This window comes from Phoenix dactylifera, chromosome 8 (assembly GCF_051530095.1).
Source record: "Phoenix dactylifera cultivar Ajwa chromosome 8, Ajwa_hap1_PhDact_Kaust_v1.1, whole genome shotgun sequence".
In the NCBI taxonomy this organism is placed as follows: domain Eukaryota; kingdom Viridiplantae; phylum Streptophyta; class Magnoliopsida; order Arecales; family Arecaceae; genus Phoenix; species Phoenix dactylifera.
In genome coordinates this window covers 6,436,789-6,506,757 of record NC_143197.1, presented here as the reverse complement: position 1 = coordinate 6,506,757, position 69,969 = coordinate 6,436,789, and the positions used below count along the sequence as shown (strand labels likewise).

The window sequence follows — 69,969 nt, the reverse complement described above, 5'->3', positions numbered from 1 at the left end:
TTCCATAGTTAGATCCTCTTAATCTATGCTAGTTTTGTGACATTGAGAATCTGTGCATGAAAGTTTTTTCTGGTATCTTATTATGTTTGGTGATGCTGTGTTGCATTTTCTCCATGATATTTTATTTTCCATGTAAGTCTGTATACTTCTATTTTGCAATCATTCTTATGTCCTGTGCTGTATGAAAGGGATTTTCTTGGGCAACCTTTCCAAGGATGTAACTGAGGGTTCCACATGGAGAATGAACCGGAGTGGTTTCTGTGGAATGCGGTCAAAGAAGGTAAAGATGTATCTCCAACATTTCTTAAAATTGACATATGATGATTCAAGAATTGCTATAAAGACTGCTTTTCTGATATTTAATATGTTAATTCTACCTTAAAATTTACATCTTTGCAATATTAGCTAGTGTCCATCTAACTGTTGTATTCTCATTAGAAATGATAACTGTTAGAAAAACTTTTATGTTTATTCTTAGGTGTAGGCATTAGATAGTATATCGCTCCTTCCCCTTGGAAACATATGCACACACACATAGAGAGAGGGAGGGAGGGGAGGGAGGCTCTATAGCGGGCTGCCTTTTCTAGTGTTTAATCCCTCCACTAATTCTGAGAAGACTGTGTGCTTCCCTTCTCCCCACACCCATGTCATCATTCTGCTCCATTGTTAGCACTAGTGACCCTCCTTCCCTCTGATCTATCCACCTACAATACCTTCGCATGCCCTAAACCATAATTTGAGCAGGTTGAGCCTGGCCCAGGTTTTATCCTTTTTCCCGTGCCTAACCATTCCTTTTCAAAATTGGGTCCAACTTTGGGGTGGCTGAGCTAAAGCTCAGCAGTCCATCATCCATACCTTGAGTACTTTTTTCGACTCTTAGTAGAGAATGGTAGGAAAGTCTAAATCCAGAAAAGCCATGTAAGAAATGCAATCAGAAAGGATGCTGCTGGACATGGAAAAAATGGTGAAAGAAGTGAAGTTATATGTTCTTTGCAAAACAGATTTTTGAGAGCGCCCCCTGAAAAGATCGTCTAACATGATACAAAGTGTTGACAAGAATGAAACAAGGAAAGTAAGACATTTTAAAAAGTACCTCAATTCTGTACTTTCTTATAGATTATCATCTATTTACTCTTTGCATGCCATCTGTCCTCTCTGATTGCAGTTTGACGGCTTCATTGACTTGGATGCATATGATACAATAGCCATGAGACTGAGAGGGGACGGAAGGTGCTATATATCTACCGTAAGTTACTACAAACTTGAATTGGAAAAAGATCTGAATGCTGATATCTTATTTTTATTTTTTCCGACCCGAGCTTTAATCAATTTTAGATCTGGAAATTGTACTAAATCTTTGAGGGACAATTGTTTCTGATGCAGATATACACGGAGAACTGGGTAAACTCACCTGGGCAACAGGAAGACAACTCATGGCAAGCCTTTGTTTTTGTACCCAAGGACGAATGGCATATTGCAAAGGCAAGTTCAGTGCCCATTTAGATCTCAGCTTTTGTTTTGATGTTGTTAATGATGATATTTCATATTAACTAATTTATCTTTTGGTGCATCTATTCTATTTCTGGAAGTTGTGAGCTGTGTAGTTGCTTGCTTAAACATGTAATTTCAGATCCCTCTACTTCGATATTTACCAACATGGAGGGGAAACATTATCAGTGCGAAGTTGGAAATGAACCCATCCCGCATAGTGGGAATGTCTCTCTCTGTTAATGCTGAAGGTGGTGTACCTGGTGCTAAATCTGGACCTGGTGACTTCAGAGTGGAAATTGATTGGATTAAAGCATTGAGAACATTATAAGCTATAGCAAGCATCATTTGTTTTAAAAAATATTTCACACTTTGGGACGACCCACCAGCAACCATGAGGTATTTGGTCCTCATTGCAAACGTTCAACGCAAACTATTGCAGGGCCTTGGAGATTTTATTTGTGCATTAACACTCATATTTGGGCTGCAGATGAGGATACCAATATTATGCCAAGCCTTGACCTTCTTGACTAAGAACTTGTTCGTCATTTGAGTGTCTTTTGTAATTATTTGTGATGTTTCGAAAGCTCTCCAGACAATAGGAAGCAATTTCTTTTAATAATTAATTTTTTTATTGGTAGACCTGACATCTTAGTCTTGATCATGGAGCTTATGGCAAGTTATCCTACATAGAACTTCAGTTACATGAGGTTCGCATGAAAATGAGTTTAGATGTTAATGCTCATCAACACAAATAAACTATGATTTCATGGGATCACAATTGTGAGTAGATTGCAGCAAATTGTGCTTTAATCTTGATAATGCTGGTTTTGTAATCTGCGTGTTAAGCTTCCAATGGCAATTAACTGGGTGCCCACTTTATTGAATGTCATTATTTCATCAGCCTATTACCAGGGCTATTTCAACTACTCTAGACCTTGGGCTATTATACGGCAGTTTATCAAGAAGAGTTACGCATATTTTAAATAGCATATTCATGAAAATTCTGTATGTGAATCTAATGGCTCGCACTTATTTAATAGTGAAGGCTATCTAGACGATGCAGTGTATGAATTTCCGAGGATCAGCATTTGTACCAAAGTCTGAGTGGTAAATACTTGAAATTTGGCATTTATATCGAAGTTTCAAGTGGTAAATGGTTAGGATTAAAAGAAGGGAGTTTCGCCAGATTTAGGATTACAGCAGGTGCAGTTCAATAACCGCAACAAGGCTTCCTGATACCTAAAAACTATTGTTGACAAAATTGGTGACAAATCATATCCTTTTTGATATATGAAAATGAAGAGGTTCTTCACTTAGCTATCAACACATTGCATCATTACCATCACTGTTATTTTATGTTCTTGAGGTGTTTGAGAACTAATGTGCATCTCATGCGAGGAACGTCGAAGCCAAGGATAGCTGCATTTTGTACAAAGAAAGACAACAATGCTTGTTATTATAGGCTTATTTCTCACATAGATAGCCAATCCTGAATAGCTAAGGATTAAGACTTAGTTGAGTATTTCTCACATAGACCATGATATTTTGCATAGAAGCGGCTTAGAGATTATCAACCACCAAGGTGGTAGCACAGTTGGAACGGAACTTTGTTTCCAATGGAGTGACCCAGATTCGAAATGCGCGGATGTCGATTAAATGTGGGGACCAGATACCTCCCGTCTGGCTTGCCCGTTGGGAGCGCTATTGATCCTCTGGTACTAAGGTGGTGCTGGGGTAACTTACTCACACGTGGGGCAACTCACATGTCGGAGAGGGTATGAGAAATGTTCTACCCGCATGGAATATTTCCTAATGGAAAAGAGGTCCAGTGGGGGCTGCTACGCAGGTGAGGATCCCCTCTTTTGTACCAAAAAAAAAAAAAAAAGAAGTCACTCTCACCGTCGGCCATAGCAGTCGTCGTATGAGAGGTACCCTTCTTTTTCTCCTATTCAAGAACTTGGCCCTGTTGTTCGGCTCTCTTTGGCTGGGAGAGCTTAGAGAGATGTCCGACTCCTCTAGTACCACTTCGAGTTGGATTGCCCGGATCCACAAAGCCCCACCACGAGTCAACTCCAAGGGGAATCCATGCACGTACACCACAAGCTGCCCCTCCATCTCTTGGCCGTGAATGCCCAAACTGTGGCATCTTCTGATTTGCAGCACTGATTAATTGCATGATTAGTTCAGTTGTGTCACTGTCATGCGTCCACCTCTCTTTTCCACTTCCAACGAATGCGGTCTTGAATGGTTGCTCAAAAGCATTCAGTCTTTCACGTTTTAAGAGACAATTATGCAAGAGTTGTAAAGTTTTTTTTTTATATTGCTGAATGATCCATTTCCCTGTTAATTTAATTTTTCAGATTATAATAATACTTGCTGATTAACAACTTGACAAATAAAACTGGTCAAGGGATCAACCCCTTCATTGGCTTAGTTGAGGATCAGGGTTAACCTGGTATGGTAAGAGGATTGGCTGAGTTGTTTCCTGTTATATTATTGTTCTATTGTACAAAAAGAGTAATACTAGGTGGCTTAATTCCTTGTAAGGAGCAATGGCAATCCTCTTCCCGGATGAGGAGGAATTGGTACAACTCGTTGCCAAGTAGGCAAGTTGATTGTGGAGTTATACCAAGTCTGCAGATCTGGGTTCAATGAATTCTTGTCTGCAATTTATAAGCATCCGGAGGCAAATTTCATTTGCACATGGTGGGTATCTGATTTTCATAAGTTGCTCGTTTTTAGTACTTCTGAGTGGGACCTAAGGCCATTCTCGTAATCTTTGTCCTATTGTTGCACTCTCTCTCTCTCTCTCTCTCTTTATGCATACATATCCATAAAAGAAGAGGAAAGAAAGGGAGAAAGAAAAAAAAATAAAATAAAAAAAAGGAAATAAAGAAAGATAGAAGGAAAAAAAAAAGAGAAGAAAAAGAAAAGAAGAAGAGAAGAGACATTGACAATATCTATCAAAATGCATGATCATAATAATTGCCAAAATGGGGCGAGAAGGTGGAAAATCCTACTCCATTAAGAAACCGTGACACTTTTATCCTATGAGAATCACGTGTGTGTGCGTGTAGGTATTGTAGATGTTGACTTTGCTTGAAATAAATGGTATAGCAACTTGATGCATGCTACAAGCACACGATGAGAGATCACACCTAAAATCATACTTATTTCTATAAGTATTTGATGGGCCATATATTTAAAAGTCTTTAAAGCCATCTTCTCTAAAGATTCTAAAGGTATGCATATATTCATGTACGCATGTTCATTTACATGAAACAACTTTGGCTTATAAATATTATCAATAATTGGGCACTTGTAACGCATGCTGAAGGTAAGAGAGAAGAAAAAAGCAGTAGAGTTTAATTGATTTGAGAGTTGAAGCCAATCTATATAGGAATTGAATTAAAAAAAGAAATAGAGTGCAATCTGATTTGAGGTTTTATTAAAAAAACCATATTTTATTGGATAAGGAGAAAATAAAAACACATAGGATAGTTAACACGAGTTATTAGGATGATTGATATATTTTTAAGATAAATAAGAAAAATATTTTTGATATAAAAAGTGACAAATGAAACCGCAACTATCATATATGATACTAGTATTTGACATGCAAAAAATAATAAAAGCTTTGACTTTTTTTATAGAAGTATATTTTTTCATAAAACTTAGATCAAAAATTTTTAATTTATTGTTTAAATAAATAAATAAATTTTCAAAAAAAATAAATAATTTTATTGCATTCTAGTACAAGAAAATACACTGTGGCTGCAATTTTCGGTCAAAGAAAGTAAAAGTGATTTTTGGTAAAAGAATTGAATTACGGATCAAAGATTAAAGTCAACATGTCGGTGGTAGCCGGGTTTATTTTTTAACTTTTTATTACAATATATCTATGTTAGCAGTGACGTAGATAATTAGATTCTGACAAATAATATAAAATTTGGTAGGAGACGATGTCAGGACAACCACGCAAGCATGAAGCGGTGCACGTTTGACACCGGACTTCGGTCATACGAAGTTGGAAACTTCTGGAATGCAGTAATATTTTTTTGGTATATTTTCACCACGCAACGTCTATTCCAGTAATTTGAAGTCATAGTCCTATTAAAAGTTAAAACAACGAGCGCAGGAGAGAGAGAGAGAGAGAGAGAGAGAGAGAGAGAGATTGCTTAGAAAAGCAAAACTAAAAATTAAATTAGAAAAACAAACAGAGCATTTACGATTCAGAAATAATAAGAGAATATAAACAGAAAATAAAAAAATAATTAGAAGCCCACCGCCGCCCTTTGGGGTAAATTAAAGAAAGGGGGAGAAATCCCAATACCTTCCTCCCTCTCTCTCTCCCACGATTCAAAAAGTAATTTTTTTTTTTAACCAATCGTAAGTAAATATATTTGAGAAAATGAGAAAAGAGTTAATCTGAGATTGCGTGTCCAATTCTTCTCCCATGGGCTTGCTGGTGGTTTTGAGGAGATGAGATTTATCTCTGCCCTTCTAGATTCTTCTACTGTGACTTCTTCGGGGTATATTTAAATCCAAGCCCACCTGTTTAGGGTTGTGAATGAATTTTCAAAATCTTGGGTATTTTTGGTAGGAGGGGGAGAAAGATTTGATTTTGATCGAAGTTTTATGTAGTTTTAGCTGAGATTCTGGGGAATTTGATCTTGGTCGAGAAGAATCCTTTATCTTAGCTGGTAAATTTCTGTTCTCCTCTTCCATTGAGCAACACGATTTTATTCTGCTGGTCTTTTATTCTTGAGGGGTCATGGGGGTCTTCTTTTTCTCGTGTTAGTCTCTTGGATTTGAACGAAAGGAATTTCTCCTTTATGAGAGATTTTTGGCTTTGGTGTTGTGAAAAAGGGGGTTTTAATTGATTTTCTATGGATTCTGTAAAAAATCTATTCTTTCTTGCATCAAAGATCAGTTTAGTTTGATCTATTCTTCAGCATGAAGGAGGATCAGAAACTTGAGTTATCTCAAAATTTCACCAGTCCGAGACCTGATTTTTCTTCGTATCTTTGTGGTGGAAGACAAGAATGGAGATTTTCTTTTGCTTGAAGACTGGTCGCTTCGAGCAGATGATAATTTGCTAGAATTTTGCTTAATATTTTGTTCTTTTTAAGTGCCTCTTTGCCTCCTCCTTCCTTATTGGATTCATTGCATTTCTTGTGATAGCTAGACAAGAAGGCTGAAGAGAAGGGCAGGAAGAAGATGGATGAAGCTCTGGTTGATAGGTATTGGTGCCACATGTGCTCACGGATGGTCAATCCGGTCATGGAGGTGGAGATCAAATGCCCCCATTGTAACTGTGGATTTGTAGAAGAAATGGATGGTGGGGAAGACTCGGATGCCGCAGATCTGGGCTCCGACCGAGCTCTCTCTTTGTGGGCTCCAATCTTGCTTGGAATGATGAGTGGCAGATCCCTTCCCCGAAGGCTCCGAAGGGAAGAAGAAGATGATGACTCGGATCAAGATCGCGACTTGGAAGCCCTCCTCCGAAGGAGGAGGAGGAGGAGCTCGGCCATCCTTCAGCTGCTCCAAACCCTCCGGGAGACAACCGGATCAGAGTCTGATAATTCCGAGAGCGAGAGGGAGAGGGAGAGTGATAGAGAAAGGGAGGGGGATGGTGTGATCCTGATCAATCATTTCAACCAGGCTATAATTCTCCAAGGATCCTTTGATACGAGCGAGACTCGGCGCCAAAATTCGAACGATAACAGCTTTGGTGCTTCTCTTGGAGACTACTTTCTTGGGCCTGGCCTGGACCTTTTATTGCAGCATTTGGCAGAGAATGATCCTAACCGATATGGAACACCACCAGCTCGGAAAGAAGCGATCGATGCGATGCCCACCGTAAAAATTGAGGAAGCCATGAGCTGCTCCATCTGTTTGGAGGATTTTGGAATAGGCGAAGAGGCCAGGGAGATGCACTGTAAGCATAAATTCCATAGCGGGTGCATACTACCATGGCTGGAACTCCATAGCTCGTGCCCCGTTTGTAGGTTTCAGATGCCGGCAGATGAGTTAAAGGATTCAAATGGATGCGGTAATAGCAGTAGGGTGGAGGTTGGTAGCGGAGATAGTGGTAATGGAGGGATTTGGAGGAGATTCTGGCCTTTCAATGGGCTCTTCTCATTATCGGGGTCCCAAAACAGTGCAACTTCTTCTTCGGCACCACCACCATCATCCACCTCTGGTAGTAACTCTCAACCTAGTGAGAACTGAAGGTAGTTGTTCTGTGCTTCTCTTCTTCTGCTTCTTTGTGTTTGATGCTAGCGTGATGTACATAATGTTTCATTTGCTGAATCTGGATCCTGGAAGAATAAATCCTGAGCTTCTTTTCTTTTGCTTATTTAACATTCTTTCCTTGGGTGTGTTGAAGAGTTTATGTTCAGAAAATTTAGGCTGCAAACTCTGGAATTTCTCATGTCTGCTTATCTTTTGGAAAAATGCGTCTGAACTTCTACTGTTCAAGAGTTGGATGGAGAATATAAGTTGGAGAAGATAAAACAACTTATGTTGAAGGTGATAGATAGTCAAATAAGTATTGATCACTGAGACCTAGTAAAGTTCCTATTTCCTCATCATCTAAAAGTTTGTTTTTCATAAATTGTCTTCAGAATTCATGCTCAAGCAATGATTTCATATTTCATTGGGACCCTGGATTTTTTAGTTGCCTCTAAAAGTTTGGTAACCTTCTCGATTGTTGGTGCAATCCTTATAAACATAGATCAGTGACACTCTAGTCTTTCTCACCTTTTTTAGATGTTGCCTTCTGATGATAAGTTTGATATTATTGTAAGTCCCAAAATCTTTTATGCAGCTCAAGCCAATCTTGATTCTGGGCACATTTTTGTCATAAGATTGATCTATAACTTAAACCTTCCAACTTCATTGGGCTGTTGGACACTTTTGAGACTGTTAGTTGCCCCTTCGAGGACAATCGACGACGAGTCAAATGGAACAGATAATTGAAGATCAATTTTGATGCCTCTCTCCTCCTGTTCAAGAATTGGTATAATTCTCACAAGTTGGTTGCATGATTCTACTAGCGAAGTTTTTGTGGATTGCACTCCATTTTGGCAGGCTTTAGGACTTTAAACTACTTCACTGATTAGAAAATTTCTTGAACCAGGGTGCTTTATGTTTTGATTCTGGAAATGCAATTTTGGTTGTTGAGCGTGCACGATCGATTATACCAAAATATGGTTGTGTTCTTCTGTTATATGTGAATAAGTCATGGTTTTGTTCATCTTCGATTTATGCAAATAAGTTGGTGATGACTTGGAAGTATTTGTTAGAGTTTTTGGGTAATGAACAGCCATTGCTAAATTAATATAGGGCGTGCTTCTTCTTATATGAATGAATCCATGGTTGAGATGGTAGTGTTGTTAGGGACTAGAGATAATGGACAACCATTCACAGTCCAAAATAAAAAAATGGTAAGCTATTGGGATAAAGGGCTAGCCCAAGCTTATAAATCTATGTGGCATCTTTTTTTATTAGTCTTTGTGGGACTATAACAATCTTTTCCGCCCAACTTTATGATGCAACTTATCATGGATTAGCTTCTACTTGAGGGGAGGGAGGGGGCATCTGACTGATAAAACTATGATGCACATTAGGCTTGGTCCTGATGCCATATGCCATATCCTGCTTTCTCGTTGCTCGCTTAAACCTGAAACGATTTCGAACGGGTCTAAACCTGTAATATTAAGCTCGGCGGACCAGGTCAGATCTAAAATATGAGCCTGCTTATCAAATGGGTCGAGCTTAGATTTACATCAGCTCGGCCTGAATGTTGTATGATATAAAATAAATCACCTTTTTCTCGTGGATTCTTTTCTCATGGATGCCCCCCCCTCTCTCCAAATAAAAACCCCTCCCACCTCTCCCCCTCCTGCCATCGACGCTTCTCTCTAAAACCTTAGCCTCTTGAAGAGCTTCCACAGCCTTCGGAAGAGCTTCTACCATTGCTCTACCACTAATCATGTTGCTGCTGACTGTGTTACCGCTCTTATTGACATTGCTTGCTGAGATGATGCACTTGACGTTGTGGAGCATGTCACGCTGAGTCTCCTCCATACGGTTGTCAAGGAGGAGAAGCAGGGGAAGGCGGTGGGTTTTATAAGATCGGGGTAGCATTTGTGAGGATGCTGGTGAGAAAGGGGAAGATGGGGATGGTCAGGGAGGTGATGGCTGAGATAGAGAGGATCTGCAGCGAGTTAAGCAGGATGCGGATGATGGTGGTGTCATTGGAAAGGAGGATGGAGGAGGCTGAGCTAGGGGAATCACTGGCGAGAGTGAGCGGTATCAGCCAAGGTATGCGAGAATTCGACGGTTATCGACGTTATTAAGACCCGTCGTTCGATGTTGGAAATCGGATTGGATCAAGTCGAGGAGTGGGACTTAGGCCATCAGAAAGCTCGATACATGGCTTGAAGCCCAAAGCCCAGGTGAGTACTCGGGTGGGGCTGGAAAGTAGGCTCGAAGGTTGGGTTAGGTAGGTTCTGAGCATTAACTAATTTTAGTTATACCTTGAGCGGAGCCTAGCTCGAATATAGCCCGGCCAATCCGTTGAACAATATAAAAGCTTAAGCTATTGGGTGGAGGATCTATGCAGGCTTATAAACTTGTATGATGCCTTTTTTTATTGGCCGATGTGGGATTATGATACATGCCAACTAAAATACCATATAGGTGTGGTTCTTCATATTTGAGGACTAGTTTATCATTTGTGGCTAAGAAATAAGTCTACCAGGTTTATGCATCATATGAACCTAAGTTGTTGGAGTTACCATGAACTAGTCCCTCGAATGGCGAAAGGTATATTATGATGATGAGGACGGAGCACACCCTAGGGATACAGCAAGCGCTGAATTGTTGATTGGTTTCCATCTAGTTCGAGTCCATCTTAGCTTTCTATCATCAACTTTTCATGTAGAAGCATTGAGCACTTGGGAGTAGGTCTGTAAAAATTAATCATGAGTGCATAGATTCTGTTTCAAAGGACCATTTCTGATTAACAAACAACACTTTATAATCCATAGCTTCCCAATATGAAATACCCTTTTAATGTACCATATGATCTGATTATCAACCTTCATTTAGGGAAATAAGCTATTCAGTATCCAAAAGAGAGGCCGACTATGTAAGTATGTAAACATTTTACTGGTGCCTCGATCGTGTGGTTAAATAGATGACATAGTTCCTTTGGTGGCTGTGGCATCATTTTCCAAGACAACGTCAGGAGTTATTTTGTCTTTGAAATTGCGAAACATGATTTGGTTCAGACGTTTGATGCGTGCTATGGTGGTTGGCAGCTGGCTGAGAGCACAACGTTTAACAAGCCAAAAACTCGCTGGCTCCCCATCTTGATAAATGCATCTACTCAGTATACGACATCCATTTGATTGTCCTAAAGTTTTAAAGCAACTCCAGAAAAGTGCTCGCCCAAGGGAAGTTTGAAGCACTAGTAGTCCAATTTATCCGATCATCACATATAGTTCAAGCACCTGGCCAAGCCATCGGCTCGCAGTTCGATCAAAATATGATGCTTTTGATCTGAGTGTTCCCATGGCCAATACCAGTCATGCTAGGAAGAGTACTAGGTAAAGAAATAATTCTGCCTAGAAAATAGCCTGTCAAGAACCAGCAGAATACAACTAATATAAAATCCTGCGAGCACAAGAATTAATTTAAGCACCTTTTAATCAATACCTTGATTTGAGCTACTCAACAATTCAACAGTCGTATATCAAAACAAGAGTAGGGGATATTCTCAAAAATTTAAATGATGATTTAAACGAAGAAGATTAACACACTCAATAATTGTCATGAAATATATAAACTTTAAATATCAAAGCAACCAAAATCTGCGAGAACATTCTCGCAATAAAACCTTACATAAATCAAAATTATCAAAAAGTTCATATCACCTTCGGGGAGAAAATCTGTATCTCCTAGCTAAAGCAACCAATTTGCAGTTTTTCCACGTCCCTCGCAGCACAACATCTGTATTTCCATAGCATAACAGCACAATCAAAATAGGGGCACGTAGACCCTCCAGCAAAACTGCCCCTAGAAAAGCTTGTTCTCACCTAATTTACAGTCAAGATCTTAATCACAGATGCAATTCCAATCCGATGCAATGCCACAACAGAATCTCCTGCCTTGCAGAGACCCTTGACCTTAGCATGCTGAATGGCAAATTCCAGTGCTTCGTCAGTGGACTCTGTGTCAGAGGCCTTTGCAGTTGCAGCACTCAAGACCGGAATCAATCCTCTAAAGATCAAGCTGTGCCTTGCAGGAGCCTCGTTGCTGCAGGACCAATCAAAAGAATCAGTCTTCAACTCAGGAACCACAACTGATAATATCGGCATCGCAGGCCTGTACTTGGCAACCAGCTTTGCGGTGCTTCCTCCCCTGGTCAGGACCAGGATTAGCGTTGCTTTAGCAGAGTTCGCTGTTCGGACAGCGGAGGATGCAAGGCTCTCTAATGGGCTCATTGGTACTGGTGCTCTCGCCATAATGCCTTTGAAAACAGCTTCATGATCCAAGTATGATTCTGCTTCCAAGCAAATCTTGGCCATAGTCTGAACTGCTAGCTCTGGGTAAGCCCCAGCAGCTGTCTCTCCACTGAGCATCACACAGTCGGTGCCGTCCAGAACTGCATTAGCCACATCGGTAGCTTCAGCTCGGGTTGGGCGAGGAGATTTGATCATGGATTCCAACATCTGGGTTGCTGTCACAACAGGCTTCCCTTTCATGTTGCACTTGAAAATCATCACCTTTTGAGCATAGAAGATCTTCTCAATTGGAATTTCCATCCCCAAATCTCCTCGTGCCACCATGAAAGCATCTGTATTTGCAAGTATGTCATCAAAGTTTGCCACCCCTTCTTGATTCTCAACCTGCAAGTATTCATAATGAATATAAAAACTCCAAATTGTGTATACAATTGTATAGTTTGCATATCTGCATTAGAATTCAGACAGTTCAACAAACCTTCGACATCAGCACAATTGTCTTTGCATGATCTCCGAGCAGCTTTCGGACCTCCACAAGGTCAGAACCTTTGCGCACAAAGGACAAAGCAATCATGTCAATCTTGTTAGGGACTCCCCACTTTAGGATGTCTTCCTTATCCTTCTCCGTTAGTGTAGGAAGATCCACAATGACTCCTGGAAGATTGACATTTTTCCTTTCACCAAGAGCAGCTGAATTCTCGCAGCGGCAGCAAACCAAGCCTGCTTCCTTATCACAAGAAAGCACTGTAAGCGTGATTGTCCCATCAGAGCAGAGTATGACACTACCTGGCTTCAAATCCTCCGCTAACTTCTTGTAGCTCATGGATATCATGTTCTCGTCGCCCTTTATGCTGTAATCTGTGGAGATAGTGATCTCCTGACCCTTTTGAAGGCGAATGGGCTTTCCATCTTTCAGAAATCCAGTTCGGATCTCTGGACCCTGCAGCATTATAGATTGGAATCTTATAAGCAGTGATATGCATTTTCTCAAGCAACAAGATGTTGCAATTAAAAATCTGGTAGTTACAACATCAATGAGCTCTTTACATCTTCACTGCATGAAATTGACCCCCAATCTAATACTTGAACCCTGTTCAAATATAGGAATTATGTGCTCATTTTTCAGACTCACACAAAACTCAGTCAGTCAGTAATTTGATAACAATATTTTTCAATTGTATTTTTCTCTCTCAGTTCCATCTTCCATCCTAAGCAAAGTTCCTCAAAATTATCATTGCTATTGCCATCAATTTCTTCCTCATTTTACACCCAGTCTACTACAGAGGCCAAAACCACAGCAACGTCTAGGTTATGCCGTACAGTAAATAGCCTACATAAAACAGAGACTCAGCAACAACATATTATATCTTCTCCTTATTTAGATCTACAAGTCACGATGTAACCATGCTGTCTACTTGCAAAAAATAAGTAGGATAATCTAAACCAACATCTGATCAGAAATTGAAACACGACCTTCAAGAAAGCAATCTGGCCCATATCAGTAACAGTAAACCTGAGCAAATTCTTTTCCCCCTCAAGTTACATATATACGAACAAATGAAAATAAAAAATAAAGAAATGAACTGAATTTAAGACAATTCTATTAAGAACCTAAAGGAAATTAAAGATAGAGCAATCAGATCATCAACTGCAAGTTAAATGAGATGTAACTTGGTAAGGAGACGGTGAGTAACAGAGTATCAATAGGTCCAATATCCTAATGAAATATAAACCTCCAGAAATCATCTCCTAAAATCAAATACAGCATGCAAATGGTTGATGATGATGATGATGTGACATCCTATGCCAACCAGACGTTTATTATGCGTAAAAATAGAAGTTCAGAAATCGAAGTCTTGTGCAGTTCATCAATATAACCACATACAGCAAAGCACTGTTAATTCCGCTGTCCACCGAAAAATAAAAACGATAAAATAAGGGCAGAAAAACAACAAAGATATCAAAATAAATGCAAGAAATACACCACATCAACTCGAGAAAGAATACTGGTTGTTATATCTTGGCATGAAAATAAATAAACATGGCTGAAAACCCGAAACCAGAGTAAATGAGGGTTGACGATGAGAGAAAACTCGATATGCAACAAACAATAGCATTCCTAGCGTGATAAAACTTAAATTTTGGAATCATAATAAGCTTCATATTAATTAGACTTTCAAATTAACCATAGATAAATCAATAAATATTAAAATGGGAACCGACTAAGAAGTTAATTATTAAAAAAAAGGACAAAATATTAAATGGAAAGATCGTTAGAACAGTTATAAAAAAACAAACTCAAAATTATAACTCGATCAGATCTATAAATCGGAAAACAACAAGACGCCAAGGAGAATTTAAAGAATAAATACCCAAAAATCCAAAACATGAACAGAAAAATTCGAAGATCCCGCCCCCATGTCGACATCCCGTCACAAGGGGGAAGAGTCAAAGGCCTTACCTTGGTGTCGAGCATGACGGCGCAGAGGATCCCCGTGTTGTCCATCGCTGTCCGGAGGTTATCTAGGGTTTCCTGGTGGTAGGCGTGGGATCCATGCGAGAAGTTGAACCGGGCGACGTTCATCCCCGCCCTCAAAAGCTTCTCGATCATCGGCACCGACCTCGACGCCGGCCCCAGCGTGCACACGATCTTGGTCTTCGGCCTCGTCCTCACCTCCGCCATTCCTTCCGCCTTAGATCAACACAGAACCGGCGACAGAGATCAAAAAGGAGAGAATCTGGAGCTAGAGAAAAGAATCCTTAGAAATGGAGATCGATCGGAGAAGAGGAGAGGAAGAGGACAAAGGCGTCTCTTTTCCTATCTCCCAAGTTTTCTAGCAGTCGACGATGAAAATGAAGTCGCGAACAAAGCTTAAAAAGCCCCGGGTCGCCTTCCATTTTATAATGGGGACCGGGATTATGGTGATCCGGCGGAGCAGCTAGGGGGTTGGGTGTCTCGCCCTAGGAGGGTAGGGGGGAATCTATGGGTGATTTGCCGGGGGATTTGGGGCGGTGAAAACGATGGGAGCCGTCGGTTTTGGGGGAAACGGTGGATGATGGGGGGCTCGACGCTTTCAGAAGATGGCAGGAGAGTGGTGGGCCAATGGAACATTCTGTGGTCATTGGACCAGGGCGGTGTTCTTGGAAGCGGTGGTTTTGGACGGTGGAGGCTAATTTTGGAAAGTCCTCGTGCTTTGCATGTCGTGCAAGCATTGCGGTTCTGGTTGCCATCCCTTCCCACTGCACGTGCAGGAAAAAGAATTCCACATTTTGAAATCTCATATTATTTTTTTTGAAATAAAATTTTTGTGTTCACATTATTATATTTTTTTTCCAGAAATTTCATGGCGATGCGACTATGGCCCGTTTGGTTCGCGGGAAAAGAAGGAGAAAAAGTGTGGTCAACGAGAAAGTAATTAAATATTTCTTGTTTGATTGAAGTTTTTAAAGGAGAGAAACAAAAAAGTTGTATTTTCATAAGAATATGATTTCCATATTTCATGAAAGAGTCTTTCCCATGAGAAACATGAAAAAATTACTTTTCCAAAAAAATCTTTTAGCATTAAGGAAAGCATTAAATACCTAATTTTTATTAAAGACATAATAGAAATTATACATAACTTTTCCAAAAAAGTAAATGGCCAACCAAACATAAGCACTTTAAAAATTTGTCACTTTTCCATGGTCAACCAAATATACCAAAAGTACTTTTCTAGGCATCATCTTCTTAGGAATTTGTTTTCTAGAAATCATATTCATAGAAGGAAAAATGCTTCGCACGAACCAAACGAACCCTATTAGAATTGAATCTTACGCTCATTGAACATCTAATAAAATATATTTTAATTTATTAATTTAATTAAACATATTTGTATTTTCTACTATTTAATTTTTTTTTGAGAAATATAAGTTTGATGGGCATGCAGGTTGCACTAGCTATGGAATGCTGTAGATGGCATGCAACGCTGCAAGGTGTGGAAGTTCATAAAACCAACACGTAAAAGTAGGCTTTGGGTGTTGTAAAAGGCGTGCAATAATGCTGCATGCATGCCCAGAGATGATCTGGATGCATGATGCATGCAAACACAGGAGGCGGTTTGGCTATCCACCAATGATGAGTGTTGGGGGAAAATCCAAGTCGTCTCGGAACAAAGACGCCGACCAGAAGGCGCCGACCAGAAGGCGCCGACCTTATTACGCTCGAACTAAGGGCGCCCGACTCGGCAACTGCCTCGGCTCGGCACCCGACCAGGCGCTGAATTCCGAAATGCCTTGCCTAAGTATTCGACCCCAGCTTAAGCCCTTAAAGGAGCCTTACTCCAGATACTCAATCTCACCATATCCTGCTACCGTCGTCAAGCCATAAATACACATGGCCTTTGCAGGCCTCCGGCACACCCGATCATTAATGCGCGTGGCCTCTGCAGGCCTTCGACGCACTCAACCATTAAATGAATATGGTTCATGATGATCTCCGGTTCACTCAACGATTAAAGCGTATGGCTTCTGTCGTCTACGGACGTCGAGCCTCTTGCGGCAAACCCACTTAATCGCTGATGATGGCATGACTCGACGACGACTTGAGGGCTCCGGCCTGATCTCCAACAGCAACGGTGTTGACTCACACGATCGAACATTAATTCTACTGCATGCCAGACTGTACGACAGGCCGATTGCCCCGTCACATCATAGGTAACCCAGCTCCCTCTATAAAAGGGGAACTCCCCCATTTGAGGAGAGGGAGGACTCCGACTTCTTACCGCTATCTCCATCCCCATACAGACCCCTGACTGACTTAACCATCGGAGGGCCGGCGCCGGAGAGCCCGGCCACCGGCTTCTTGCAGGTCTCCAGGAGGACGCCGCCCGCCGACGCGCCGCCACCCAGGTAGCGGAGCTCCTCTTCTTCAGCCGACGGCCGCCCCCGGGTCCAATTTCCAGCAACAGTGAGTCAGGCATGCAGGATGCTGCACATCACATGTACTATAGCCATCCATGCCTCAGTGATGGGGCATGCACTTATGGCGAGCTAAACCCATTCTGCCAGGATGATGATGCACATCCTGGGAGGTTCAGGCTTTTGCTATAGAAGGCATGCAGAGTATTACAAGGTATGGAAGTTCATGAAATTAATAAATCGAACGAGGCATGACACTCGCATCTTATTTACGCTAATATTGCCTTGATACATGCAACTAACTTGAAATAAGGAGTCATATATATATATATATATATATATATATATATATATATATATATATATATGTGGGGCATAAACAAAATTTCGCCGCAGTCTAAAACGGGAGAATCTCTGTGACCCATAGAATTGTCTTCCTTTCCAAGGCAGCTGGTCCACAGTTTTGAAAAGAAAACCTCGGGATTAATTGTTTGAAATTTGAATGTCTTCATTTCTTGGGAATCCAAGTAAAAAGGATTCTAGTTTATTTGACCCGATGCTCTTTTTGAGGGAGTGTTCATACAATAAATTGGCGCCCAAGTTCTCGAGCACATTCCCTGCCTTTCTTCCCATCACCGATGGATCTCCTTTGACTCGCTTTTCTACAATTTCGGTATCTGTGTATTATTTTCTATTTTCCTGTATTAATATTTTTCTTCTTGCTATATGCACCTTAGGTTAAGTTTGCCAAATAACAATGGAATATTCTGCATTCTTCTAACCGTGTTAATTTTATATCTTTTAAATATTTTTGCCTCTTCTCATATTTAACCGACTTCCTAATGCAATGATTGATTCCCTAGCGACAAAATTGAGCGAGAAGAAGATGAAGTGAATGAGGAAAGATGGAGTCTCAAAACTCATTGACAGTTTAGTACATTTTTATTGTTTGTTCGATTTGTCCAAACGGACAACATCTTTTATATAGTTAAAAAAGATAGAGATTAGTATGCAAATATGAATAATTTCGGAGATTGATTTGCAATAAATCTTTAAAATAATGGTTGTTATAACAGTCTTGGATTTTCTTATATATAATAATTGAAAGAAAGATAGCAACTGTTGGCTCACAAATGAAGGTTATTTGGCACTTGCATTGTTTTTTGCTAAAATATCATTTTCCCAAATCTTTTTTTTTTCAAAAACTTCACTTAAAAATGTTTGCATTATAAAAAAATATTTATTATTGAAATGTTTATTATTGGTGATTTTTCATTAATTCCATTATAACAGAAATAACTATTGATTTGAATAATAATATTCTTTTTTGGTTATTATTTGCTATTTTTCATCTCAATTACAACAATCATTATAATAATAAATATTTGAATATTAAACAATTCCAAACTGTACATAATGCGCCTAATAAAGGCTATCATAATTGTTACAACAATCAGTAATAGTTTCAATAAAGATATATTATAACAGAATAATCAAGAGCCTCTTATGTCACTTCCAAGCTGCCGTGTCACCTCCATTCTTCCACCATTGCTGACATTTATCAGCCTCTTGAGATTCTCAAACTACAATTTTAATATTCTATTTGAGATCTTTTTTTCTATTTATGTTATTTGTTTTTTATATTTATCCATCCAATGTAGAAGTTGATAATCTACGTTACGTTACTGCACCTGGCTCTGTAGTCTTTGCAAGCACAACTTCCACCGTTCTAACATAAAAAAGATGGCTCCATCTTAAGTTTCGTCATCTGCAAGTTATGCAACAACAATCATAAAACCCCTTTTTATACGTCCAGATTGAATTAAACTCAACCAAAAATCATTTCATTCACTTCAAGTTTTTCTAGAAGTTGAAAAGAAAAACATCGATAGCTAAAGAGCACCACCATAAACTACAGCAGAAGCACGGAAACAGAAACGAACTAAATCATAACAGCAAAGAAGAAATAACCACAACAATCACATCCTCGCGGCCCATTCACCTCAAAAGCCATAAACACCAAAAACAAGACTACCCTGCAATCTCCATAACATATAAAATACATCCTCTTAGTTTAACAATCCTTTTCATTACATGTTGACCTCAGCCAGTTCTTAGTTTGTATTTTCTACTGGGGTTTCTTGAGATCTTTGGAAACATCGCAGGTTCCAATGATGACCAAATGGAGCTACAGTTCTGTTTCTGATACATCAAACGTAAGGATGTCAGGCTATAACAAACTAGTTTACTAACATTAAGTTTATCTTGTCCAGACGCACCAAATACTATGTAGTAATTGCTAGTGAGAGCTCAGATTGATCAGTAGTACATGTGCATCAAGCTCATCTAAATAAATTAAAAAACGAGTTGCTTCGTTGCTCTTCTCTATTCTCAATCACCACTTATGATGGAGGGAAACAAAAGAATTACAACAGCGGCATGAAGTGAGCTCGAAAACCTTTAAATATCGGAGATCGCTTCATGACATCCAATCATCATCTGGCCTACATGGGGCTATCCCAAACTTCTCTATAGTTCCAACAGAAAAGGCTTCTCATGAACTTCCTAAGCTGAAATGAGTGTGACTATAAACTCTTTTTGCATGTTTCACTCTGCAAATTGTGCAGAACTTCATAGCTCATCATGACCAGAGGGTTGACTTGTGTTCATATCTTCAAGTTTCTGCTGCAGTTCCTGTCACAGATACCAGGATTTCCCTATAAGATTCAAGTCACAAGAGGAGGCAAATCATAATAATCAAGATCGAGCAAGTACCTTTAGCTTCTCTTCTAGACATACGGCTGGAGTTGAAAGTATAGCTACATACCTGATACGGGCAACATTAAACATGAGAAAAGATTCTTATGAGAAGAAAGGCTAGCGAGATGGAAGATATGCATACTCGCATCGGCTTGGTTCATCAATGTCCGCAAGCTCATCTTTCAATCCACACCTAAGTCTCACCTGTATAAAACTTGAGCAATCAGAACTATTGCCTTAACAAAGCTCAGACAAGGTTGATTAGGGAATTCAAACAATACCTTTAGACTTCTATCGGGGCCATTCCAACACCTATCTCCATTGGAAAATAACATGACTCTGTATGACTCCTCAAATTTATCCCAGTGCCTGCTTAAATAAAATGAGATAACATCCAACCACATCGACTAGACTATACTTTCATCTTGCTAGAATGTGGCATGAGTGCTACCGTGCCATACCGTAATATGATCCAGGAGCTTCTAGTAACATTATATTTCTTAGAAGTTAAAACATATAAAGATCCTAGGAAAGACCCATAGAGGGCCCAAGATATTCAAATACAGGTTAAGTTAGGCCAAGTTATGCAGCTCTCAATACCCTACCCTTAGTGTCATCTCTACATATTCTCTTTTGATGTGATTAAAACATTCTATTCTTATAATTGTCAAAGAAGACTTCATTTCAAAGACAAAAAAGGTCCCAAACTAAGACACCAATAAGTACTTGGTATAACAGTCAATAGTCACGGCTTCTATATCATTATTTTTAATGCTTCTATGGACACAAATGAACGTTGAAATGTCAAAGAACATGAAGGCCCTTCAGCTAGTATACTGTTGGTATCTAATGTGAAAATTTCTTATTAAGTGTTGAGAGCACATTTGTCAAGGAGGATGAGTTATCAATGAGATATATTTTTTTGATATAAACAAAGAATCTCAAGAACTTACCCCAATCGGGTGGAACTGTGCCCTTCGACCTGGGAGGCTTTCTTAAATGGACAGACCTTATAAGTGTACCTACCGACAAGAATTTCCAAAAGCCACAATTATATGATTAAAAAAAAAAAGAACAGCAATGCAAGTTCATCATAAGAACAACTAAAAGGAATGTTGTATATAGTATACATACTTATTCTGCTTGCTCTCAAAGCAACGATCATAGAATGAATAAAATTCTTTATCCTTGCCTAGCAAGAAAATACCCAACTTCAGAAAACTGTTGCTGTCTGTCTAACTCAAGCCATGAACATGACCATATTCATGCATAAATGATCAAAGAAATATAACAGAACCAATGTATTTTACAAACTACTTATTCTGCACTTACAAATTAATATAAACACATAAGATTCATAAGGTCTATCACCTTATAGACAACCATATTATGACAACATAGAAGTTTTTCTATTTGCACTATCATCAAGCATTAACAAAGTTGTGCATTTGATCTCGTGGCCTAAAAGTCAGTTTACTGCACTATCACAAGCAGCTTGAAAAGCAAGCCTACCTGCTAATTGACAACTAAAAAGGTACCTCTGCTCATCCGAGCCTCTTTAGACATATAAAACCTTTTAGGCAAAAATATGCTTGCAACCCTGTGATGTTTCTGAAGTGCATCAGTGCACATGGTATGGAAAAAATCTCTGCAGCCTCACATCTCACAATAGTTTTGTCTCACAATTAACAGGGGGTGGTGATCATATTAATTTTCCAATCAGCATACCTATTACATGTAAAGAGAGCTGCAAGATTGTTTATATAGTTTCGACTTTGGAGGATGTTTCTTCTATCCTTAATATGTCTTTTCTATCCTTCATTTTTATTCCTGTTTTCTTTGATTCTTGTAATATTCTTAAACCCAGAAGAAAACTTTAAATAATTAAAAGATATCCAGCTCGGTATGGAAGCACCTAATCAAAGGGAAACTGCGCATACATCAGCTGCATGGCTAAAACCCATGGCTTAATTTGGTCACATCATGATCGATCAAAATCAGCCAGCAATTTATTTTCAGTCATCAATTATTATATGCTTTGATGAAGATTTTGGCGCATAGAAGGGTGCCTTTAAGAAGAAAAAAAAATGAAAATGTTTCACTTCTCTCCAACTATCAACTTTGCCTAGCTCTCTCTCAGTTTCTTTGTCACTGCATGGTATCAGGCTATGATATGTTCTTGTACATTTTGTACATTTGCATTTATGTATCTCTTGTTAGCCATTTTGGTGTTAATAGTGGACATTTTACCATTTATATCATAGATTGGACAAAAGAATTGCATTATACATGCCTTGTGTATCTTGCAAGGACATGCTGTAGTTGTGGGCTGCAATTTTACATCTTCAATATTAAACTACAAGCAGCCTCAAAGGGAACTAATAATTTAAGTTACTAACCACTATTGAGTCAAACCAAGCATATCATATGAAGTGATCTTGGTGTGGAATTTCATAATGGTGGAGGATGGTGAACTAGATGAGTCTCAAAAATTTCGTGTCCTCATGGATCTCTAATTCTCTTTGCCGTAACCTTGGATAAAGCCACAAGTCCACATACACAACCTCTCAACAACAAAAGGCAAATGTCCTCCTAAACACTGCCCTGAGGCTGATCATGTTGAAGAGAGCATTGAAAAGGTAGGAAACTATGAGCTTATGTTGCAACCACACATAATATGCATATGAGAGCACAGGCAAGATATTTAAAAGTATAATATGATAAAAAAAAATCAGAACAAAAACCTCTAGGAAATCTAACACTGCATGATAATTATCAAAACCTAACCTCGCCCCCCCCCCCCCCCCCAACCTTTGATGGTAAAGCAGGATGATATTCACTATGACAAAAAAAAATCTTATCATATTCACACTGACTTCACAAACATGCCAACATGATGTACCAATGAGAACAGACGCTCATGACTAAATCAACTTCTTACTGTAACTTACCAAAATCATGTTTCAGCTTTTCATTCAGACTGGATATTCTTGACTGAATTTTGGACAACTTCGAGCTTAAGTCATCATATTCCTTTCGGACAGTAGCAGCTTCTGGATAAATTAAAACACAAGATTGCATGATTCTCATCGCCACTCGTATGATTTTGCAAAGAAAAAATAATACCTGATATGTTCACTGGACGTCTGAAAAGGCTGAAAGCTTGAAGAACATTATTGACAGTCTGTTGAATCTTGTCCAGCCATGATGAGCTACCAGAGACAGTTAAATCTAAAAAGAAATGGACAACGATTAGCACACACATAAACACCTCTAACATGTTTTCTAAGCACTAAACAGTTAAGTGTCAGAGTGATGGAAAATTATGGTTGCTCTCTTGGGAAAACTAGAAAGAAAAACCTGAATAGTCAGCTTTGTCATCTTCATCAGAACTGTAGGCACCAGTAGGCTCTTCATGATCCTCTCCAAATTCTGTATGTGGGTCATCTTCCAAATCATCATCCTCAAACTTATGATCTTCATCACTATCTGAATTATAGCCATCATGATTTTCTTCTGATTCATCTTCATCATGTTCATGTCCTTCTTCTTTTGCTGTATTAACTTCATTGTTTTCTTCTGTAGCATCTTCCTGAGTCCAGCGAGACGCTACAAGACGACCCAGCTCTTCTCTCGACAATCCTTCAGTGCTGTCAGAAACTGGCCCCTGCAAGTTTAGAACATAGATGGTTAATGCCAAAATACCAATCCATGAAAATTGACATGTAGACTCTAGCAGGAATTCATAAACAGAGTTCTTTCTTCTGATGTGAGCAGCTAACAAACCATAAATCAATACAAATATCTGAAGCAGCAACAGCACACACTTCAAACCGGTTTTCATTTTGTTTCATAAGAGAGCAAACCAAGGATCCATATTAAATGCATAAGGTTAACAAAGAAAATAATGTGATTATTCTAGCAAGAGAGGAATCAACTTCCTTTCAACTTCAATTGGTTCTTCATTGATCTTGTTGTTAGATAACAGATATCCTAATATTGGCTACAAATATATTTCAAACAACAGTTTTTTCACATATAAGTTCGTAAAATTTTTAAAAAAAATGTAGGAAATTATAGATGCAATATCATGTAATTAAATTCTTGATACCCTGAGTTACCTAGTACATCTGACATCTTGCAATCATTGCTCATGACATCATACTTCCATCAAATGTTGGCCCTTCCATGATTAATAGAACAAGATTTATTCAAGCAGAAAACTGAACTACAATGGAAACAAATGCAACTAATCACAGAAAACTGAACTTTTCCAGATTTAATATCCCATCTCTAAATCCGCCATCTTATTATCATTGCTTGAGACATCATGTTTCAATCAAATATTGGCCCTTCCATGACTAATAGAACAAGCTTTGTTCAGGCACAAAACTAAAGCACTATTGAAACAAATGCAACTAACAAGAGAAAATTGAACTTCTCCAGATTTCATATCCCATTTCACAAATTACCTTAGGAACTCTCAATTATTTCTACTGTTTCTTGCTGAACACGTGATGACAAAAAAATATGCCTTGCATATGGACTGTACTTATAGATTAAATTGTGAGGATGTGTACCTAAATATTTTTCCATTATCAATTAAGGATGGCATGAAGCAATAAGTAACATCATTCAGATATTTCAAATGTCATGTGATGAAACAAATACAATAAATGTTATGATTTAAGCCCTTGACTACATGTAGAATTTTCAATAGCACAAGCAGGCTTAGGCTTGAGAGAGAAATATGTGCCTGAAGGCCCTGAACCTCTGAACTCCAGTTGAAATAAGTTTTTAAAAGTGCAATTAGTTCAAAGTACAAAAAATCCTTACACAGAAACATGTTGACAAAAAAAATATATACGTCTAGCCTACTATATGATTCACTACTGTGCAAGTCTAATGAGAAGATGAAGGGACATCTTTTGGTTTTCCCTTTATGAGCATGTTGACAAGTTTGCCGCACATGTATTACAAATAAATTTGATGATAATCAAATTCAGAAATAATTCTGTGAAGTTTCTGGTTCTTACCCATCAAGGTTTTTTGTCAAAATGTGAACAACCAACACAACTAGTAAAGTTATCTCAAAGATATTTTAGATAGTTGAACAAGTTCGACATCAACACTCGACTGGAAAATCTGCTGCAGTTTGACTTGGTGAATATATCTAAGACACTTCAATTCTTCAGAATGAAGGTTGGAAGAACAAAAATTGATAAAATGGAAGCATCAAGAATCATGATTTTGTATTACCTGTTCTGCAACATGCTAATAGAAAATTACAAAAGAACATGGAAAATAATCATTTTCCATGTACAACTACATATTCTGTGAAACAACTAGGAGTTATATAAAACTGTTACCTGCTTTTCCACATGACTGAAAGATGACCCGTCACTTCTACCATCAGCCTCATGTCCAGATTTGGCTATAGTGTCATCATGATCATCAGCTACCTGCTTCAACAAGCATGAAAACAAATGCCAGTGAGAAAAAGAAAAGCGGGACATCTTATCGTTAAAAATTAATACAAAAACTTTCAGATACCTTTCCCACTGCTTGATTATCAGATATCTCAGTTTCAGTAGTATAATCATTTTTGTCTTCTACTGCAGAATCATGGTGATCTTCCATTGCATCCTGTTAATAAAGTCCAGAATTAGGCTTTAGCAAAGAGGGTGTTACACAGCCATGAACCCTAGAAGAATATGCACAACGTAAAACCATTAAGCAACTGGTGGCAACTGAAAGGTCTTTAGAGTTTAAAACAGAGGCAAGATGATTAATTAGGCAAAGATATAGCAGCAAACTTGAGTCCATCCACTGTGTAGCTGAGTATTGGCCTTACAGCAGACGCCAGCAGATTGGGTGAGGATCTAGTAGCTAAAACCTGTAGAACGAAGATTCAAGGCCAAAGCCTGGTCTGTCAAGACCAAACAGGCCTTTACTACTTTTTGGGGCACATATTCACTCAACTTCTTAAACTAGTTGCAGTATTAATTAGAACATATCTCACCACTAGCAAATCATTTTGGTTTCTGGGCAAAGTCAAGCAGGGGTTTTCATAGAAGGGATCTTAACTAGGTAGCAATTTGAGTCAATAAATAAATAAACAAATAAAGGTCTGGTCAAAATCAGGCCCTAAAATATAGAGCCAAACTTAGATAAACAAAGTGCTAACAACCTAGCAGCAGCACTGAGCTAAATGACAGGCACTTAGAAAAAGCATGGGACAATTTATTAATATTAACTTAAGTGTAAAGTTTAAGAACAGAATAGTGGCTTTTCAAGAAGAACAAGATTGTGCAACATCGACAGTGTAGACACTATCAATGTTATCCTCTGAATTTCACTGTCAGGTCTGATGTCTGAATTTCCTGTGTAATGCCTTAATATCTTCATCTCTTGCATTTTACCAATTCCCTTTTTCGTGACAAATTTTAAATATTCATCTTGGCCAACCAAACTGCATCTAGTAGGATGGTCTTAAACCTATTAACACAGAAACAGGCAGCTAAATCCTGAAACAGCAGCTGATAAGAAAATTAAAAAATGGAAAAGGAAATACCTAGATGGGACATGATATACCAACTATGACTGCAGAGAACATTGTTCACTTAATTATGACCACTAGCAAGTATTATACTGGTGGGATCATGGAATGCCGTACCGGCCCGTACCGGCCGGTACGGGCCGGTACGTACCGGTCCGGCCGTGGACCGGTACCGGAACGGATAAAAAACCGGTATTTTCTGGTTTTTTATCCGAACCGGCCGGTACGGGGCGTACCGGCCGGTTCGGAGCCCGTACCGGCCGGTTCCGGCCTCGTACCGGTGCGAACCGGCCGGTTCGCACCGGTACGATTTTTTTTTTTTTTTAGAACCACAGCGCCGCGCGCTGTGGTTTTTGAAACCACCGCGTACCGGCCGGTACGGGACCGGTACCAACCGGTACGTACCGAACCGGACCGGTACCGTACCGGTCCGGCCGGCCACCGGTACGCCGACCGGTACCGGTACGGCGGACCTTGGGTGGGATAGTGGGGTATCCAACTGTCCTGAGTGTTAGGAGAGGATGAGTCAGTCGGAAAATGAACCGGAATACGACAAGACATCCACCATCCCAAGTGTGGAGATGCAGGGCATCCCTTCCCACAGGAAACTGGGATAGGCCGGCCCCACGGTATACAAAACCTTGACCAATAATATATACTTTGAAAATTAAATTAAAAATCTTTAAAATTCTAAGTTGCAATCAAAAGGTATATTGGAGTCCCTCTGTGTAAGAGTAAGATCACTCATAGATTGTTGAAATGATCATCTTTACCTGTTAAACAGACACCACTGGCAGTAGTGCCAAGTTGTATGCAAAGCATGCAATGCAGCACTGTGGATTCACATCTTATGCATTGAAAATCAGGAAGCAAAAGTACAATAAACAATTCTCACATGCTGCTTTAAGAAATTAAAATGGTAGTATATTAGCATAATAATAATTGGTTTCCTTGCTGACTCACTGTTGCATTTTGGTGAGAGTTCCTTTAGTATCTTATAGCAGGTTTTAGTACATTTAGCTGAAGAGTTTGTAAAGGATATGTTCAAGCCGTACTTTAAGACTGGTGGTAAAGCATAAAACTCTGTGAACATAAATTGTAAAAAAATTGACTAGATAATGCACCAAAAACCACATTGAATGAAGCAGTGCAATAAATACATCGACCTGATTATGTAATTCTGGAGCCTGATCGGTGCTATCATGTGAAGATTCCTTGGATGCTTTCTTTAACTCATTAGCTTTTGTTTCAGATTCTTTGAGCCTCTTTTCTTCCTCTTCCTTTTTTTTATGTTCTTCTTCCTCTGCCTTTTCAATTCGTTCTTTTTGCTCTGCATGGAAGGTCAAGAAAAAGCTTCTGTAAGAAAAGGGGCCAGTTCATAGATTTTACACTGTCAAACTTTCTTGTTCAAATTATTCAAACAAATAATAACAACAGAAAACCTTTAAGCTTCTGAACAAGCTCTTCGAGTATCTTCTCTTCACTTCTAAGTTTTGACAATTCGGCTTCATCTTTAGCAAATGCTTGTTTTGCTTTTTCTACTTCCTGCTTCCGAATAGTAACTCCATTCTGAAATGTTGCTATCTTCTTCTGCAGTTTCTCCCTGGCCACTTTACCGGCCTCCCAACATGTGTTTGGACAGTTCACATTGCCATTATATTCATCACTCCCATCACAACAATCTGCATGTAATGATATAAGGTGAAAAAAAGGGGGATCAAGAACTATAAAACTGCAGTACCGAAGATTACAGTGGAATGTACTTGTGAAGACACCACAAAATAATCAAAACTCAAGAACATAACTTATGATAAAAGCAATTAGTTGCACCAGATTAATCCAGCTCAATAAAATGTTAAACAATCTGCCATCATATGAAATCTGTTTCTTGCACAAACCCTATGTTAGAAATCTCTCTCACACACATTTAAATCATTGTATATTAATCTATGAAAGGGAAGTTACAGATTGAGGGAAACACTTGTCAAAATAACTTGATAGAGCATATAATGATATGCATGAAATTGCCAGTTATGGCATTTCATGGGATCTAAACTTAATTGCAATAACAAATGGGCTACAAAGACAACTTTCATCAATTTAGTAGCTGGCTCATACTAAGGATGCAATAAGCTACAAGATGCAAGACCTATGGAGCTCCTAGGCTATAAAGTTAACAACCCCACAATATGAGCACCAACCTTGGCTTACATAGAACAGATCTAATCATCCAACAAATCCATGCAACTTCTAGAGGGGGGAAAAACTCTTGCTAACCCAGACCTAACATGTCTCAATAATCATATGTAAGGTCGGCGGAATCGGTACCGGGATCTGTAGCAGTTGCCCTGCGGTATAGTATGGTATGGTATTATGCCGTGCCAACTTGTGGTGTATCGACAAAAGAGAGCCAGAGAGGGAAGGGGAGAGGGAGAAGGAAAGAGAGAAAAAGAGAGAGAAAGAGAGGGGGGAGGGAGAGGGAAAGGGTGGAAGGGGGGGGAGAGAGGGAGGGAAGGGGGGAGAGAGAGGGAGGGGAGGGGGAAGAGAGAGAGAGGAAGAGGCCTTTCGAGCCTCCTCACCTCCGGCCGCGGCGTAACAAAAGGGAGGAAGAGAGAGAGAGAGGGAGAAAGGAAGAGGAAGGAAGGAAAAGAGAGAGGCCGGGAGAGGGAGACGGTGAGGGCTTTCAAGCCCCCTCTCCTCTAGCCGCAACATAACAGGGGCGGAGCCCCTATTTCAAGATGAAACTGAGGCTCCGACCCCTTTTTTTGAAATAGGGGCTCCAACTTCGTTTTTAAAAAAATTAAGAAAAAGAGCCAAAGCCCCCGTTTTATTTTGAAACAATGGCTCCATCCCTGTTACGTTGTGGCCGGATGAGAGGAGTCTCCTTCTCTCTCTCTCCCTCCCTCTCCTTCTCTCCCTCTCCCTTCCTCCCTCTCCCTCTCTCTCTCTCTCTTCCTATCCCCCTCTCTCACCAGTTTCTCGAACTGAGGGGCAGAATTATATTAGTCCGCCTCCAATGCGGCTCAGTGCGCCTTGAGCCAAGCAGTTCAGAATGGTACTGCCTTCCAAGATCATATAGTTGTGATCAAGCCAAGACTACCATTGGGAGCCTTAACCATGATCTTTAAGAAATGTTTCTCCACCTTGCAGAATTGGAATTTTAATCCTTTTTTTTGTAAATATTGCAATTAGGGGCTAGCTTTGCTGGGACCTTCCTCACCAATTCTTCCACATTATCTTAGGCCTTCTCTTCCTTTTTGGCCCTTCAACCCAACACACTCTCCTTACTAGGACCTCAATAATTCTAAGTTCTACACTTCTTTGATGCCCTTATATTCCATGTTATTCTTTCTAAACTGAAGATCAATTTGACAATCTTAGTATACTCATTTTCTCTGCTTGAACCCTTCCAAATTGCAATCTATGACATTTAGGAGTTCATTATTGTCCAATAATTTTTTCCTAGTCTCAAAGATGTCGAGTGATCACGAAACACTTCAAAAGTATCACTCTATGTCAAACAAGTTCTCTAATTTGACTTCATTATCGGTATATCTCCACTCTTTCATATGCTAAATCAAATATTACTACAATGATAAAGCATCCTTTTCTTTCAGCAAAATGATTAATGATTAAAATCATCTATTGATCAAATCTAGGCCACGGCCTAAACATTATTTACGTTTTCACTAAAAATAGCATTTGCATATAATTTACATCTAATGACATTATAGACAACTATTCTCCAAATTTCACCCCAAAAAATCACCTGTTCAACCTAAGTCTTCTTCTATCAATCAATACTACATAATCTACAAATATAATAAATCAAGGAACTTTCTTTTGAAAATTAGCAGCAAGTTCATCAACAATAGGTGCAAACAACATATATGTCCTTAGGCCCAACCCTTAGGCCCAATCTAGTTCCTAGATAGCTAATCAGAGGATGGCTAATATTTTAAACATTAGTACATCGTTTAACTAGTTAATCATGAAGCTGAGAAAAACTATTATTTGGTTGTTGCTCAATTAACCACACATTTTTGCTGAGATGGGAAAAATGCTATTGGGTAGGACAAAGCATGAGTTAAGTGGTTGAGTAACAATTTTGGATTAGAGCTGATCACGAGCCTCGGGCCTAAACTTTATTCATTTTTAATCGAGCTTCGAGCCGGGCCTATTTAAAAATGGAGCTTTTCTGTGCCCAAGCCCAGCCCATGATCAGGTCTATTTTGGATTATATGGACAAAAAAAGGTAGTAATCAAGAAAAGTAAAAGGTGAGGGGAAAAGGGTGAAATGGGGAAAAATAATGAGGAGAGGGGAGCTTAATCAGGTTATTAATGTTATTTTTCCCTCCTCACTGAAACATCTTTAACCAGGTTAGCCAGGTAAATTGGCCCAAAAAGTGGTGGTGTTTAGTTGGTAGATAGATAACCACCCCCTAACCAGTAGTTACAGGCCTCAGTGTAGTTCCACCAAGATTGAATCACTGTTATGGTGCAATTTCTTCTAATGACTTCCCTTTGCCCCTTCATGCATGTCATTAACATGAGGGCCAGATTAAACATTATGTTTGATTGCTTTAGGAAGGAATTCAAAACAGCATGGAATTCATGCAAAGACAGAATACTTAAAGGCTCAGAAGCCCATGCCTTGATGATTTTCAAAATCAGGGATGTCCATATTGTGCAATGCAGCTATAGGAATGAGAACAACTGAGGGAAAAAAGAGACTAAGATCACCCTTGAAATAGTGGACTTGAAAAATCCAACCACAAAATAGTATTAAATATTATTTTTCCTCTTACTGTGAATTGGTGCTTTAGCGGTTACAGTAAAATTAAAGTAATGTAGCAACAAACGTCACACTTTTCTCATATTACGTGTTATCAGTAAAGATCAAGAAACCACTTCTGGAAAATGGGCCCTATTTTAAAATAATAGATAAATGAGCATATAAAGCACGGGCGGTAAACAGAACGGTTCTTACCACATATACCATCATTCACTCGAGAAGAGAAGATTGTCAGAGGAATGTGACCCGCATTCCGGCAATAGAATTTCCCTTGCGGACACGCTGATGTCCCTGCAGGACAACACAACATAACCCACCCGATCAAAGATCCATTAGAGAGAAAAAAACCCTAATCAAAAATCAAGAAACACTAACAATAGCCCCTACAAATCCCAGTAAACAGACATCTCATGAAGCTCAAGAAAATGACAAAAAAAAGGAATAAAATTAAAAATCGCTGACCGGGTTCGTCGGTTCCATCCGGGCAGTCGCAGAACTCGTCGTTTAGCTGTTCTTTCGGGAATTTTTTCGATCCATCCTTGCATTTGATCACATCCGATTTATAATAACTCAAATCTGACGCATCGAAGCATTAAAATAATCCGAAAACTCGAGGAAAAATAAGTAAATTCAAAAAGGAAAAAAAAAAGGGAAGAGGCGATCGAGAGGGTTACCTTGAGGAGCTATCCCCAACGATTCCCTCGACGGAATCGAGGCCGACGCGGAGATCCAAATCAATAGAAGACACGAGATCGTCAGGGAAATCCGGAGACGACCTCCCATCGATGGCTTTTATGGAGAGCACTAGGGTCGTCCAAAGAGAGGAAGACGAGAGAGAGAGAGAGTATGAGTTCTTTTGTTATTAGACCGCCCGGCGACTGCAGCTTTCGTTGAGCTCCCGACTCCCGCGAGAGAGAGAAAGAGGAGGACCGGCGGGCCAAGCACCGACGGGAAAACTCGAGGTTTGCTGTTCTATTTGGCCGAATAGATCCTGGCCATCTGTTTTTGCTGATTCCTGAGGGGGTGGGGAAGATTTCTTTCCCTATTATGCAGTTGAACGTCCGTCTTTAGATGGAGTTCTTGATCTAGGGTGAAGATTTCTTTCCCTTATCACCCAGATCTGGCCGTGCCTAGTGCGGTTATTAATTAATCCTGATTTTAGAACCTTATAAATTACCGGAACTTAGCCATTCATTTGACCATTATGGTTTGATTTTTAGTCATGCACATATTTATACAGAATTTATACACACTTCTATTTATATTATATACATTTATATTTATTTTTGTTGTTTATAATTATATATGTATTGGAGATTAAGTATGTGCAACCGTCGGAGGTCAAGAATTAAAGAAACAGATAAATGTAGCCAGATCATTAGAGTGGCTATCAATTCCGGGTCAGTTTGAATATGAAAATTTTATAAAATTCATGGTTGGGCCGGTAAAGTAATCTGTCGAGATTTTTTTCTCATTAACAAAATTCACAGACTAATCGGCTCCAAAGTTATTTATAAGTATTTATTAAACTTAGCCCAACCTATAATCCAATAACTTGATTTGTTATACCGGCCAGTTTATGAATCTTATAAAATTTTTAGTCCAATCATTCAAATTAGTTTTTACTATAAAATTTATATTTGAATATACTAATTTAATTTTGCCAAACATGGCATAATTTAATATTAATGATCATCACCACATGTTCCATCATGATCATTAATATTAAGTTAGGAAGGCACTATTTTAATGTCAGAGTTCGCCATGCGTGGTAGGTTGGCTAGCGGTAGGAACTCGCGGCAGATCCAATCCACGTATTTTGTGGGGCAGTTTGGCACGATATGTCGACATGCAATGTGTACGGCGGCACCTGATTGCAACCTGAACTGCTCCAGAATCCAACACGATTTGTGTCAAAAAAAATCCAACACAGGATGTTGGATGGGATACATTCAAGTAAAATTAAGGTGCGATACATGGTGCGTGCAATATTGCTTGGTGAAATGAGTTCATGTTGGATAGGGACAAGGCGGCTTAATCCAACATAACGCTATCTTGGTCCTACTTCCACGTCCCAGCAGCTGGTTTGGGTGAGACTCATGGTTCTCAAACAACCCGCAAGCTGCATATCCATAAAGCACCATTTTAACCACGACCAACCCATATTACGTTTGCATAGAACTCCTGAACCATGCCTTGATTGCCGTGGAAAAGGTATGCGAATGCCATTATAGCTAAGCTAAGAAGGCTGCAAAATAAATTCAGCTCAGCTATGGAATAGAAGACTAGTCTTTCAGCCTCCGCAGGCATTACTAATACTAGTATTATTACTACTATTTTAATATTATTATTATTTTAATAATATTATTATTGTTAGAAATATTACTATTATTAGTACTATTACTATTATTAGTATTATTACTAGTATTAGTACCACTACTATTATTAGTATTATTGCTATTTTTAGAATTATTAATATTATTAGAATTATTAATATTATTAGTATGATTACTATTATTGGTATTGTTACTATAATTCATATTATTGCTGTTACTATTATTAGTATTATTACTATTATTAATAGTACAATATTACTACAATGTAATATAATATTATTATAATTATAACATAATATATAATTTAATGTCATAATAATCTAATATAATACAACAATATAATGAAATATAATGGATTATAATCTAATCTAGTAATAGATTATATTATATTATTATTAAATATTATATATATAATAATGATATAATATTATTATAATATAATCATATAATAGAATGTAATATAATCTAATATATTATGTCTTATATTATTAATCGTATATTATAATATTATTATAGAAGCAGAGAAAAGGTCATGACTCATGACCTCTTCACAGAGGGGAAGAGTTTCTTGTCTTGTGCATGCTTATCGTCGTATAAAGCAATGAACCGTAGTTACTGAGACAGTTGAAGCCTGAAATTTTGGTTCATACATGTGACCTCTTTGAACTCGCATAAATAATGTAAAAATAATGTAGTATTTGGCAAGTCACAGCAGTAAGGACAAGGTGAAAAAGAAAGCATGGAGTTCTGAAACATATGTGAAATGTATAAAGTTGTTCTCAGTATGGGCATTTAAACTAGTTCAGTGAAATTGAATTATCATTTATCAACAACTTCCTACGGCAAAAATCGACTGCCGATGGGACACGAAACCGTAGAAATGGATGAGGAATGCTTGTGCAGGTGGAAAGGTAAACTGCATAGAACCAGCTGCTCATCTTTATTAGTCATTTGGGAGCATAGCAAGCAAAAAAAAAGATGCATAAGAATGAAGAAAGCTAGAAGTTGATAGGAGAACTTGGCAATACCGGTGGCAACAAAAGAAGCAGGGAATGAACCCAAACAAATGGTGTTTGTCTTTCTGTAATAGCAAGGTATAATGAACTAAAGGGCAAAAGAAATCAAAAAAAGAGTTACAAGATGAGGGATCCAAGAAAGGTACTCCATCACAGATGAACAACAAACAGCATTTGCACCAGGGAGATCAACAAAAGGTACCAACAACATAAATTGGAGAAGCAGAGTATTACTTTAATGTCTGTGATAAAGCTGAAGGTTTTTGCTATTAAAGTTGAGTGGTGAAGTGTGATAAAAAGAATTATGGACGAGCAGCAATGCAAGTTGACAAAAACAGCACAAATGATCATGAAACATCATTCTAACTAATTAAGTCTCAGATATTGTAAGTTTCTTTAAAAAAAAAAAAAACTAAAAGAAACAGCTCAATTTGTCATCTATCATTAAATCTATTCTGCCAATGCCTGATAGGTTGACTAAAATGAATGTTTTTTTTTTTTTTTGTAAAGGGGAGGCAGAAAGGAGCCACCCCGCTTTTATTGAAGATTAATCATATTTACAACAGAGATGAGTTATATTGTCAAGAGAGGAGAGGAACAGATACAAGAAAAAGAAGCTAAATGGTTCCAAACTAAGTGTCTGATTATCAGTAGAAGAAAGAACCTCATCCAGTCCAATAAGCAGAATCATTTATTGCCAGAATGTTCCATGCAATTTCACAAAAATTTTAACAAAAAAACATCAGAATCTAGAATGGCCACAAGCTTCAAATTTCAAAAAAACTTGAGAATGTCTTTGACATAAGAAACAACCGATTTTCCACCACCAATTTGCATACCATGTCGGTACCTCCTCTGTAGCATAATATAATACAATCTGCTGGAAGGCATAAGATGACAAATAGAAGCTGTAGCTGAAGGGGACAAAGTTGCAATTCTTCACTCATTGAAGAGGCTGATTGCGTTTCAGAACTGCATGATAGTTGAAGAGTAAGCATGACATAATATGCTCCAATCATATTTGATGTCCAAGAGAATATCTTATAGAAGATATAGCTGGCTGAAATCTCCATCATATGCAACCAATGGCAGAACCATACTGAAAAGGAAGAGCAGGATCCTCTACTCGAGCAGTCTGAAATGAGAGCATTCCCTGGCACAAAAAAAAAAGAGAAAAAATTCAGCTGATATAGTTCAAACTGTATTAGTCATCCACAAGCTTAGAGACAACATTCTGCACTTTGGACCAAATTCTTCCTAACTCCATCTGCATAATAGGATCGCATAACACCGCCCAGTCATTGAAAATTCTAAGTCCCTCTGCAGTAATCGAGGCAATTGAAGATCTTTTATTTAGAAAAATTCAAGAGTTCTACTCCTTCTAGCAAGTCCAACATATAGTAGCAATCAACATGAGAATGACAGGCTGAACATATTTTGTAAAATGGTTCAACCTCCAATCAATGCATAGATTTTCAAAGTTTAGTTGAGAATGAAGTACCCCAAGAGACAAACAAATGGTCTTCCATATAGTAGAAAAGAACTTACAGGTACAAAAGAGATGATCAACAGTCTCATTTGTATCATGGCACAAAACACAACCGTCAAGATTCTTACCTAATTTTTTTCCAAGGTTGTCTCTAGTATTAAGCTTCTTTTTCCAACACAACCATATAAAACAATTGATTTTAAGTGGTATTGAAAGCTTCCACAATGAGTTAGCAAATCTACATTTGATACCCCTGGTGTTCAAGAAGTGGTAAAGTGATTTTGTGGAGAAGGATCCATTGCTACTCAATTTCCAACATATTTGATCTTCTACCTGATAAAGAGTGACTGAAACCAAGAGAGACGAAAGATTAACGAACTGGGTTTTGGCTTCCAAGAAGATAGAGGATGGTCTCCTAAGCTTCCAAGACATAGAATGTGGGTTATAGTGATCGGCAATAGTGCCATTTTTTCTCCTATTAAGATTATATAAAGCGGGAAATAGGAATTGGAGGGGTGCATCCCAAACCCAAGGATCTTTCCAAAATAGTGTATTATGTCCATTGCCAATTTTGAACTGAATTCTATTCCAAAAGGCAGAGAGAGCATTAATAACGTCACGCCATAGATTAGAACATCTTCTAATAGGTTTCCTACTCATAGATAATTTGACTTTTCTAGGGTATGCAAATTGTACTTACTTTTTCCTGATTCCTGGGTCATTTGAAAAATACCTCCATCCCCATTTTGATAATAGGGACATATTAAATTCAGCCAAATCCTTGACTCCCAAACCTCCATCCTTCTTTTGAAGACAAACTGTACTCTAATTAACCTTACATGATACTCCATGACACCTTGAAGAGCTTGACCATAAAAGATCTTCGATATTTATCAATCCTCTTGATCACCCATGCCGAAAGCTTATAAATTGACATATAATAGATAGGGAGAGAGAAGAGTACAGAGTTGATTAATGTTAACCTTCCATCAAAAGATAAGAATTTGTTTTTCCATGTTACTGATCTAGCTTCAACTCTTCGAATCAAGACCATCCAATTAGCTTTAATAGGTTTACCCCCACATAGAGGAAACCCAAGGTACTTGATTGGAAGAGATGTGCAACTACAATTTAGCCAACCTGCGCGTATTGTTACATCGATGTTATCCTATCCAATAGCTGTGATGGAGCTTTTATGATAGTTAATAGCAAGCCCAGATACCATTTCAAAATACTAGGTAATGATCTTCAAAACAGCCATATACTCCTTTCTAGCACGAGTGAACACCAGAGTGTCGCCTGCATAAATGTGAATGAGAAGCCAAATCCATCTCTTCCCTATGTGCCCTCACTAAAGAAATGGTCCTTCTAGATCCTTGTGTCTCGATCTCTTTCCTCTAAACTGTGTATAATAGAGAAAGAAAGCAAACTCAAAATTGACTGATCCTTTAGCTGTCCATCTCAATAATCAATGAGACCACAACATCAAATCAATTATGCGCGCATCATGAATTAAATGAAAGTAATGCTAATTTTAGACCGTTTGAATAAAGAGACTTCAGCATATCCTTCCAACTTGGTTTGGTTATGGAAATTATATTATAAAAGAACAATGCTACAAGATCCCTCATTATGCGCGCATGAATAATTCTCATACCATGCGGCAAGAATAATTGGAACAACTTACAAAAACGATTACCAACACAAAATTTGGTTGATTGTAAAGCTGCCAAATCAGCAATTATGGACTTATCGAACATTTCATGTATGCATAATAGGCATCCATAGACACTTTGCATACGATCGAAGAACAATGCCCACCTTAAAAGTTACCACTGGTTAGATGGTGCAATTCATTCTTTAATAAGTTGTAAATTACATTAGATCTTCATCACAACATCTAACTTCCATGGCTGAGAGCTTCTTGCTCATTAAAAATTCGTTCAAAATGATAAATAAGTAGCACTTGACCAAGATAAGATAGTTTTTTAAACTACCAACCTATCAAGTTGGAGGCTGAGCTATGATAGCTCATTCCTTGTGTTTGAGGGGCGAGAAGAGTAAGCCAGAACTTTTGAATCAGATGCTAGAGGGAATAATCAATCTATCACGCAGAAAAAAATCAATGTCTTGAAATCCACGGATGCTGCTTCCTATCTTTAGCGAGAGGGTCGACCTCGATTCCAATATCCCAAATTCCATCGCGCGTGGGCTGTGGACTCCACACCCCTTCCAACCTCTCTTTAGCCCTCACGATGGAATGGAATCGGACCCTGTTCTCCACCTCACTTTTCCTTCCTTTTTTTTTCCAATGGACGCATACCTCACTTTCTTTTTTCCAATGGATTGGATCTTCTTTTAATTCTATATCTGAAACACCAGACCACCTTCTCCAAAAAGAAGCTAGGCTACGGCTACCAACTAAAATACACACATTCCACTGAACTAGATTTTTGCTGCAACCAAAATAAAAGCTGTAATTTAACATCTAAAATTACAGGTAAGAGGTTACCACCAATTAAAATAAAGCCAACTAGTCTTCCAAGTTTCATATTTGTCCCCTCTATGATCCAATTATTCAGGTAAGACGTTACCACCAATTCAACCAAGTTCATAAATACTGATAGGTCATGTCATAAATCTTTAAGACTCACAGTTGATTGTGTCTTTACCATGAGGGAATGGTATATATTGTGCTTTCAAGAAACCTTTCAATGGTATTCTGTGATAGTCTGTTTTAAATTTAACATCTATCTTTGGGTTTCTGAAATAGCCTATAAAATATTGCCAAGTGTTTCAGGATATGGTCATATCTTTAGAAATCTTGTATTGGATATGGAAAATTGATACAGAACTGCTTTAAGTAATGACAGATCTCTAATTCCGAAGCAAAGGCATATATTCCAGTCAAGATCAATGGATATAATCCTGCTAATTCTTTTCACGGATGAGAAGGATTCTTTCAACTTTGTCAATTTCTATTTTAATATTTTATTCTTTTGGATGACGATGGGGTGACATCATATGCCATAACGAGCACAGTTTAAAGAAATGCAATGATAAGAACTCGGATGTAGCCTTATTAATATATAAACCTGTTGCAAGCAAGATATTCTCCATCGGCCCCAAATGTAGTAATCTTGAGATGAGGGGCAGGTTTTGTGCAGAATCTTATACTCATGCCAAGAGAATCATATCAATTCAAGAAATAAAAAAATTCTTGATATCCATGATGACTAGTTGGTCTTATTACTGGTGGAGCAGAGTATTGGTCTCTTGTACTTTTCTATCCTATTATTTGTTAATGATGTCTCAATCTATAAAAGCATTGTCCATGTCTTCACCAGGAAATACTTACAGATGAAAAACAAGAGTAATCAAGGACCACCTTCTCTAATCCATTGTAGACAAAGAGGTTGCTGAAGTATGTGGGGGCATTCTAATCCTATCTAGTGATTTGAGGGAATTTATGCATTGAACGATCTGGGAAATCAAGTATCTTCCCATCCGAGATATACAAAATGAGTAAGTTTCAAGCAAGAAATCTGAAACAAACAAAAATAGCAAAGCATAAGACTTCCTCACCTTAACATTGTGTGGAGCAAAAGATTTCATTGCTTGTGTGATAAAACGAACTAATCACCTGCAGATTGTAATAACCTATCTATAAAAGAAGAAGACAGCTACTAATGCAACCACATTGATGAATGAAACATATAAGGAGGACTAGGTCCCCAGCATGACAAAATTGAAAATCATTCGACGCTACCACGGTAGTAATCAATAATCATATGATAGATACTGGCAAATTGATAGTCTAGCAAGGAGTTAGAGGTTGTGAAAGATTAGTCACTGCCATACACCTTTGTGTAGGCCCCAACTTTACTCCTCATTCCTGCTTGAGCCATGGCAAGGAACTTGTGCGCATAAACCATAGCAGTACACATGCATTTCCAACCTTTTTATTCATGTAATTATGCTGATATCGACAAGCCAACCGGTCTTTAGACCAACAGCTCTGAAGTATGAAAGTACACGTAATATCTTTTTTATTTTCATTTTGCCCTCTTTGCTTAAAACCCAGTACAAATTTTGGCATCAGAGTGTCTGCGGCGTTCCAATGGATAGCCTCTAAGTTCTCCATCTCCTTTTCTTTCTTGATATTTGAATAAGTACCAAACTTGACAGAGGAGACAAAAGAGAATTGGATGCTCATTCCATATTCCATTCCTTGCTTTCAAGCAATCTCAAGGAAGCATCATTAACAGCATAGTTGTTTTTTTTTTAAAAAAAAGATGGATCCAATTCTGCTTCTGGATGCACCCAGTCAAACAGAATTTTCAAACTTCTATCATCGACTAATACCTATATTCCTCCATCGACTCTATCTGCTGAACTCCGAGTCTGTACCGACTGCAATTACTTGAATCCAAAAGCATCACAAACCAACAACCAAACGTGTCCCATCAAGTCGCAAAGCAAACAAGGTTTCCACGTGAGATGTACCCTAGAGCTTAGTTTAACATGAAGTTCAGGAATCTGGGAGCTTTGCAAGGTGTGAAGACATTACATGACAGACCTCTATGTCAGAAAATTCTCCTCAGGAGCATAAGGTTCCTTCTTTTCCTTACAGGGACCAACGTAATGGAAAGAATTGATTTTTATCGATTTATTCCTTTACACACATTACAAGTGAAAGCTGTTCTGCAAAGAGTTGCTAGTGCAGAATAAAAGTGGAAGTGTTGGCCTGAGAATTGACAACCAAGTTGAAGAACAGGGTCCACAGATAGTAAAAGCCAGAAGGACAAGATCCCTTTTCGAGTTGCTGTGAAGATTGGACGGGGCTGTGTTTTGTTCAAATGATTCCAGATTTTTCCAGATTCTCCCCAAAACTTCCTTATAAGGAGAGCCTTGGAGGCAGATCTCACCATCATGAGGAGATATAGAAGTTGAAGTTCCTTTTCTGAACAACAGAAGCATTAAGGATGTAAGGTATGCATGCATCAGCTTTCCAGAAATAGTCAGCTGACAAACTCCAAGCAAATCAGGTTGTCAGAGATATGCAGGTCCAAATGGATAATAGAACCTGAAAGGCAAAAGGAAAGAGAGGTAAGAAGCCAAAACTAAAGCAAGTTTGTTGTTATTTGAGCAGAGATGGTCTGCCTTCTTTCTTGATGATCTCAACCTGATGTCATTTTATAAGCAGAAGATGTATCATCATCATCTTGAAGGTCACAGCAACCTCCTTGCTTCTAGAACAACCTTTCCTCCAAAGAAGCATTTGTTTTTGCAAGGCGGAAGTGTTCCTGGAGAGTCAGGACTGGTTCTCTCAACTGATGCCAAACCTAGATTGAAATGGACACCCGAGCTCCATGAACGTTTCGTAGAGGCAGTCCATCAACTTGGTGGAGCAGATAGTGAGTATATGTAGAAAGAGAATTTCAGAAGAAATAATGCAAACATAGTCTACTGTAAACACAAACAGACCCTGTCCTGCCAGCTAATTTATTATCATTGTCTCCTGCAGAGGCTACCCCTAAAACAATCATGAGGCTGATGGGCATTCCAGGACTAACTTTATATCACCTAAAAAGCCATCTGCAGGTGCTAATAGACTTTTTGATTCTTGTTAGTTGTTTGCACTGGACTTATTATTTTTTGATTGACATTTGCCTTGGATTTGTTGATTCTTGTTTGATGTTCATATTACGAGGACTAAGTTTATTTTTTGGGTTTACAGAAATACAGGCTTAGTAAAAACCTCCAATCTCAAGCTAATACTGGAACCACCAAAAATGGTAGGTCAGCATCCTAGAGCTTTCCTTGGATTTTCCAAAGTAGAAGAAACAATTTGACAAGAGATTTCTTGTATGGTAGTCGTAGGTTGTACGCTTGCAGCAAATAGGACAGGTGAAGGTAATGGATCACTCATGAGCAATACTACTGCAGCATCCCAGACAAACAAGTAAGAGACAGAAAATACTCTAGAATGTTGCTAATCAATGAAAACCTTCAACTAATAGTTTGTCAATTTCAGAACCATGCTGATAAGTGAAGCACTTCAGATGCAAATTGAAGTGCAGAGGCGGCTGCACGAACAACTTGAGGTAAGAGCAAGATATCATAGTTCCATTACTAATTAATAACAAAATAAGAAAGTCTGTAATGTCTCCTTTGGAATAACATATTCTAGATTTTTTTTCAAAAAAAAAATCAACATAAAATCTCCTAAGACATCAAACTAAAATTAAAAGACGAGCTTCATTGTTGACAGGCACCCAAGATTCTCTTCTGGAAACAGACTCAAACTGGATCTTCATTTTCATTAGAAAAGGCATGCTTGTTTTTGAAAAATCAATCGAAGGATTTGAAGTTTTCTGTGAACTGCTTGTCCTGATGTAACAGATAGTACAATGTCTGGCCTTGTCATGGAATATATGTAAGAGAAACGTTAGAGAGAGAAAGGGCTAGAGATAAGAGAGAGATACAGAGATAATTTGCAATTGGCTTCACTTTCCTATCACCATATTCCATGTAAACTATGTTGTGCTTTTTTTTTTGAGAGGAAACTATTTTTTGCTCTTTAAAATGCACTTGCCAAATCATTAAACACCTGTTATAATGAAACTATTTTTGGGTTATCAATTCAAAAACCATTTGTTGGGTTCAGGAACAATAGTGGAAGACTGCCATACACCACTATTAGAACTTTTTTGCCATCCAAATAGAGAGATATGATAATTGGTGTTTAGCTGTTGCTTTATTCCTGACTCCATATCTTGACTGAAACTTATTTTGGATTTATATAGGTGCAAAGACACTTGCAGCTCCGGATAGAGGCACAGGGACAGTATTTACAGTCAGTGCTAGAAAAGGCCCAAGAGACTCTTGGAAAGCAAAATTTGGGTTCTACAGGGCTGGAAGCAGCCAAAGTGCAATTATCAGAATTGGTCTCTAAAGTCTCACATGAATGTCTTAATACTGCATTTCCAGGTTTGGAAGAAATTTCTGGCCTGCATCCCCTGCAAGCTCATGCTGCTCAATTTACTGATTGTTCGGTAGATAGTTGCTTGACCTCATGTGAAGGATCACAAAAGGAACAAGAAACAAATTATGTTGGTGTGGGATTGAGTACCTATCCTGGCAATTCACCCCTATGCCTGCAACAATTCAGAGCAGATACTGAGCTTGAACGGGCTCAACCTGCATGGCATGCAGATTTTAATGCGCAGAAGACATTTTCTCCATTCATTGTACGAGATTCAGAAGGGACTGTTTTCCCTGCCCAGAGGGACTCTAGAACCCTATCAATTAACATGAAGGCTCAAAGAGAGAAAGTAGACAGCAGCACTGATTCTGAGGCACGACGAAAAGAAAGAGACAGCAAAGATACTTTTCTTGAAGCAAGCAGAAAGAGACCTGCAGTCCTACAAGAGAGGGGAAAGGAGCCAAATGAGTTTGGCCTGTCAAGTATGACACCCCAACTGGATCTAAATGCCCATGAAGAGAATGATGGTCTTCCAAATTCCAAACAGTTTGATTTAAATGGCTTCAGTTGGAGCTGAAATATGGCATGAAAGCAACTCATGGCAGAGAGAGATGAACCGAAGGGATAATGCGAAGTTCATTTTTACAGACTCTTACATATACCATACGTATTGCAGCTGCAAGTTCTATCTTATCATCCATCACAGTTAGCCAAAAATAAGTGATGGATATGGGGATGAAAGTTGATTCACAAAACGTATTTCCCAGGCAGTAGCCTGAGGGTGCATTACGAATGAGTATGAGAGAGATTGTCCGAGATAACATTATGTTCTCTGAGGTTTGTCAATGGTATCATTGGAATGTCTTACTAAGCACCATGGCTAAATGTTTTACCTCTTGTAGGTTATTAAAAAATAAACAGTGAATTCATATTTACAGCACTACTCTAAAATTACTGCAATAATAAAAAATAAAGATCTTCTCACTATATAGCATACAAGAAACTCGGTTTCTGTAATGCAGTCATCAAAGTGTCATTGACTAGGCTAGTAGAACCACTGAAAATTTTCAATATTTGTAGTTGGTCTAATAAAAAATTATATACAGATGCATCTCAAAAAGTGCCCTAACACTAATCTTAGAATTCATATTCACATCATCAATTTCAGAACGGTTGCTACACCAAAGACAAGGTACCTACTGATTAAATAGCAGAGAAAAATATTGAATCTGAAGATAGCATACAGCTTTAATAGTACCAGTAAAAATCAGATAAGCATGGCAGAGTTGGCAGTTAGGAGGTAGACTATACATGCCCATACTGCATTTTCACTAGATTTTGTCAGCAATAAGGGGTTAAATGCTCTCAAAGGGTACACACGAGTTTCTTTCTTTAAAGGATGAAGCATGGCATCTCTAGAAATATTCTTACAGCCTTGCTTTTAGAATTATACTCATTACAAACTAAAGCAATAATCACAGGGTACGATATATATTAAGACCGTTAAAGTACAGGCAATTGAAACAAATGTTCCTGTTCCTATCCTAGCACAACTTCCTAAAACATTTAAACCAACGCTAGACATAATTCTAGACCTAATGACACCAACACAAATACAAAATAACACAAGCAAGTTAAAGTAACCATAATGCTTACTGCTGGATGATACCTTATACAACACTGGTCAGCTGTAATCCAGATGCCACTATCTTCCATGAAATGGATCCAACACAGTTAAAATAATCCCATTTGAGTTTTCAACCTGTAGGTTTGGTTGCGCCAGGTCAATCTTTTCTACTGCATTATGTATCTCTGATGTTGTTATAATTATTTTCATTTTTTATCCATCATAATCTTTCACCATAACAACAAAATAGCACTAACAGTATTCACATCTGAACAAAGAAATACAGCATACAAGAATGCGACACCATCAAACAAAAATTCCCAAAATCATGAAGAAGATTATTGAGCAATTCAGTGTGCGCAGATTAACAAAATAACTCAAGAAATTGGCCAAAATTATTTCCCTTTCTAAAAATAACAAAATCTTACAATAGATTAGAAACTTTGAGATTGAAGATTGATCATCACTATTTGGCATCTATTTGTCATGAATTTCATGCTATTGAATGTAAAATGGAAAGTCCAACCTACATTTGAACCAAAATGGCATGCATATAGATGTTGTCTTGATGAAAATGAAAAAAAATAAAGACATTTTTGATGCAATCATGATATTTTGTAACTCTTCAATGGAGTTACAAACATAGTTGTACATCAATATCCCACCTAAATTTATTATTCTTTTTCTATATGCAGTTTATTTAAATTAAACAGGTATCACTCAATTCCCTTGAATCATTCAGACTTAGATGTCATACAGAGCTGATTTATGTCCTGTATCTTCCTATCTGAGTGCTACTGTTTCTTCATTTTAAAAAATTCATTTAAAAATAATCAACAAACTCTTATTTTAATAAAAATTACATAAAACATAATTACAGGGTACAAGCACAATCTAATTAATGGAAAAAAGAAAATTATAGAAAAGTTTGACTGAAAACAAAAAGATTAAGAAAAGAACTTATCTAACCTATAAGGTAACATATCCATTTCCCTTGGCACCTTTCACATATCACTGCATGGTAACCATGGGCAAACACATTTTCGACTATCAGCCTTCAAAACCACGCTCTTTTAGTTGTATCGTTGGATATGAGGGACTGTACAATGAATCATGTATAGTTCTAGTGTGCATGCACATAAACTGAATATACAACGATTCCCTCTCATATTACATGGGAGAGGAAAGACCAGTAGCAACTGAAAGAAAAGCGGCAATATAGTTTCACTGCATTATTGCAATACTCCAAATCTTGCTCTTTAATTACATTATCAAAATTGAGATTCATCTCCCTAGCTTTTAGTAATACATTCAAGCTTTCTTACCGAGGGATTGCACATCCATCATTGGAATGCCATCACCTTATTGCCTCCTACATGGTAATGCCATATACTGTCAAGTGTCAATCAATTGCTGAAGTCTGCAGAACTTGTCATGAACAATTGCTTGAACACTTCCTAGATTGTGGTCTTGCTCGGACAAACCCCAGCAGACTCCTTGGGAGAAAGAGTTGCAGCTAAATCAGGACTTATTGGTGACATGACTGTAACAGCAATATATGCTGGAAATTTTGAAGGTTTTATAATGGCAGAATCTGCCTCACATGATATATGTATGTATACACACACACACACACACACACATAATATTCAGAAAATGAGCAAGAAAAAGAATAAAAGGGAAATTGAGCAGTGAGTTCATGCAAAAGGAATAAACACAAATTTATTCCTCATGTTTAAAAACATTTAAAAGGTCTTGCCATACCACTCAAATGAAAATGGAACTCAGCAGAATGCTAATGTCCAATCCACAAAAGAGCACAAGCCGAAACTCTTTCAGTGCCCCCAAAATTGAGAATTATCAATATCCACCAGAAAGACGAGCTAATCTACTTCAGCAAGATGCCACTTTTATCCTAGATGATGATCAATTACAAAAACTGAAAAGTTAAAAGAAAGATCATAACCAAAGATGAGGTCAGCTTGATTCTTCAGCAATAGACAGCAATAGCTAGTATCTGCGATATCAAGTCAGAAATATGCTAGCTTGTGAACTAATATTAAGATCAAATTAATCCAAAGGGAAGTGCAAGAAGGATCCAAGACTACCAGCATGTAACAATTCTCAGGACATATTGAAGCCACTAATTCAAATTCAACATGAAGGAAATCAGGAATATGGGTTATAAACGACTGGCATATTGTTATTATAATCCAATGTTTACAGCTTATTACTATGAAAGAACCAAATATCGGTAAGCAAGAAATATAAGCTGGCTACTTCTTAATTCTACGAACTTTCTTAGGCCCCCAAACCTCCATTCTGCCCTCCGGGCATCCACAAGGTGCGCGAAGGATAAGAACAGTACGGCCATTTGTCGGGGCCATCTTCTTGAGCGCAGCTTCCAATTCCTTGCGATCCTCTCCTAGATCCAGCGGGCGAGCCCCCAACACCTCCTCCAGCACAGGCGGCAAGCACTTCACACACTTCTCTGACTCGAGCTGGATGTCGAATTCAGCTGCCTTGCGGAGACCTTTGCAGTAAGGATTCCCGCATTTCCTCGGCCTGACGAAAATCTCCCACACGGCGAGCGCAGTGACGGACATCAGAACGAATGCGGCAGCGGCAGCGGCAGCATACCCGACCGGGGCATCGTAAATGGCATCGCCGATGAGGTCATAGGTTGCAGGGAGAAGCTCGGAGGCTTCATGGAAGATGAACTTGAAGCACGGGAGGGTGAGAACACCGAGGGCGCCGAGAACCAGGAGCAGCATCACGACGTCGATGACAGCGAAAAGCGAGTGCTCGCAGAACGGATGGGACAGTGGGCTCAAGGACTTGCTCCCCTTCGTGAGAGAGTGGTTTTGGTTGCTGGAGTTCGCCGCCGCCATGATCCGGTGCTGCTGGTAAGCTCTGCAGAACTCGATCAGGCTCCGACAATCAACCATTGCTGGCGAATCAATCGATCAAAATACGGCTGCGTTGCGGTGTCATGCACAAAGACTGATTCGTCACAAAGAAAAACCCTAAAATTTATAACTTTTTTGAGCTCTTTGCGGCAACCAGATAGCAGAAGAAGTCGAATGAAACAGTTCTGATTTCCCCAAATCAAAACAAACCGCTGTTCCGATAATTCCAAGAACAGACTAGGAATTCGAAATCACTCTCATACATTAATCTCACGTACCGATTGCCGCGAATCCGACCGACATCCACCGGGAAGCTCGTTAAGAAAAGGGAGACTTTCTAGAAACGATAGCGGGACCGAACCTGATGGGATGGGATTCTCTAATGCGAGATTTCCTCCATTCGACCTTCTTCCTCCTATCTCGGCTTACTTAGAGGCTGCGACCGGGGGAATACGTCCTAAGTCTCGACTCAATTCGATTTGACGTCTGCGGAAAAAGAAGCAGGTCGTGGATTCTTCAGGCAGAGAAAGATATAGAGAAAGAGATTGATACGGTAGCGTAATAAAAAAAAAGATTGCGGCATATACCGCGGGATGCGAAGGGAAGATGGTGAATCTTTCAATTCCACATTTCCACGTCATCTGGTGCTGTAGTTGGAAATGGCCGAATATGGTCAAAAAACGTCGTCTCCAAGAGAACTAAGTTTTTGTTTTTTTTTTTACTTCTTGTTAACGGAACCTTAGGATTGCCTGACTTTGTATGGTTGACGGTGGGAATCTATCACCGTAGATTTTTGAAATCGACCAGTTAGATACGGAAGCAAGAGAATTGACAAATGCGTCTCTATTAGATTGTCATTTTATGATCTAGTGTGTTAGCTAGAAATTTTATATTATATCTTGTGTTACTGGTTTTGGTGGTTCTACTATTCTTACTCCATGGCTTGGATATGAAGCAAGTTGCAGTAATGTAAGGCGGTGATACAATGGTCAAAATGAAGATTGGGAAGTGATTGATCATGGAGTGACATCAAATTGTGGACTGAGAATTGATTTGCACCTAAATTCTATCGTTTCGTATTAAAATTGTCATGCATAACTTTATAAAGTCTAAGGAAGGATATTTGTGTCAACCTTTTCGATGAATTGCAAATCACAAAATTGACATTTAGGGCCTCACAGTCAATTGAATCCTTGCTTTTTTGTTACAAAAAAAACAAAAAAAGGTGGTTTAGAGTCAGGAACTCAAAAGAGTATGTTTGAAAAATTACTTAAAAGGAGGAATTAGAGGAATTTCATACTTTTTTATGAAAATTTTGAATCTAGCATTAACAGAATCTTCTAGACACCATCCAACATCCTCTTACATCGCAATTTGAAGCTCTAGACCTTTAGGACACTAAACTCTCTGGTTAGGCGCCAACTGTTAAATGGAAGGTTCATTTTATATGAATGGTATAACGTCTATTGGCAACTCTATTAAGGTGTTGTGAATTTTTTTTTTCTTTATAATAAATATGTTGTCCCCGTAGGCCTCCAGATTATGCAATCTATAACAACACCATTAGTTGGTGGGTGAAAATAGTTTAGAAAAGGCATAAGATTGATCTCTCCAAGCTTTAGTTCGTGACCGAAATCAAAATTGAAATGAATTGGAATGAAAATTGAAACTATATTTTTCAATATATTTGATTCATGATCGAAATTAAAATTACAATAAAATTTGACTACTAGAAAAGAGCCAAAAATAAATTTCAAAAAATTAAGACATTTTTCCATTCTCCTCCAAAATTGAAATCAGACTTCCTATTCCAAACCCTAACTCTCTAGAACGTAGCATGCCCTGAGATTTTTATTGATACACATAATAGAGGAGCATCATATGAGAGGCCTCTCCTTCACTAAAATCACACACACGAAGAACTCAAAGAAGAAAAGATGGAGACATTTGTGGCATTGCTGCTAATTAATCTAACCCAAAGGGAGGTCATAGATCAACCACGTCAAAGGGGGGAGAGAGAGAGAGAAGACAACTTCCAAAGTCCAAACCTCCGTCTGTGTCCGCACACCAGAAACCAGAAAGGACCATGCGTAGGTCACGAACCTAAATATTAAACCCTCTCCACACAAACCAAGCCATCACCTACTCAGTACTTTCTACCAGATTTCAGCTCATTCTCATAACTTCGAATGGAATGACGTGTTAAATTCATTTGACCAGCCGAGAAGATGTCACTAATACGGGTTGGAGTCCCCTACTGAAGATATTAGCTCAACAAATGAAGGGGTCAATCCAACAAAATCTTCACGAGCAAGATAATTGCCTTGACCTTTTTGAGCAAAATAAAATATAGAAAAACAGGGGTTGGGGTAATGAAACAACAATATCACTCTCGTCCTCGAGATTAGAACAGATGCTTGTAATAGGTGTAATAAACTAGTACGGAGCAACCATCATGCTCCAATCAAATGAGGCAGGTGTTTGGAGGAACAATGCAACCACGAATGTGTTATAAATTTTCAAAAACTCTAACTTGATACTTAGGTAGAATATCCTAATCATCAGTCACCAGGAACAGCTCTCACCCATTTAAAATGATTAGGAAAAAGGGGCAGACTCGGGCTCATATCTTTGAGACACTTCCATCTTCCTGGCGGGAGAAACCAACAGTAAGAGAGCAAGACCACATCCCCCTAGATAAGATGATGCAGGCAAGCCTTTTCTAGTTCTCTTCTTCATCAAACTTGATCCTCTTCGGTGCTGGTTGAACGACACCAACCTGTGATACACAAAAATAAAAAGGAAAAGCAAATCGTAAGCGTGTACCTCTACCTCGTAGGGCAAAGAAATAGCATCCAACATTGAAAACATCATATCGGGCAAACATGTAGTCTGGCCTCCATAAAATGCTACCTTTCAGCTATATCATAATAGTCTTACTTGACTCAAGTTTTATTACAGTCACTGTCCAAACCGGTAAGCTGGAATGCATTTAAACAGGAAACAAAATGCTAGTGTTAAATTAAACTCGGTCCATTTGGAAAACCAGGCTTCTTGTCTGCCAATCATGTATAAGCTTAACTTTTAAGGGGACACAGGCAGGCACTGTGTGCGCTCCAAGCTTCAGCTTGTGAAATCCACAGTAAGAAGTCGGGAATGAACTCATTGTGACTAGAGTCACTTGCCCATTTACATTCGCTGATTCAAATGTTGATAGCAGGTTTCCAGTTAAGATGACTGGTAATGGTATGCTATTTATGCCAAAACTCTCATTAAACTTTCCATGATTAAGACTAACGACAACCAATCTGGCATAGAAACAGCATTTACCTGCTGGTTGCCTAATGTCTCATGATGTTTAACTTTGTTCGAAAATGAATAAAATTTTTCAACTTATTCAGAACTCAAAAAGAAATAGCAAAAAATATGGAATATTTTACTTACAAAATCTGGGCATTCATAATCAATACCAGCAGCCTTTATCCGCTTACGCCGCTTCTCATCTCGTTTTAAAATTCCATGCACCATCCGCTGGTGTTCTTCCATGGTTCTTTCCTGAACATCAGTCATGAATGATAATACAATCACAACACAACTGAGCAGTTAGTCCCATAGTCTAAAAGATTTAATATTACCTTGTTATGCCGTTTCCGTGCAATTGCTTTCCAATCCAATGGTTTGAATATTCGGTTTACTCCTTTCCACCTATAATGAAAATTTGGAAGAAAAAGAAAACTATAACTAACATAGAAACCACAAACAAAAGGTTGTGAGAATGTACAAAAGGCAGTGATATGACCGAAGTATTTATTTTCAGATGATTAAGGCATGTCTTATTTCATTTTTACCACCATCAACTAAACAAGACAATTGTATGTGCCATCAGTTCATACGATACATAAAATATCATATGCATCAAATTTATTATCACTCGTACCATAAGTAGAGTCTTATATGGGCGCTATCACAAGTACAGTCTTATATGGTGCCCATAGAAGCATAGAGGTTATACAAGCACATTTTCCAAGGATCTTCAAGTTTTTTGAAAGTATAAAAAAAAAAACAAGTTAACTATGAACAGAAAATCTTTTAACAAGTACTAATTTCAAAATGAGTGAGGGAGACAAGATTTAAACTTGGGAAGAAAACTGATTCTTTTAGGCACACTGCATGGTAAGTTCCACTCAGAAAATCCTTGCAACAATATAAATTCCAGGCATCATGAGGTAGAACTCAAGAGTGCATATCAGTATTCCTCATGTTACCAGAAACAATTCTAAGCATCAGTCTCTCTGACAAGTTTATAATTACTACATAAAAAGTGTTTCAGCACTTATAAATCTCACAGATTTTCTTTTCTTATTCCTATCAACTGCAAATCTGTTGGCATCAATTAATAATAAGATTGCATTAATATTACTACAAAGTTCCACAAAATTCAATTTCAAGGTCATTCAGGCCAAAACAATACAATTATATCTGGTTCTAAATGACACTTGTCATAGATCAATTTCAAATAATAGCTTACAGTTTTGGATGAACACGCTCTGGTGGAATAAGACTGAGTTGGAGATTGTGCTCAAATAGTAGGTAATTGTTCATCTCATCAGCCACAACCTTGGCCACCTGCAAGTTACAGCACATATCATGTTAACACTAAAACAATATCTTTTATTGAAGACAGCATAAGAATCTGCTAGAACAAAGATTCTTACCTCGGGGTTTTCAAATTCAAGAAATCCATAGTGTCTTGATTTTCCTGTCTAGAAAATATGAAAAGAAGTAGAGAAATATCAGCACCAGTTATATATAAGGTAAACTGCTCAATTAAATATACATATATATAAGAAAATGGCTTAACAGTCAGAAGGCATAATTTGGATTTTCTACATAGGCTTAAGTACGTTTGTCAGGTGCAGGCATGCAATTAAGTATCAGAGCTTTCCAATATCTAAGAATCACAGTTGTCAAATAACCTAGGTGATCCCTCCTCCAGCCTACGCGATTAGGTGACTGCCTAGGAAATAGAATTTATACAAAATTTACAAAATAATATACCTTTATATATTTGAATTATTAATCAAGACATGCTTTTTGCTAATAAACAATCCATATTTGGGTTATATGCACGAGTTCTACTAAAAATTAATATTTCCAATATCACAATTTTATTGTTGTCCTAAAATTATAAACAATATACAGAAGCATACCAATCATATAAATGCACAAGATTATTATTAACAAGAGTGTATTACTAATATGAATAGTAGTAGCACTAGTTATTGCACTATATTAAAGTTGTACACTGTAAGGATATCTATCACATACAAATCCAGGATAAGTTCCTAAGTTGAGCAGAAAACTTATGATGCTTAAATAGAACCCAATGATTGAATAAAAACCCATTAAAGATGTAAGCAAGAATCTCTTAAACATACGAAAAATAACTGAACTAAATCAAGCAATGAATTAGAAAGAAAATTAGAAAAAAAATGAAATAAAAGCATAAAAATGTAATACATATATCTAAGGTCCGCAATCTCAGTACCAAAAACGTTATCAATTTGGTGTCTTACGATATGGTACCAAGACATCTTTTTTCTTACTTTTTATCATGATACTGCTCGAAATGGGGCGATACGGGCTGGTGCTGAGTGGAACGAGGTAGTTCTACTCAGTGGAGTAGTTCCCATGCCAAACCAGCAAACCAACCCGGTCTTGCACCAATTTGGTATGGTATGCTTTGAACCGGGTAGTTCGGGTCAGTTTTGCAGTCTTTGACTATAACAATATGGTAACAATATGGTGGTGTGCCAGTAAGATCATTGTGGAGAGTACCATGGAGAACAAGTAGAGGGAGTCCTTTGAAAGCCTGTATGAGAGTATCCTTTGGTCCCCCAAAGCCAATGGTAAAAGAAAGAAAGAAAGCAAAAAAAAAAAAAAAGCTTCTTGTTTTGGAGAGCTTCAGACCAACCATTCTCCTTGGGTTTAACAATATCAACATCAAGAAGTGGAAAATGAAAGAGAAATGGAGAGGAAGCAGAGAAAAAGCGGAGAGATAGAGTGAGAGAGTGAGAGAATTATTGACAATAGAAAGGGAGAAGGAGAGAGAGTACTCTCCATCAACCATGAATCAGCATACAAGACTGCCAACCATTGTGAAGGTCAGTTTGAGAGTGGAAAAACTTCGGATGAGAGGAGAGAAGGATCTAATGGATCAATCACCTTTGTTCTTTGTTTTTGTTTTCCCTTTCCCTTATCCAGTTTGACCCTATCCAGTCCCAAGTCAGCTGACTCAGGTTTGGCTTGCCACTATAGTTGATGGGTTGGTCGACGTGATTGCCAAGCAAAATTGGGCAGCGCAGGCAACGCCCACTCACCCAGCTGAGTGTCCAAAACATTATGCGACCGCCTATATAGTGGATAGTTCAGGCTGGCCTTACCTAGGCAATCTAGGCCTAGTCAGGTGCCTAGGCACCCTGCTAGGTGCCTAGGTGGGCGCCCATAACAACTATTCTAAGAATATCTTTTCTACAGACCAGTACCCAAGTGCAATAGACATGTTCAAAATGGCTTAGAGGCAGAAATCATAGTTTGGACATTCTGACATTGCAAACCTTGTCTTGGTCTTTTGTACAAGGATTTAAGTACATGTGTCGGGTGCAGGCATGCAATTAAGCATCAGACCTTTCCAATATCTAACGATATCTTTCTACAATCCAGTATCCAAGTGCGATATCAATTAAGCAACACATAGCTACTTAAGCAGCTACATAAGCATTTAAGTGACCATTTTAAGTATCATCTACATATGCCTATGAACGAACAAAACCATCAACATTCACATCCACGGATTTGTGCCTCCCAGGGCCAGGTGAGCATGCTCATGTTGCTTAACATTTGACCAATATCACAACAAAAAAAAGGTACCTTCCTGTTGCGTGCAATCCTTAATCTCTTGATTTTCCCAAATTGCTGAAAGAATCCTGAAAGGATAACAACTGTCAATATCCCATTCAAAAAGATCTCGGTTTTCTTGCTTGTTTCCCTGCAGCGCAAAATATAAGTACCTTCCATTTGCTCCTCGTAGAATCCATGAGGTATGTGACCAATATATAACACCGTCCCAGTTTCTTTCACGGGTTCTTCTGGCTCAGAAATTTTCCTCCCCGGACCGCCTTCTAAAGGCTGTAAATAAGGGCATCATAAATAACAGAGAAGCTTAGAAAAGAACATTACTCATGAGTTTGAAGCATACCAAGAAGTCAGAAGATTCATTGGCGCGCCCAGAGATGGATAGCTGAGAAGAATTCTTCCTCAGCTTCTTTTTCAAAGCCTTCTTCGCCTTTGCACCCATCCCACTACGCTTTTAAAAAAAATCACAAAGGTTTGATCAACTATGTGGAAAAAAAGAATTTTTTTTTTTTGGCAGAATTCCAAATAGATTATAATAAGGACAAGAGAATAAATTTGGAGAAACCAGTGGAAGTCAAGCAGATACAAACTAATGAATTGACAAATAAATATAGAAAGAACAATGAAAATCTCGACCGCGATGTGCAGAAACACATCTAGAAAATAAAAAAAAATTCCAATAAGACATCGAATTGCTAGTAAAGAAAAGAAATTTTGTTAATAAGCGACGTAAAAAAGGAGACGAAGAAAGATCACTGGATAAGTACCGCCGTCTGATTTCGATTGCAACGAGAGCGCGATTGGGTGAGAGAAGAGAGGCCTAGGGTTTATAGCTAGGGTTTTCTCCCTTATTTCGATGAAACGGCAGTGGGTTTTCTCTCACACCCTCCAAGCGGCGGAAGGAAATCCCGGAGGGCCGACTAGACCCGAGCATACATGGGTCGGGCCGGCCCGGGCCAGACTTGGGCTGATATCAACGAAATTGTCCTAGGCCCGAGCCCTGAAGGGCTAATAGTGTCCGGCACCCGACGGCCCGAACGGACCGGGGTCCAAGCCCGTGAAACTGACAGAGCGGATCTGCGCCTCCGTTGCGTTGACAGAGACAGAGGAGCACCGGCGGCGGCCAGCTGGGTGAGGCGCAGAGAGAGAGAGGAGGAGCGGCAGCGGCGGCGGCGGCGGCGGCGGCGGCGGCGGCGGCGGCGGCTGGCTGGGTGAGGCGCCGAGAGAGCGAAAAGAGAGAGGACGAGGAGGAGGCGGCGTCCGGCTCGGGGAGGGACGCAGAGATGGAATCTATCCGTGTTACTCTAATGACAAGATTTGGAATTATTGCATGACAGCCTTCAGGATGCAAGTCTCCTGCACAACTTGACAGATGGAGAGTCTAACGGTCATTTCAAAGGCACACAAACGGGATATCAAGACTGGAGGTGGAGGCATTTTAGCTGACCTAACTTAGGTTTGTTTATCGAAAAAGTGGCTTAGGTTTGTTAAAATACCAATCAATGAAGGTTGTACGTCTGCTTATAGAAGTATCCCATCTCACCGGGCCAACAATATCTCTGTGACAAATTTATTGGGTCCCCAAGATTTGCCAACAGCTCCTTCCAAAATTAAATTCCATCCATGGCCATGGATGCTACTGAGTTATCTCCTCTTGGATTTTATATATATTTGAGTTCGATACGCAACGAGACTATAATTGCCTTTAAAAAGAAGTTAATAGCAAGAATCCTCTGGCAAATAAAATGAGTTGAGTTGACTACAGTCCTATCTTTTCTTTTATATTTCTGTTAAAAGAAACGACTTATTCCTTAGCAAATGCTTCAACTTTGGATTAATGTAGTTTTGGTTCAAGATGGATTCAGCTCCCAGATGAACCATTCCTGCCTAAATTGAGTTTGGTTTGAATCATGTTGGCATGTCCGCGCCCAAAGTTAATGACCTATTAATCTTCTACAATGAAAGCTCAGGGTTGATTACGTTCAAGAAGGCTCTCTTTTTCTCTCTTTTTTTTTGTCATGTAAAATTTTTTGAGAGAATTTTTATGCAAAGTAATGGTTAAATGGTCTGGCTTGTCCTGCAGTACTCCTTTGAAATATGAAAGAACTCCTGAGATTCCCATTTATGCGACCTCAAACCTAATATGAAAGCTTTTCTTTACAACTGGTCTTACAGAATTTCATAGTACGTCCATGTCCTGCCCAAAGCACTAGCTCACAAAATGTTATTGCATGGTTAAGAGCAGGTTTTAAGAAGTATATGCACGTCGGAAGACTACTCTTTGAACAACAGAGCCAACCCCATGTAATAGAGAGAGGCTTGCCCCTGAGGCTGAGCTATCTGTGGCATCACTCAGCTCTCCAGTAATCTCCTTCCAATGTTGTTGCACTAAACTCTCTCTCTCTCCTTTGAACTACAACATGACACCTGCTAATTATTTCCATACTCCTCTGAACTCTTAAAATCCTTGTACTACTTGATTGATTTTAAGACGAAGGATGATGGAGAAAGCTGCAGCGGCGATCATCATGAACCCATCCTAACTTGGAAACCTTTAGGTCCTTACACTTAACAAGAGCAGGAACACTGCTAAAAATGCTTTCCCATTGTAAACACCATGACAGTTCATAAAAGCTTCTGTAGATTTTTCTCAAAGAATAAATGCTATTGCAGAAGTTTAGATAGTGTGAATATCAGTTTTAGTAGCTTTATAATCATCGACACTCATAGAGGCACATGTTCATGCACGCAGGCATAGAGAGAGAGAGAGAGAGTCAACTGGATGCTTGCCTACTCTGATCGAAGTCAATACATTAATACAGAAGCTAGTCTCAATTGTACATAAAACCATGAAGCCCAGAGTCACTGAAACTATGAGCACTAAACATTGCCATAGTCTTCAAGCTATGATCACTACTGGCCTAATTTACAACAGAAGGATAATCTATTGAGGCTCTAGGATTTAGGGCCCTGCAGGAATCCTAGGATCATGGCTTCTGTTTGGTCCAGATTCACGGTAGTCATTTAATTCAATGTCCATCCTTCCATTCACAAATGCCCCCTTCTTCTCCACAAGTGTTCCTCTGGTGGTCATCTGTACCAAGAAACGTTGACCATAAGTATGCAAGTGAGAAGTAGAAGCAGGAATTTATACAGTTAACTAATCTTTTTTTAATATTTAAAAAAAATCATAGCCTAGCTAGGATAAGCTTGATGGAAGACTAATATTTTTAGACAGGCTTGTTTAATGCTAAGATTTGCCTAATAGTCAACAAGTTACGACAACACAAGCCCGTGACATGCAGCAAGATTCCAATCTTCATCTTCTCTTCCTGCGAAGGGCTCTTGCCTTTACCTATTCTTAACAGAGATATTAGAGCTAATAAATCGAATAACAATTAATACACCGCTAAGATATTGTTAGATACAGGCAAGAATACTGCCATCCTCAACAAATGAGGAAGTGAGAAGCCCTTCTTCAACCAGATCCGTGCGTGCGTGCATGTGTTTGTGTGTCTCTGAGAGAGAGAGAGACAGAGAGAGAGAGAGAACCTGGTCTGCAGCCTTTACTGTGACCGCTCCTTGGTTCCTTAATGCAAGGCTTCCTGCAAAGCAAACCCATAGAAGAGATTATCAGTTTGATTCTCAGATGAAATAACAATAAAACATATCACCGGCGCAGGGTAATAGAACCCAATTGGTTTTTTTTTTTTTCCTCGTCGAAAAGACAAGAAGAAGACATAAGAATCCAGGAAGAAGAACAGTACTAGATAGAGGTACTGCATCCAGAGGAAGAAGGCATGACAAGAGCAACGACAGTGTTAAGAAGTGAATCAAAGGCTTTTTCTGATTCATTTTGTGCAAGAAATTTCTTTCCTCCTGAGCCAGACTGATATTATATTGAGAAGAGCCTTTGCTTCTTGTGTCAAGCGTGGTTGCTGGTGGTGTTGGTATTTATATAGTGCAAAACGGCAAGGGCCACACCTTGTGGTCAACTTCTCCTTTATTTTACTCGGTGAGTGTGCTCAGATCTTTCTAACTTTCCGTAATACCTTTTTTTTTTCCTTTTATGCTGCCGCAACGAGGACCTCTCCCAGTGCATACTCCAAAGATATTATTTAAATTTTTTTTAATACCATACAAGTATTTAAGATTTATTCAATACATAATCGATATAAAACTAAATACATACTTATATAGATCCTCATATATTTTTTCGTTTAAATTCTGACGTCCTTGTAGGCTAAGAATCCAAATCCATTCAAATCTAATCACAAATACCACGATCGATCCATGGTCAGTCCTTACGAACCCATGTTGTAGTATCCTTTAGTCCATATAGGCAATGGATCCAATCCGCTCTAATATCATTTATTACAATCCAAGATCTCATTTAAAAAAAAATATTCAGAAGGTGTTATTTGAATTCTTTGATCCTATATAATTAAATATCCAAAATCTATCCAATATATAGTCGATGAAAAACTAGGCACACGCCTGCACAGATCCCAATATTTGTATTTTCTCCTCCTTTCTCTTCCTCTCTGTCTGCGGGCTGATCACAAACATCATTCAAATCTGGCATTATGCTTCAAAATCCAGCCCATCAATCATTAAAGCTACTCTCCAGTACAGCAATAGAGTGATACTGAATTTCTTCTTTTCACTGGTACCGTACCCACTCAAGAGCAGCACCAATATGCATGTCACTGATGTTGAATGTTGAAGTTGAAGTTGCTGTGTGATGCACTAAAAGAAAACTTGGAGAAAAAGGTCAATAAAAGTATCAAGCACTTTGGTAGTGCTTTATATGGCCGCTTGCTCTAATTTCTTCCTTTTGGGATCCATGTAAATGTTTAAAAGGTTCGAGTTCATAAGCTCTAGAACTTTCAAGTTCATCCTACATTATTCTCATAAAATGAATGCAACAGACAGTTCTAGCCTTAGCTTTTGAACGAGGAGTAGGTGTGGATACTCTAGGAAGATGGTATCAGAATGAGATTTTAAAGATATTCTGATCGAGGTGCGCTGACCTAATAGAAGATTCCAGTCGCTAACGTGTTAGTTTCTTAAACCTAATTTCTTTTGGTAGTGTAAGTTCTCAAGTTTTGGCAGGTGTTAGCTCCATGAACCACTAGTGAGTCTTCATTGGACTGCATCCAATAGCAACCTACCATTAGATCATTTTTAAGCTCCTTCCAAGTTCCAACAGAGTAATAGCTAAATTTTGTGCTATAATTACTTTCTGAGATATCCACTTGAGAACTTACAAATTCATTTGAAGGAGCAGGGTTTAAGCCAGAAAAATGATGAAACAGCACTGAAAGTTATTGAAGATTAATTGGCAAGAATATTCAATGCCAAGTTTCTGCGTGCATCACACAGCATTGGTGCCCATAAAACTAATGACAAGATCTTCATGAGGTGGCAAAAGCTTTCAATCCTAACTCTGGCTAACAACACCATCACTAAAACACCTCCATTTGTGGACAGAAAACGTTATGAACATTTAAAGGAAAGATTTACCGAAACAAATTTTCTTTTCGAAAAAATTAGAATTACTGAAGCAACAGACTGTCTTGGAGTCTCTCATCTCCTTCATGGACATAAGGCTACAACAAAATCATGCAGGCCTTAATCTGTAGACAAATATCTGGTTGCATTATTTTGCTTCTTATTGCATTCTGGTTTCATTCTCAATAAACCAAAAGTAGGGAAATAAATCCTTGCATGACTATAAGTATAAGCAATTCTTTTTATTATTATTGTTATTATTTTGAGCAAGGACTATATGCAATTCAATAAATGAGTCCTAGCATGGGTATCCCAAGATTTGTTGAAGGCTTTAACAAATAAAGTTGGTGGAAGTACACTATCTTATTATCTTACTCTCAAATGTCATGCCTGTGCACATACATAATGAAGCAAATGATGAATTGCGCATCTGCACACATATATACTTCAGTGTACTGCATCATGGAAGATATTGCGCATGATGCAAAATTCAGTGTGCGAAGATCTTTTTGTTTGATATCATTATGAGCACTGTGTTGGCTTTTAGGAGTGCCAGATGTTTGGTATGACTGTTGAGGGATAAACAGTTCATCCATGTTATCCAAAGAGGAAGTGATGGGGTATTGATGGAGATTCTGGCCCACCACAAGGATTTGTGCGTTCCAGGATCAAAAGCAAAGAAGAGCACTAGCGTGATAGCAACCCACCAAAAAGAGGTGGATGTTCGTATGGAAAGTCCAAGCCAAGGGAATCAAATGTCATCAACCTCTGTTACTTGTCGGAGTTGGGGTTGGTCATTACTCTTGACTTTGGTTGTCAAGTGATTAAGTCTCCTAATCTCTTTTGATGCTATGATGACATGTTTCGCTACCATATATGTTTATAAATTTGAGGGACTAAATTTAATATTTGGAGCAGCTTTGGCTGCTAGGAATCATTTGAGTGGTGCCGGATTAAATGGTACACGAACTGAAGTTGTTTGGTGCTGCAGTAATAGTAAAATTTTTAGAATAAGATAAAGCTAGAGATCGTGCAAAATCTCATGAAATCCTTCGCATGGAAGCATATGGTTTGGTCTAATTTATAGACGTTGTTTCCTTACCGAATAAGTTACTGTCGTGGAGCTACTGTTGGAAGTATAACCGATCTTTATCGAATATAGAGCACTAAGGCCGGCCGCCCCATCTTTCGGAGGGTCTTCTTTATCTGGTGGAGAATTGAGAGATTGAGAAGTCTCTTTTGCTCTCATAATTCATCGGTAATTACTATCCTGTCTGTCTGTATCCCATTCACAAAGTGAACACACATACAAAATCTCACGTTACGATCATTTCATGCTTTATAACTAATCAAAGGCTAGTTACTTAGTGGAAGGACTGCTTTTTGGTTTTTTTGGATAGTATACATGAAGGACTATCTTTTGATGGCAAATTCCTTGTTGATGCCATGTATGAATTTCTTAGTAGCCTATTCTTATGTCTCTGTGTTTCACAACGTTCTGCCCATGCTTTCTTCTTCTTTAATGTATTCTTACTCGGCCAAACACCTTCTTAGGCTTTGCCTGCAAGGACCATTCCAAAAGTTCCAATGACCCAAACTGTTGAAGGGTAATTTATTTTTCTTCTGAAGGACTAAGCTGAGGCCCTCTTAAAGTTTTTGACTTCCATAAACAAAATGCTTCTGAAACTTGCCAGGATTAAGACTGGCTGAATTTTCTGGAATTCACCATCAAGTCAGTCATGGAACACTAAGCTTTCACTGACAAGCAATTCCGAATTGATATCTTTGATGGAGATCAACATCAGCAAAGATATCCCATGGCAAAGTTTCCATTTGAAAGGGGAGCATTTAAAATTAAACCATGCCGGCCTATTGGATTTATGCCCAAGAGACTGACACCGTTAAGCGGACTAGATGACAGATACAGCCACTAGCGAAGCACAGGCGTGTGGAACACTAAAGAGCCATTAAAGGCCAAAAACAAGCTAAGTGGGGAATCTTCTTGTTCTGCATTCCAACTGTGCCAATGATCTCTTCAACCTTGCATGGAAGTCTGAGCATGACCAATGGAAGTATTGAACAAGTCCTTGCTCTTTCCAGAGCTTGAGGAAGAATACCAACAACACGTGAACTTATCGTAAACCAACGCTAATTATCTTTACACAGAGGATGACATTTCTTTCAAGCTTGTGATTGTGGGCATTGTCTGACTTGGCCGCAACATATATATTATCTTGCTGGCTGTCATGGGACCCTTCATGGAAATTTTGGTTGTCTTCAAATTCCGTGAGAACTTGTCAAGTGATAACAATTTAAAACCGCACAGACTATCTCCACAAGAAAGAAATAAACACTCCAATAAGCAAGTATACCATGAAATCAGAAAACTTAATACACTAGGCCCCCGCCATTGCTGAGTCTAGAGAGGGTTAGATATACATAATCTTATCCCTGTTTGCCGGGATTATGTTTCTGTATTTCAAACTCATAACCTCCAAGTCATAACTATTTTACCAATACACCAAGTTTGTCCTCAAAGGAAAAAAGATAAACATATGCAAGAAAAATAACCCAGCATGTGAAACTATTGAGGTTTGATTATTAATTTAGGGAAACACCACCAAAGTTTCAGACTTGAAAACACCACCAAAGTTTCAGACTTGAAACCTTGAATGATATTGCCAATTCACACAAACAGCATACAAGTTAGCTCATTCATTATGAACCTTAGAAAAGAAAAACAAGTTTTCAGTTGCTGAACTGTGGACATGCACCTGCATCATGACAAATAATCAAATAAACATGATAAGAGAGATTACATTATAATAAAAGATGATCACAATAATATGATGGCAACCCATCAAATAAACATGAAAAGAGAGATTATATTATAATAAAAGATGATTGATTACAATAATATGATGGCAATCCATCCTTCTTTCTTAATAGGGGAATTCTATCACATTTTTTAGGGGACTTCTATCACATTTTTTAAACTAGTTCTTAGAGCATCTCAAACACGACAGTGCTGCATGGACATGGATAATAATCGGATTCGGACACATATTCAAGTATCTGATTAAACAAAAGGAGAAATAGGATTATATAAAAATGTAATTTAAATTATATATTTATTTTTAATATTATTTAAAAGAAAATAGTAGAATATAGATTATTTGTTAATGCCTTTCACCATTTATATTTCTCAAACTTTCTAATTTATTGAGAGGTAAAAGAAAAACGATATTTTACAAAGCTATTTCAATATCCACATCCTTCACCAATCACTAAAAAAAAGGTTCAGTTCAACATTATTATGGTGGGCTGATTTCATTATTGGAAAAGTCAAATTATCCATATAGTTGTAAAAAAAGAAAAGAAAAAAGAAGTTAAGTATCCAAGCAGCAAACATGCATTTGACATTTTAGATTATTCTACACAATTTAGTGACATCTATTATCAAATGGCTTACACTTCAATCTGCAAGATCATCTTTTGTCATACTATTTTGCATCTAGTGTTGGAGAATCTGAAACAACAGAAATAGGAGGGTATCCCCAGGGTCTCTATGCTGTGCTCCGCTGGCTTCTTCTAAGTTTTGCAGACATTTATACCTTTAGAACACTTTGTGTTTGGATTGTTTTTTTTTTTTGTGTGTGTGTGTGTGTGTGTATATGTATTCATATCATTCTCTTGTAACATGAATTGATGAATATAACCATCTCTCCCCTACCCCCCCCCCCCCCCCAAAAAAAAAAAATGCATTAAACTTGATCCCATCCTTGCCTTTGGATTCTTGATGCTATTACTGAAACTTTGCACATAAAACTTCACTCTTTTGTCTTCACAACCATGCCACGGCCTCCTGACATTGTTTGTTTCAATTGACTGGGAAAAACATATACTCTTTATTGCTATAATTTTTTAGCAATTCATTACTGCCATACTAACTTGAAATTTCTTTTTTTTTAAATAATAATTTAGATTTCCACTTTTAAGTTGATCATATATAGAATAAGTCTGGTGCATCATGAAGAATTATTTTGTTATGCTACATACGAAGTCTGTATCTACTCCCTACGCTCTCCCGATTGAGTTTTTCTAAATCAAAATGAAACATTTACTGTGAAATTTAACAATAGTGGCGGAGATCAAAGTGGCCCACTTCATGCATCTTGACCCTCTCACTTCGAGATAGACATGGGTTTGTAATTATATTCCACCGAAATGCACTAAAATTCCTTTTTGACCAGATAGCTTTTTTTTATAAGAGGGGCTTGGCTTGGAAGAAGAAAATGAAATACGAACAACCTTTTTGGTAGTCACATCAAGTTGAAGACAACCAATCTGAAATTTACCCACTTGAAGGTTCATGTTTGGACAACCAAACACGCCTCTGATGGCTGTGGTTCATGGCCTCCAAATTTTAGATATTTTATTAACTATATGAATTTGAATACTTCAGAACTTTCCTCTTTTTATTATTTTTTAAAATTAAATATATAAATTGTGCACGAAGTGCACAAACTTGCACTCTTTGGATTCGAGCTGGAGTCAATAAGTTCACTTGGACATGAACTTCCTTTATAATTTCAAATTCTGGTTTAGTCGGCGAGCTCCTAATAAACACGAGTCAACCTAAAAAAATCTATTACTGGAAATTGTTGCTAGTGATCTTGGTCGGAATCCTATTTATACCAAAGTGGGGCTCTGTATCTATCCCATCTTAAGGAAAAAAATAGAAAAGAGAAAAATTCTCTCTCGAGACTTTTAGTCTGTTGTCCATATCTAGATAAAGTGTTCATAATTTAAGTGCTCGATTTTGACTCGCACTATGATTAAGTCTAATGTGCATTGTTGGTAAGCCATGGCATACGATTTTGTGCCTTTTGAAAGGATGCCTTGACTTTGTGCACAATACATATCTATTCACTAATGTGATGAGGCTTTGTTTGCATGATTCTATCACTGCTTAGTATTGACTCAATAAATTTGTTGGTGCTTTTGGTATTTAGAGGTATGCGAATTATAGGGCATTTCCATATGGTGGCACCTAACATCAACAATTTTTTCGTAAGGTTGTATTTGGTTCAAGTATAAAATAGAGAGAAAACCTGGAATAAATTTTATACCCACCAAATAAAAGAACACCAATCCGGTCAATAGTTATGCTGGTCAAACTACGTTGTAGCAGGCATAACTATTCCAAGGGAGAGCTATCTATCATAAGTTATTCCGACATCTTTTCACCTAAATTTTACTCCTTGTTTATAAAAAAAAGAGAGAGTATCATTCCGAATATCTTTTACTATTTAAGAATGGAATAAAAAAACTTGGCATAACTATTCCTACGGACAAACTTTTACTATTCTGGTTTTTCTTGCTCACGGGCCAAATGCAGCCTAAAGGAATATAAGTTGAAAAATACTAGAATTCACCTCTCCGTCACTGCTTAGATCACCAGCGTCGCATGAAAATTAGTAATTGGCCGGACACGTACTTGGCCTCTACTACCATATGCAGGCTCTCGATTGACACTTTCCAAACCCCATGCAGTGTACTGCTCTCAACTTCTACGTGCATAGGACTGGCATAAACATTGCATTAATCTTCAGGATTTTAAAGGGGAAAAAAGTTCTACTGCCGCAAAAGAGAGATTCATGGATGTTGGACATCTAACTACTATCTTAATTTTGCAGCCTTATTTCTTAATTATACATTTTATCTATATACAAATCATCTAATGTTAACTATTTTCTTTTTTCATAGATGAGAAACAAAAAAGTGTAACAAAGAAAACTAAATTGTATTTGTTCATCCAGCATGTAACTATAGCATCACCTAACTGACATTTTGTAGGGATAGCATGACAAGCCGCATGTCCCAATCCAAACAAAATCCATAACTTCGAGCTATTCATCATGTTTTCCACCAAAAAGCTATTCAGCGAGATATTCTAGAATAAATTCTACACCAAGAAGTCCAATTCCAGTATACAATCTCGAATAAACTTCAAGTCATGAGCCTTATGCTAAGCAAGCTGCGATCGAGCCCAATCTTAATGCATGTACAAACCAGTTTATAGTGTGTGGTTGCAATAATCCTGCACACGGGAAGAGGTTTAGAGTTCAATTTGATCCCTTTTTCTTTATTTGGGTATAATTTTTGTTTGACACCTGATGCTACTGCTTTCCAAATATTCGACCTAGGGATATTCCCATTGCTATTTTTTTTTTCAAAAAAAATAATAAAAAAGAATCATAGGGATGTAATTGGACTGCTCCATGGACCAATTTTTAAGCCTACCCAGCTAAACTCTTTGAATGAGCTTGCTCCAGGATTGGCCCATTCAAATAGCCAACGTTTTGACGTTTTCTAATGAATGGGCTGTGGGCCTAAGATTCGACTGGGCCCTAATGCAGACCTGAGCGTATGCCGTTGCAATAGAAATGATCACCCTACGAGACGAGCCAGAGCATTAAGCCAACATGATCATCATCTACTCTTTCTTGGAAACGGGAAATTTTAGAAAAACAAGTGATCACAATGAGAGCAAAGTCAGTAAGGGTTTATCTGTGCATAATTTGATGATGGCAGGATGTTTCGAGAAAAGTTCGACCTGTAGGGTCTTTTTTTTCTTCTTCTTCTTTTATCATGCAATGTATGAGTTCGACCTTGGGTTAAGTACCGGTTAGTTAGGAATCAAAACCTAGGATTTTTAACTTAAGGGCCTCTTTGGCTATTTCTATAGAATTGGGCTAAAAATTTTATGAGATTCATAGACTGAGCTGTCCATTTAAGTATAACTTTATATCAACCAAACTCCACTAAGCTCAAATTATATGGGAAGCAAAACAAAAACCTCTATAAATTTTTATTATTATTATTTTTTAGTGGAGCCCAAAGGCTACGATTTGGGCTGAAATTAGATAAGCTATATGAGCCAACAAGCCTGATTCCCATAGAATTTTCAGCTCAATCTTGTAGGAATATCTAAAAAAAAAGAATTTCCCCCATCTTGGGGCCAATATTAAGATTCAAGGGATAACAATAGTCGAGACTCAAACTTTTGATCCAGTTTCTATGCAGAGGGGTACGAGCACTGAGCTAACACTCAAGCCATAACTCATAATGCAATATATTGGACAAGAAGAAATAAAAGCAAAGCAGAGTTTAGTTATGTAAACATACATTATAAAAATACCAAACCGATCCTTATATTTATTTGTGGCTATAGCGGAGCCATATGGAGCTAACTACATGAATATGAATTACTTGTTGACATGCTTTTGTCATATATATGATAAGACTATCCAAACATTACTTATCTCATTATTTATTTTTACTCCTCAAACACATAGTCATAATTCTAATCTAAAATTTTTAACCACATGAATTTCAAAACAACTCTTTATAAAAATGTATTGCAAGAAGAAATTAAAAAAAAAATTGTTACTGAAAAATAAGTTCATGGAAATATACATAAGTAATTTTTTTAAAAAAACATATTTCTCAAATTTGGTATCCCTTTTCTACTACTAATGTACATGGTCAATGTATTGTCTTATTGTGATATATCATGATCCATGAGAGAAATACACCAAATGATTCACTAATTAATGTCAACATATGTAGTTTCAACATAAATGGTCATTTCATCAAACTTTATTTCATATGGTTCTGCTGTGCCTTCTCTTCCTCTTTCAAAGACATAAACATAATAATAGGAACTTAACATTATATCAAATTCAGAACTCATAACAATTAATTTCTGATGATAAAATATGACTATTTATTAGCTCAGTTCAACTAGTTCAAACCCTGTAGCCTACACCTAGACAAAATTTTGGCAAATCTGTTATACTTCGATCAAATTAACTTTCTTTCACTTTCCTTTTATTATTCTCTTTTTTCTTCAAAAGAAGCACCTTTAAAAAGTACTTTTGAAAGAAAGGGTTAAATAGAATGGATCACATTAAAGGTTGGCACACTAGGATATTTCTTAAACAGGTAACGTGTATAACAAATTTTGAGTCATGAATTCACGAAAAAATTAGAATAATACCCCTCATCACCTTCCTTTTTCCACCTTTTATACTCAACCTTTTTTTCTTTTCCCTTTAAATGAAGCCACTTTACTAAAGGACCATATGCATCTTTAAACCACTTAAAAGGTTTTATGGTACGAGATCAATTGACTTTCTTAATGATCTAGATTCTAAGTAACCCGCTTTCTCCAAACAGGACGCGTGCCGCACTGCCTTCTTTTGTCATAAAAATCTTCTCATTGTCTTGAATCAAAAGGCCAGGAAGACAACGTGGAAGCCCCTCACCAGTTCCCTGCCCAAATGAATTACTAAAAGCTAGCAACCCAATAAAGCTAAAGCTAGAAGATATCCAAACTTGTGACTCCCAACGTTCCCACTCTCATGGATGCCAAGTCTTCTTGCTTTTCCCCCTGGCCGGACCCATCGGAATAATCAAAGCTAGTAATGGGCCATTGAACATGATCAGTTCCACCCGAGCTCAAGGATGTGGAGGAGACTGCTCCATCTCTCCCAGCCCCAGCCTAGGGATAGGGGTTGTATCTTTGGCGCGAAAGAATGGTTCCCCTTCCTTTAAGCAAATCCACTGTTGGACCACACAATGGTCGCTTTTAGATCTATGTAGGTAGATGAATGAGAGAGTTCAAAGTGCTTTGAGATCTCTGTAGGGCGCAATCCAATGATCGATATCGTGAAAAAAGATCAATCATTCTTTTGCACGAAGGATACAACATGTACCCCGAGCCTAGCTCTCTCTCCATTTGTCAATTTCTGGATATTTTTTCCTATGATGCCTTGATCCCTGGCCACAATTGTAGGCATTTAGTTCAACATTATGCGGATCGGCCAACCAGTGGATATGTTCTTCCATAAATATGGACTTGTGTGGATGGCAGGGCTCGACAATGAGATATATTTTTCTGTCTCCAAAACACGATCCAATCCCGTTAGGATAGGGAACATGTCACCCTTAAGATTTTTTTTCAAAATTTTGGTGGTGGAGGGCAGGAGCACAAGAATAAAAAGGAATGGTGAGCATTGTCTTTTGGAGCATTATCTTGCTCTCCATGTCATCTTCACATGAGCAACTGGTGGATACGGCACTCTTCCTTAAGGGTATCGTGACACATGGCACGTCGAGAGATCCTTTTTGACAATGTTGTCCATGTGTGAAAGGTGCCCGTAAATTAGTATTAGCTCTAAGTCATTGAAGAAATGGAATAGGTAATGTGGAATGTTGTTGTGACTTGAGAGAGAAAGGTTCTTCCTCCTCCTAATGTTGAACAACGGCATGAACGGTGTGTTGGGTTTGGAATTGAAATATAATATCCTTGGGAGTTAAACAAGCATAGGAAATGAGCAAGTGGCAATAAAATATGTAGTGGAACAAAGAAGAAATAAGGAGGAAGGCGAACTACCTAAAAGGTCTTTATTGACGATGGATTGTTGAACAAACAATGGGATGGTTGTTTCAACAAAAAGCAAGACCTTTTCTTTGTTTATTTAGAGCTGCATGTTTTTTTTTTTTGGTTGATTAACAGTTAGTAATTGATTTTTATTTGAGTATATAACATCATAAATAAGAATTACTAAATAACAAAGTGAGTGTCTTTTTTTGTGTATCTACAAACCTTTGTCCATCTATCCTTTCTGGTAGTAACATTCAGAGCTATTCCTTCTTATCTACACCTTTGAACTAGAACCCAAGTTTATTGATATTTGTTAATCTACTGCTTTTTGTTGCAAGCCTTCTTCATCATCAAAATACTTTACCATGTCATCTCGGATCAGACTCACAAAAATTTGAAAGGATAATGTCCATGTTATAAATCAACACAACTTGCATTGCGATCCTCATAGAATTTCTATTGATACCTTGCAAGTTGATCCTGATCAAACTATCACAAAGTATCAGCAAACACTATTTATATAACACTGCATGTTGATATGGCACATAGAACATATAAGTGGGCATAAGTTGAGCGGTAGATAAAACAATTAATAATCCCAAACGCGTTAGTGGGTTGTTATTGACCTTCTCCTCTAGAGAATATCATTCTTCTAAGTTGTTTTTAGGAGTTTTAGTATTCG

At 38.2% G+C, this 69,969-nt stretch overlaps 8 protein-coding genes across 14 annotated transcripts in view; 3 read left to right on the top strand and 5 right to left on the bottom strand.

The window, feature by feature from the left end:
* LOC103701048 (NADH:ubiquinone oxidoreductase intermediate-associated protein 30) overlaps window positions 1-2,126 on the top strand; it is a 6,443-nt gene extending 4,317 nt beyond the window's left edge. For 2 of the 3 annotated variants that reach the window (XM_039124412.2, XM_008782987.5), the window contains exons 4-7: window positions 189-280; window positions 1,166-1,246; window positions 1,384-1,482; window positions 1,631-2,126. In XM_039124412.2, the coding sequence (XP_038980340.1) occupies window positions 189-280; window positions 1,166-1,246; window positions 1,384-1,482; window positions 1,631-1,819 (461 nt within the window). In that variant the 3' untranslated portion in view covers window positions 1,820-2,126. The remainder of the gene's footprint in view (window positions 1-188; window positions 281-1,165; window positions 1,247-1,383; window positions 1,483-1,630) is intronic. The other variant, XR_005510953.2, reaches the window with a different exon arrangement.
* Window positions 2,127-5,631: 3,505 nt separating this feature from the next.
* On the top strand, window positions 5,632-7,852 carry LOC103701051 (E3 ubiquitin-protein ligase SIRP1). 2 transcript variants are annotated; one of them, XM_008782992.4, is made up of 2 exons: window positions 5,632-6,194; window positions 6,676-7,852. In XM_008782992.4, exon 2 carries the CDS (start codon window positions 6,712-6,714, stop codon window positions 7,723-7,725), a length of 1,014 nt encoding a protein of 337 aa, XP_008781214.3. In that variant the 5' UTR covers window positions 5,632-6,194; window positions 6,676-6,711; the 3' UTR covers window positions 7,726-7,852. The 2 variants fall into 2 exon arrangements, with proteins under 2 accessions (XP_008781214.3, XP_008781215.3); XM_008782993.5 differs by having other exon boundaries at window positions 5,917-6,194; window positions 6,680-7,852.
* Window positions 7,853-11,276: 3,424 nt separating this feature from the next.
* LOC103701052 (pyruvate kinase, cytosolic isozyme) lies at window positions 11,277-14,942 on the bottom strand. The gene is made up of 3 exons (XM_008782994.5): window positions 14,491-14,942; window positions 12,508-12,969; window positions 11,277-12,413 (listed from the first exon to the last, which is right to left on the bottom strand). Exons 1-3 carry the CDS (start codon window positions 14,710-14,712, stop codon window positions 11,601-11,603), a joined length of 1,497 nt encoding a protein of 498 aa, XP_008781216.1. The 5' UTR covers window positions 14,713-14,942; the 3' UTR covers window positions 11,277-11,600.
* Window positions 14,943-18,957: 4,015 nt separating this feature from the next.
* PSL4 (calmodulin-binding protein) lies at window positions 18,958-32,180 on the bottom strand. Its single transcript, XM_008782997.5, has 16 exons — window positions 31,714-32,180; window positions 31,502-31,615; window positions 31,235-31,330; window positions 27,687-27,926; window positions 27,411-27,574; window positions 25,239-25,331; window positions 25,055-25,147; window positions 23,046-23,352; window positions 22,812-22,916; window positions 22,637-22,738; window positions 20,820-20,877; window positions 20,639-20,707; window positions 19,967-20,054; window positions 19,828-19,889; window positions 19,701-19,752; window positions 18,958-19,619 (listed from the first exon to the last, which is right to left on the bottom strand). Exons 1-16 carry the CDS (start codon window positions 31,820-31,822, stop codon window positions 19,557-19,559), a joined length of 1,815 nt encoding a protein of 604 aa, XP_008781219.1. The 5' UTR covers window positions 31,823-32,180; the 3' UTR covers window positions 18,958-19,556.
* Window positions 32,181-40,252: 8,072 nt separating this feature from the next.
* LOC103701054 (myb-related protein 2-like) lies at window positions 40,253-43,803 on the top strand. 2 transcript variants are annotated; one of them, XM_008782999.6, is made up of 7 exons: window positions 40,253-40,989; window positions 41,087-41,297; window positions 41,408-41,484; window positions 41,621-41,678; window positions 41,764-41,845; window positions 41,918-41,987; window positions 42,690-43,803. In XM_008782999.6, the coding sequence occupies exons 1-7, from the start codon at window positions 40,879-40,881 to the stop codon at window positions 43,443-43,445; spliced, it is 1,365 nt and encodes a 454-aa protein (XP_008781221.4). In that variant the 5' UTR covers window positions 40,253-40,878; the 3' UTR covers window positions 43,446-43,803. The 2 variants fall into 2 exon arrangements, with proteins under 2 accessions (XP_008781221.4, XP_008781220.4); XM_008782998.6 differs by having other exon boundaries at window positions 41,758-41,845.
* A 2,870-nt stretch (window positions 43,804-46,673) lies between these two features.
* LOC103701055 (uncharacterized) lies at window positions 46,674-49,555 on the bottom strand. 2 transcript variants are annotated; one of them, XM_088702592.2, is made up of 2 exons: window positions 47,683-49,555; window positions 46,674-47,521 (listed from the first exon to the last, which is right to left on the bottom strand). In XM_088702592.2, the coding sequence occupies exon 2, from the start codon at window positions 47,441-47,443 to the stop codon at window positions 46,772-46,774; it is 672 nt and encodes a 223-aa protein (XP_088558718.1). In that variant the 5' UTR covers window positions 47,444-47,521; window positions 47,683-49,555; the 3' UTR covers window positions 46,674-46,771. The 2 variants fall into 2 exon arrangements, with proteins under 2 accessions (XP_088558718.1, XP_089780848.1); XM_089924722.1 differs by having other exon boundaries at window positions 46,674-47,890; window positions 47,992-49,555.
* A 152-nt stretch (window positions 49,556-49,707) lies between these two features.
* Window positions 49,708-55,242, bottom strand: LOC103701056 (uncharacterized). Of its 2 annotated transcripts, none has more exons than XM_008783003.5 (9): window positions 55,087-55,242; window positions 54,663-54,765; window positions 54,475-54,592; window positions 54,335-54,390; window positions 52,120-52,167; window positions 51,933-52,030; window positions 51,040-51,109; window positions 50,849-50,959; window positions 49,708-50,183 (listed from the first exon to the last, which is right to left on the bottom strand). In XM_008783003.5, exons 2-9 carry the CDS (start codon window positions 54,759-54,761, stop codon window positions 50,127-50,129), a joined length of 657 nt encoding a protein of 218 aa, XP_008781225.1. In that variant the 5' UTR covers window positions 54,762-54,765; window positions 55,087-55,242; the 3' UTR covers window positions 49,708-50,126. The 2 variants fall into 2 exon arrangements, with proteins under 2 accessions (XP_008781225.1, XP_008781226.1); XM_008783004.6 differs by having other exon boundaries at window positions 54,663-54,770; window positions 55,087-55,228.
* Window positions 55,243-57,115: 1,873 nt separating this feature from the next.
* On the bottom strand, window positions 57,116-58,262 carry LOC148702631 (uncharacterized). The gene is made up of 3 exons (XM_088702593.1): window positions 58,087-58,262; window positions 57,872-57,924; window positions 57,116-57,413 (listed from the first exon to the last, which is right to left on the bottom strand). Exons 1-3 carry the CDS (start codon window positions 58,172-58,174, stop codon window positions 57,282-57,284), a joined length of 273 nt encoding a protein of 90 aa, XP_088558719.1. The 5' UTR covers window positions 58,175-58,262; the 3' UTR covers window positions 57,116-57,281.
* Window positions 58,263-69,969: the final 11,707 nt, after the last annotated feature.

Bases quoted from the DNA above. Each gene is read 5' to 3' on its own strand.
- LOC103701052 (XM_008782994.5), bottom strand. From the start codon at position 14,712: ATGGCGGAGGTGAGGACGAGGCCGAAGACCAAGATCGTGTGCACGCTG. The intron at 12,970-14,490 runs GTAAGGCCTTTG...ATAATGCTGCAG, and splicing joins CCGTCATGCTCGACACCAAG to GGTCCAGAGATCCGAACTGG. The intron at 12,414-12,507 runs GTTTGTTGAACT...GAATACTTGCAG, and splicing joins CAATTGTGCTGATGTCGAAG to GTTGAGAATCAAGAAGGGGT.
- LOC103701056 (XM_008783003.5), bottom strand. From the start codon at position 54,761: ATGGGTGCAAAGGCGAAGAAGGCTTTGAAAAAGAAGCTGAGGAAGAAT. The intron at 52,168-54,334 runs GTACCTTTTTTT...CATATTTTCTAG, and splicing joins GGATTGCACGCAACAGGAAG to ACAGGAAAATCAAGACACTA. The intron at 50,960-51,039 runs GTAATATTAAAT...ACTGATGTTCAG, and splicing joins CACGGAAACGGCATAACAAG to GAAAGAACCATGGAAGAACA.
- LOC103701051 (XM_008782992.4), top strand. From the start codon at position 6,712: ATGGATGAAGCTCTGGTTGATAGGTATTGGTGCCACATGTGCTCACGG.
- PSL4 (XM_008782997.5), bottom strand. From the start codon at position 31,822: ATGGGAGGTCGTCTCCGGATTTCCCTGACGATCTCGTGTCTTCTATTG. The intron at 20,878-22,636 runs GTAAGTTACAGT...TTTTCTTGCTAG, and splicing joins AAAGCTGAAACATGATTTTG to GCAAGGATAAAGAATTTTAT. The intron at 20,708-20,819 runs GTATGTATACTA...TCTTGTCGGTAG, and splicing joins TTTGAGAGCAAGCAGAATAA to GTACACTTATAAGGTCTGTC.
- LOC148702631 (XM_088702593.1), bottom strand. From the start codon at position 58,174: ATGAATCAGAAAAAGCCTTTGATTCACTTCTTAACACTGTCGTTGCTC. The intron at 57,925-58,086 runs GTACTGTTCTTC...TTTGCTTTGCAG, and splicing joins GGATGCAGTACCTCTATCTA to GAAGCCTTGCATTAAGGAAC. The intron at 57,414-57,871 runs GTTCTCTCTCTC...TTCTTGGTACAG, and splicing joins CAGTAAAGGCTGCAGACCAG to ATGACCACCAGAGGAACACT.
- LOC103701054 (XM_008782998.6), top strand. From the start codon at position 40,879: ATGCATCAGCTTTCCAGAAATAGTCAGCTGACAAACTCCAAGCAAATC. The intron at 41,298-41,407 runs GTGAGTATATGT...TGTCTCCTGCAG, and splicing joins TCAACTTGGTGGAGCAGATA to AGGCTACCCCTAAAACAATC. The intron at 41,988-42,689 runs GTAAGAGCAAGA...GGATTTATATAG, and splicing joins GGCTGCACGAACAACTTGAG to GTGCAAAGACACTTGCAGCT.
- LOC103701055 (XM_088702592.2), bottom strand. From the start codon at position 47,443: ATGGTTGATTGTCGGAGCCTGATCGAGTTCTGCAGAGCTTACCAGCAG.